We start from the raw sequence: 72089 nt of genomic DNA, 5'->3' as shown, positions 1-72089 counted from the left end.
AATTGTACATTTAAGTTGTAAAATAAATTGTAAATCATTTTGGGCTTGTAAATTTTGTACTATGTTTCTTTTATCTCAGCCTTTGGAAATATTGAAAAATTATTATGGTTTTGAGTTGAGAAACATATTGTGTTAATTAAATGTTGGAGTTTGAGATTGAGAAATATATTTGAAGTGCTTTTTACAGGTTTTTGAAGAACTGTTTTATTCAAAATATAGATGGAACTCCGCAAAAAATTTTACAGAAATTACTAATAATCCAAATGTGTTAGCTGTTTCACTTCAGCTCAAAAATGTTTTTAACACCTGTAAATAGTGCTCACCACTGTAAAAGAAGTAAGAAAAGTTTTAAAATCCCTTGTAGTGTATTTAATGGATTATCAGTAGACGAAGTTGGTAATTCATTAAGTATACTAAGGGATCATGTTATGCCTTACAGAGGGGTAGGGTGTGACAATATTGGCTAAGAACAAATGCTTAAACGCTGACTTAGTGGTCTAGGTCAGGTTCAGATATTTTGAGTTGTGTGAGATGTGAGAAACCTCATCGAGGACCTTATAGGTTTAGAACCTCTGAATATTACAGATGTGATCAAGAGGGACGTATGGTAAGGGAGTGTCCCCATTTGGAAAGGGTGGTCTCACAGCAGCAAGTAAGGTCAAGTAGTGTGGTTCAACCCACTACAAGGCATGTTCTTATAGTTCCTTCTCAAGGAAGAGGATAAGGGAGAGGAAGAAGGGCTTCTTCCTCCATGGTAGGCTCTCAAAGAAGGGGCTCCATGGCACTATCTCAAATCTTAATCATGAAGCTAACACCTTCAATACAGTGGTGTCAGGTAAACTTCATATAGGAAGCTTCAATGGCATGTTTTGATTGATCTAGGTGCTTCACACTCTTTTGTTACCCCTAATGCAATCCTAAGGTTAGGATTAATGGTTTCAAGTTTAAAATGTTTATTGATAGTTAGTGGACCCAAGAGTGACCCTTTAGTGATAGAGATTATTTGTTACTCCTGTCTAGTATTGGCTAAGAACAAATGCTTTAAAGCCAACCTAGTGGTTCTAGAGTTAATTGATTTTGATGTCATTTTAGGGATGGATTGTCTATTGGCTAATTATATTATCTTGGACTATAGAAATAAGGTAGTGAATTTTAAGTGATAAGATGGGTCAGAAGTAGTGTTTCAAGGAGATTAAGTACTAGCTATGAAGGGGATAATCTCTACTATGCAAGCCAAAAAGATGTTTAGAAGAGGATGTAGAGGATTTCTAGCTCATGTGAAGGAAGTTATTTTGAATAGAGATGGACCATAGTCAGTTTCAGTGGTGAGGGAGTTCTCAGATGTTTTGTCAGAGGAACTACTTAGGTTACCACATGAAAGGGAGACAGATTTTGAAATTTATCTAGTACTCGGTAATAGGCCTATATCTATTCTTCCTTAAGAATGGCCCTTGCTGAACTGAATGAGTTAAAGGAGCAGTTACAAGATCGAGTAAATAAGGGGTCCATCAGACCAAGTACTTCTAGGGTGTTTCGATATTATTTGTAAAGTAGAAGGATGGTTCCCTAATGTTGTGCATAAATTATAAACAGTTGAACAAAGTAACCATGAAGAGCAAGTACCCTTTGCCCCGTATTAATGCTTTGTTTGATCAATAAGTAGGAGTTAGTTATTTCTCTAAGACAAATTTAAGGTCTGGATATCACTAGTTGAGGATCAAAGATACAAACATTTTAACGACCACCATACGGGCTAAGTACGAGCATTATAAGTTTCTTGTGATGTCATTTGGGCTAACCAATGCCTTAATTGCATTCATGGATCTCATGAATAGGGTATTCAAACCTTTTCTAGATCACTTTGTGATCATCTTCATTGATGACATTGTAGTGTATTCCAGAAGTCCAAAAAAGCATGCACAATATTTAAGAGTGGTTTTCCATACTCTAAGAGAGCATCAGTTGTATGCCAAGTTTTCGAAGTGTGAGTTATGGTTGAAGAGTACATCTTTCTTGGGGCATGTAGTGTTAGAAAATGGTATTGAAGTGGACCTAAAAAAAGTTGATGCAGTGGCAAATTAGCCAAGGCCAACCACTATAACTGAGAACAATAGCTTCCCAGGCTTGGTTGGCTATTAAAGGAGATTTGTACCTAATTTCTCCAAGATAGTTGCTCCTATTACTAGGTTGACTAAAAAGAATAGAAAGTTTGAATGGACATATTAGTGTGAAGAATGTTTTCAAAAGATCAAGGAGTGTCTTATTATAGCACCAGTTCTGGCTTTGCTTTTAGACAACAAAGATTTTACAGTGTACTATGATGACTCCGGAGTGCGTTTGGGGTGTGTTCTCATGCAAAATAATAGTTTATGCTTCAAGACAATTGAAGAAGCATGAAGCTAACTATCCCACCCATGATTTAGAAATTAATTTTGTGAAATTAATTTAATTAATTTTGTCATATTATTTAATTATAAGGCCTAAAATAAGTGTTATTAATTGTTTTGGTGGTTATTAGATATTTATTAGAGAAGTTATCCAACTGGCAGAAGAAGTTACTCGGTTGTGATAGAGTTTACCTATTACAGGGGAGGTTACCAGCAGTTGGTAAAATCATGAATAGCAATTGCATAACTACTTGAATGGTGCTGGTTCTAGAACCCTCATAGGGTTGATCAAGTGCTGCTATAAATGTATTCTGCTATGCAACATTCAAGGCCCTGACCAATGAACCAATTAATAATAACATACTCCAATAGTCTATCTATCTTTAATTTTATCTATCCCTTAATTTTCCAAGCCTTGCATTTATTTTCTGAGTCTTGTACTTATATTTTTAGCAATCAATACAATTCATGTTACTTCAATTATTCAATTTAAAGGGAGATTTTGGCGAAGTTGCCCTCAGTCTAATCAAGTTCCCACAACTATTTAAGATAAGTCAAAAAAGCGCACAACCGATATGCTCATTATATGGCATGCTTGCATTTCCTAAGCTATTAGCCAGCCAAGTTGTTTCCAAGTAAATAGTTCTCAACTAAATTCTAATTTTTGATTAATAAGACTTATCATCAGAAACTCTTTTCTAACTATGTCAAGCTATCCTGGTTAGGAACTTTCTTTATCAAGAATAATTTAAATAGGATAGGACTTTATCCCCATTTACTCAGAGTAACGAATTCCATCTTTACTTAACACCTATTGTAACAACCCGATCCATCTCCAGTTAGTATTGTCTGCTTTGGCCCGTGGGCCTCATGGATTTGTCCCTTGGGAGGTTTCATTCCCAAAAGTGCGTTAACCAGGTGAGGAGGGCTCCCACATATATGGCACAAATCTTTTCTTCCCATTTCCAATGTGGGACACGAAGCTCACTCCAATGCGTAGCTAGTTGAACGAGCACGGCCCAAACCCATCCCTGGGTCGTGACAAGACAATTCTTGTATCATCCTCACTTTAGCTAATCCATACGTTCTATGGTTCCGGTGACCAATGTCAGTCCGGGCAGCTAGAATATTTGGAATCATAATTAGACTAGAGTGAGGAGTTATAAACAAACCAAATAATGATAAAAAAAAAACTAAGGAAAATTTTTAGAAATGAAATGCACTAAGGTTAAATGAGTCGTAGTCCCAGCGATAAGTGACCCAAAAGGGAAGTGACAGTGAAGGCCGTTAGCAACCCTAGACCCAGGGAAAACTCCATGAAATAATTTTTGGGATTTCAGGGAAGGATTATTGGGGTTTCAATGATAATAAAATGCTAAGAAAATACAAGAAAAATTTAATCAATCGGTACACACAATTTTAGCCTGTTATGCCAAACGGAGGGCATTTTGGTCATTTCGTCTTCAGAGATGATTTTTGACCAACTTTTCCAATTAAGTACATAAATTATATGACACAAAATATGAATTAATATTGATGAAAAATTAATTTGAAGTAAGTAGAAAGGAAAGAAAAATGAAAAATGAATAAAATGCCTAATTATGACATCATAATGATGTCATTTAAAACCCTCCTACCAATTACCATTTAGCAAGTCTTCTTAAAACAAATAAAAGAAATAAGAATTAAGAAAAAAAAATTCAGAATTGTCTTTCTTCTTCAGCTGGCCGAACCAGCTCCATAGTGTTCCACCATTGCCATCTTAATAAAGCTTCAATTCCCACCTTAAATCACCATAAAACCGTACCTTGTCTTTACTAAATTTGATGTTTATACCTTTTGTAAACTTAAGGCAGCAAAAAGGAAAGAAAACAAAGAGGTTTTGCAAGTGTGAGAAACTCTTCAACTAAGGTCAGAGCCCAATTTATTCTCATTCTTACTCAATTCATGTTTAAGGACATGATATAAGTTGAAACTGTAAGTTTAATGCATAAATTGAACTTTGAGAACTTGGAGACTTGAGCAAAATTAGGGTTTTCTCATGTAATGGTATTTGAACATTGTAATGGTCAATTATTGACCATTTGGCTATATTTGATGAGGAATTAAAGTCATTTATGACAATGGAATTGAGGTTAGGCATGCTGCCCTAGGTGGCCTATAGGGCTAGGTGTGAGTCCAGCAAGTTGGGATAGCTGTAACTTGAAAGGTGTAGGTTTAATTGGTACAAGGCCAATTGGAAATGAAACTAAACCCATAGTGGCACAACTTTGGTGAAGAAACCCTACCCAGCAAACCAACCCAAGTTGACTTAAAAACTACCCTAATCCGGGTGACCAACATGCTGTCCCTGGAAAATGACCAAATGAATAGTGTTTGTTCAAATGGTCATCACTCAGTGTAGAAAAGTCCAATTGACCTGAAATTTATATCAATGAAAAGCTTAGACAATTTAGAAAAACTTTCATGAAGAACAGCAAACCAAATTGTGACCATAACCCATCTAAATTGCTAACCAAAGCCAAGGTATCAAAACTGCTAGAACCATTTCTGCCCAGAAATTCTAGGTAGATGCCAATCTGGTCAATCCTAAAGAAATTAGCATAACTGGAGCTAGAAAACTCAAAATGAAGTGATTCAAAAAGGTAATTAAAGAAGACTTGGCAAAATTCTCATTGTAGAATTGCCTAATAGAACAGTGAACTCTAGCACCCAAAACTAAAAATTTTGGTTTATTTCCTATTAGTTTTAAGTATTGATTGGCAAACAATGCCACTTTTGTGAACCAAAATGTGGTTAATTCATCTGGTTAGAATTAATGTAACTATCATGTATGAGAAAGTCAATATTTTGACTCGAATAGTAAAATGAATAATAACCTTTCATGTTAAACACAAATATTCAATTAAGAGCTTTGTAATATGCCCTAGTAGACCTAGTAAGATTGGTTTGGATAGGTTGGCATGCTAATAGGGTTCTGATAGCAGTACTGCATATGGCATCATGCCATTCTGTGATTTATGGCTTATGTGGCCATTTCGTGATTTTCTGGCTTTTAGCCATTGTGACACTATTGTGATACTTGGCCTCGTGCCTAATATTTATTAAAGCTTATTAGTTGTTCTGTTGCACACCGAGAGACACAATGTGACCGATGGTGTAACGGTCTAAGGTACTTGGTACCCAGTGCCAGTTTACCCATTTATCTAGTCCAGTCAACTAGTATAGGTTACTTGGGCAATCAAAATAAATCTTACCAAATTTTAATTAAATAATTAACATAAAAAGTATCAGATTACTGCAAATAATTGCTAGAAACTTGATCTGCATAAAATGTCTGCATACACTTTGCATGTTTATTTCCTTTTCGTTATTTTTGTTTTATTATTGGCACCACTAAGCAATATTGCTTAGCTCGTTGCTTTTGCCACGCTTAGGTACAGGAGTTACGGAGTGTGAGCCTAGTAGACCCTAGACTGAGTGAGAATCAGATATGCTAGTGTACTGTGTCACCTCTTATTTGCAGTGTATTTTGGTAGGACACTAGGATTCTATTTTGTATTTTTGTAAATTATAATTTTTATTTAGATCTTCATGTCATCATGTAACTTATAAACACTTGTATTATTTTGTACTGTAAATTAATGAAATTAAGTATTATCTTCATAAATTTGAGTTCGAATTGAATTATATATGATATGAATTGAATGAATGAAAATTATTGAGAAATTGTTGAGATGATATTGATTATTTGGAGTTGAGAATGACTAGAAAAATATTTGGAAGTGTTTTCCACAGGTTTCAAAGAACTGTTTTCTCCATTTTTAGTCGGCATTCTGCCAGATTTTCTGAAAAATCTTTAGAACCTCAAATAAATTGAAGATTTCAACAAATGATGCAACTGATATCAATTTTCTAAGTTTCATTTAGTGATCCATAAATAAATAAGTTTTGAAATAATAAATATCAATGAGTTAAGATCTGGTGTTCCAGCACACTACGTGGCATATCTTGCTCAGTTACACTGTAGAAGGGTAAAGGGTGTCACATTTCGTGGTATTAGAGCATCGGTTTAGGCATTTCTGGGCCTAGATAGAGTGCATACCATTGCATTGTATTTGTAAGTGTTGAGGTGACACTGATGCATATCTGTTTGTTTTCTTATTTTGATTAGGATATGGATCCTGCTTCTCAAATAGCAGTTGATGAAGAGGTGGAGAGTCATGCTCCACCAAGGGCTGAATCAAGAGGCAAGGGAGAACCTGCTCCACCGGCAGCTGAGGCATATGCCCAACTTCATTTTGTGTTATTCTAGCAAATGACTGAATTTTGCCCATAAATGATGGGGACAATTCCACCACCATAACTATAGCCACAACCTCCGCCACCACCACCGAAGTCCCATATGGAAAAACTACAAAAACATGGGGCTGTAGATTTCTTTGGGAAGAAGGAGAACGACCCCATGACATGTGAAAATTTGCTTGATAGAACTGGAAGAGTGTTAAAACAGCTTCAATGCACCCCAGAGCAGAACCTGGAGGGTATTGTGTCCCTACTTCAAGATGATGCATACCAGTGGTGAGACACAGTATCCAATGAGGTGCAGCCAGATCAGATCACCTGGGATTTCCTCCTCACTGAGTTCAGGAAGAAGTATGTCAGTAAAGTGTACCTAGAAGAGAGAAGAAGGGAATTTATCAATTTGAGATAGAGGCAGCTATTAGTGGTAGAATATGAGCATGAATTTGTCAGACTGAGCCAGTATAGGACGGAGATAGTCCCTACAGAGGCTGAGAGGTGCAAAAGGTTTAAGGAAGGGCTAAATGACAATATTAAGGTCATGATAATAGCATTGGAGATTACGAATTTCGCCAAATTAGTTGATGCTGCATTGAAAGTAGAAAGAGTCAGAATAAATGAGCAAAACAGAAGGGAAATACAGCAGAAGAGGGGTTCAGGTCAGTCCAGCTCATTCTCTGCTCCTAGTAAAAATTTAAGGGTCCTCCTACTCAAAGTTTAGGTCAAACACAAGGTCAGGGTCAGTGGCAGGGGCCCAGACCATAGTTCACACCTAGGAGAGGCCAGTCCACCCCATATGTGGGCAGCTCTCCAGGGACGTTGTTCAGGGGACTAGCCCTAGCATCTTCTGTGTCCATACTGCCAAAAGTGGCATAAGGGGGAGTGTTGGCAAGTGAAAGGTGCTTGCTTACGATGCGGGTCTACAGAACATCAGATTAGAAACTGTCCGAAGAGGACTGCTACAGCTGCCCCAACACAAGTAGATAGGCCTGCCCCTGCACCTCAAAGGGGTAGAAAGTCTAGTAAATCTGAGGCAGCTGCTCCATCACAGAGGCCTGCATCTGAGTCAGCTGAGAGGCTAGAGGCCAGAGTACCTGCCAGAGCTTATGCCATGAGAGCCCAGGTGGAGTAAGATGCCCCAAATATCATCAAGGGTACGTTTTTCCTCTACACTTTGCCTGTTCGTGCATTGGTGGATCCAGGATCTACCCATTCATATATCTGCATCAAGCTACCCGTAGATAGGGGAGTCTCAGTAGAGGAGAGTGGCTAAAACATTCTGGTCACTAATCCATTAGGTCACAGTGTGGTAGTGAACAAGGTGTATAAAGATTGCCTGTTGAGGATTCAGGGGTATGAATTCTTGGCACACCTAATTGAATTGCCCTTCCACGAGTTTGACGTGATTTTTGGAATGGATTGGTTATCACGTCATCAGGCAATAGTTGATTGTAAACTAAAGAGGATTTCTCTAAAAACTCCTAAGGGTAGTGAGATTACAATTATGGGGGAACAGATAGATTTCTTGTCCAATGTCATCTCAACTACAGTTGCAAGAAAATTGATGAAAAAGGGCTGTGAAGCGTACCTAGCACACATGGTTGATATTGAGCAGGCTAAGCCAAACCTATGTGATATACCCATAGTAAAAGACTTCCCAGATGTGTTTACTGAAGAATTGCCTAGTTTACCACCAGAAAGGGAAGTCGAATTTGTTATTGAGGTAATGCCGAGTACAACACCAATTTTTATTGCTCCTTATAGGATGGCACCCATTGAATTGAAGGAGCTGAAAATCCAGTTGCAAGAGTTACTGGATAAGGGGTTCATATGCCCCAATGTGTCACCATGGGGAGCTCTGGTGCTATTGATAAAGAAGAAGGATGGGACCTTAAGATTGTGCATTGATTACCGATAGTTGAACAAAGTAACTGTGAAGAATAAATATCTGTTGCCCAGAATTGACGATCTGTTTGATTAGTTGAAGGGAGTCGGTGTATTTTCAAAAATTGATCTCACATCAGGGCATCATCAGCTGAGGGTAAAGGATGCAGATGTGTCTAAAATTGTTTTCAGGACCCAGTATGGGCACTATGAATTTTTAATAATGCCGTTTGGATTAACAAATGCACCAGCAGCATTCATGGACCTTATGAACCGTATCTTCCATCCATATCTAGATCGGTTTGTGGTGGTCTTCATTGATGACATCCTAGTGTATTCCAAGATCAAGGAAGAACGCGATGAACATTTGAGGATTGTTCTGTAAACCCTATGAGAAAAGAAGCTGTATGCTAAGCTATCCAAGTGTGACTTCTAGATGGGTGAAATCTCCTTCCTTGGATACATAGTATAAGCTGAGGGGATTAGAGTGGATCCCAAGAAGATAGAAGCAGTGATGGAATGGAAGCCTCCTAGAAATACAATTGAGGTCAAAAGTTTCTTGGGGCTAGCTGGGTATTACAGAAGATTTGTGAAGGGGTTCTCTCTCATAGCTGCTCCAATGACCAAGTTGTCACACAAGAATGTGAAATTTGGCTGGAATGAAAAGTGTCCAGCCAGTTTTGAGAGGCTAAAGGCTATGTTAATAGAAGCACCAGTGTTAACACAGCCAGTATCGGGAAAGGACTTTGTGGTCTACAGTGATGCCTCACATAATGGGTTAGGGTGTGTATTGATGCAAGAGGGGAAAGTGGTCACCTATCCTTTCAGGCAGTTAAGGCCACATGAACAGAACTACCCTACTCATAATCTGGAGTTAGCAGCAATTATCTTCGCACTAAAGATATGGAGGCATTATTTGTATGGTGAAAAGTGCTACATATATACAGACAACAAAAGTCTAAAATACTTGCTAACCCAGAAGGAGCTCAACCTTAGACAGAGGCGATGGATTGAGTTCCTAAAGGACTATGATTGTGTGATAGACTACCATCCTGGAAAGGCAAATATAGTTGCTAATGCCTTGAGCAAGATTTCCATCACAGCTTTAAGATCACTAAATGCCCATCTGTCTTTAGCTCAAGATGGAGCTATTTTGGCCGAGTTACAAGTGAGGCCAAACCTGCTATAGTAGATACAAGATGGGCAGAAGGCAGATGAAAAAATAATAGCTATTATGGGAAAAATCTTAAAGGGGAAGGAAACTGATTATGAGATGAAAGCAGATGGGTGTCTGTACTGTAAAGAAAGAGTAGGTGTACCAGATGATGGGGAATTGAAAACTAGTATTTTGAAAGAAGCACATACCAGTGTTTATGCTATGCACCTGGGAAGCACAAAAATATATAATGATCTGAAGCCTCATTATTGGTGGCCTAGTATGAAGAAGGATATAACTGACTATGTTACTAAGTGCTTGACATGTCAGCAAGTTAAAGCAGAACATCAAGTTCCATCAGGATTGCTACAGCCTATAAGCATACCTGAATGGAAATGGGATCGAGTCACTATGGGTTTTGTCAGTGGTCTACCTTTCACCCAAAAGAAGCATGATGCAGTGTGGGTAATAGTGGATAGATTAATGAAGTCAACACATTTTCTGCCAATTAGGACTGACTAATCACTGGAGAAGCTAGCAGAGTTATATATCAGTGAGATAGTTAGACTGCATGAAATCCCACTTTCCATCATATCTGATCGAGACCCAAGGTTTACATCAAGATTTTGGAAGAAGTTGCAAGAACCTTAGGCACACAACTCCACTTTAACACAACTTTTTATCCTCAGATGGATGGATAGTCGGAATGAGTAATTCAGGTAAACCTAAAAACTAATTGAATTCTTACCAATAATAAATTGAAATGATAGTAATAACATGAATTATGTGATAGGTCCTTGAGGATATGTTGAGGAGTTGTGTCATTGAGTTTGAGGGGAGTTGGGATAGATACCTCCCACTAGCAGAATTCGCATATAACAATAGCTACCAATCTAGCATTCAAATGGCCCCATATGAAGCATTGTAGGGAGGAAGTGTAGAACCCCAGTGTGTTGGACTGAATTGGGCGAAGATAAGCTAGTAGGACCAGACCTGGTGAAATAGACTGAGGAAAAAGTAAAGTTAATCAAAGCTAATTTGAAAGTTGCCTCTGATAGACATAAATCTTATGCTGACTTGAAGAGAAAAGAGATAGAGTATGCAATTGGTGACAAAGTGTTTCTCAAAGTCTCACCATGGAAGAAGGTACTGAGGTTTGGAAGAAAGGGTAAGTTAAGCCCTAGGTTCATTGGCCCATATGAAATCATTAAACGTGTGGGATCAGTGGCCTATCGGCTAGGTTTACCACTAAAACTGGATAAGATCCACAATGTATTTCATGTGTTTATGCTAACAAGATACCGTTCAGACCCTTCACATGTCATCTCCATGGAAGATATTGTAATCCAATAGGACTTGACATATGTAGAAGAACCCATACGGATCCTGGCTCGAGAAGTGAAGGAACTGAGAAATAAATAAATTCCACTGGTGAAAGTACTTTGGAGGCACCATAATACCGAGGAGGCAACTTAGGAAAGTGAAGAGACAATGAGGCAACAATTCCCTCAACTGTTTGCATCAGCTAAATTTCGAGGATGAAATTTTTATTAGAGGGGAAGAGCTGTAACATCCTCACTTTAGCTAATCCATACGTTCTACGGTTTTGGTGACCAATGTCCATCCGGGTAGCTTAAATATTTGGAATCATAATTAGACTAGAGTGAGGAGTTATAAATAAACCAAATAATGATAAGAAAAATTAAGGAAAATTTTTAGAAATGAAATGCACTAAGGTTAAATGAGTAGTAGTCCTAGCGATGAGTGACCCTAAAGGGAAGTGACAGTGAAGCCCATTAGCAACCCTAGACCCGGGGAAAACTCTATGAAATAATTTTTGGGATTTCAGGGAAGGATTATTGGGGTTTCAATGATAATAAAATGCTAAGAAAACACAAGAAAAATTTAATCAATCGGTACACACAATTTTAGCTCGTTAAGCCAAACTAAGGGCATTTTGGTCATTTCATCTTCGGAGATGATTATTGACCAACTTGTCCAATTAAGTACATAAATTATATGACATAAAATATGAATTAATATTGATGAAAAATTAATTTGAAGTGAGTAGGAATGAAAGAAAAAAGAAAAATGAATAAAATGCCTAATTATGACATCATAATGATGTCATTTAAAACCCTCTCACCAATCACCATTTAGCAAGTCTTCTTAAAACAAATAAAAGAGATAAGAATTAAGAAAAAAAATTCATAATTGTCTTTCTTCTTCAGCTGGCCGAACCAGCTCCATGGTGTTCCACCGTTGCCATCTCAACAAAGCTTCAATTCCCACCTTAAATCACCATAAAACCCTACCTTGTCTTCACTAAATTTGATCTTTATACCTTTTGTAAACTTAAGGCAGCAAAAAGGAAAAGGAAACAAAGAGGTTTTGCAAGTGTGAGAAACTCTTCAACTAAGGTTAGTGCCTAATTTATTCTCTCTCTCACTCAATTCATGTTTAAGGATATGATATAAGTTGAAATTGTAAGTTTAATGCATAAATTGAACTTTGAGAAGTTGGAGACTTGAGAAAAATTAGGATTTACTCATGTAATGGTATATGAACATTGAAATGGTCAATTAGTGACCATTTGGCTATATTTGATGAGGAATTGAAGTGATTTATGACAATGGAATTGAGGTTAGGTATGCTACCCTAGGTGACCTGCAGGGCTGGGTATGAGTCCAGCAAGTTAGGGCAGCTGTAACTTGAAAGGTGTACATTCAATTGATGCAAGACCAATTGTAAATGAAACTAGACCCATAATGGCACAATTTTGGTGAAGAAACCCTGCCTAGTAAACCAACCCAAGTTGACCTAAAAAGTACCCTAATCCTGGTGACCAACACGCTATCCCTGGAAAATGAACAAATGAACAGTGTTTGTTTAAATGGTCATCACTCAGTGTAGAAAAGTCCAATTGACTTGAAATTTGTATCAATGAAAATCTTAGACAATTTAGAACAACTTTCATGGAGAACACCAAACCAAATTGTGACCATAACCCATCCGAATTGCTAACCAAAGCCAGGTTATCAAAACTGCCAGAACCATTTCTGCCCATAAATTCTAGGTAGATGCCAATCCTACCAATCCTAAAGAAATTAGCATAACTTAAGCTAGAAAACTCCAAATGGAGTGATTCAAAAAGGTAATTAAAGAAGACACATAAAGGAACAACTTTAATTCAGAACACTTGGCAAAATTCTCATTGTAGGATTAACTAATAGAGTAGTGAACTCTAGCACCCAAAACTGAAAATTTTGGTTTATTTCCTATTGGTTTTAAGTATTGATTGGCAACCAATGCCAATACTTTTGTGAACCAAAAGGTGGTTAATTCATGTGGTTAGAACTAATGTAACTATTATGTATGAGAAAGTCAATATTTTGACTCAAATAGTAAAATGAATAGTAACCTTACATGTTAAACACAAATATTCAATTAAGAGCTTTGTAATATGCCCTAGTAGACCTAATAAGATTGGTTTGGATAGGTTGGCATGCTAATAGCTTCTGATAGCAATACTGCATATGGCATCATGCCATTCTGTGATTTATGGCTTATGTGGCCATTTCGTGATTTTATGGCTTTTAGCCATTGTGACACTATTGTGATTTTTGGCCTCATGCCTAATATTTATTACAGCTTATTAGCTATTCTGTTACACACCAGAAGACACAATGTGACTGATGGTGTGACGGCTCGAGGTACTTGGTACCTAGTGTCAGTTTACCCGTTTATCCAGTCCAGTCGACTAGTATAGGTTACTTGGCAATCAAAATAAATCTTACCAAATTTTAATTAAATAATTAACATAAAAAGTATCAGATTATTGCAAATAATTGCTAGAAACTCGGTCTGCATAAAATGTCAGCATACAGTTTGCATGTTTATTTGCTTTTAGTTATTTTTGTTTTATTATTGGCACCACTAAGTAGTGTTGCTTAGCTCGTTGCTTTTGCCATGCGTAGGTACAGGAGATACTAAGCGTGAGCCCAATAGACCCTAGACTGGGTGAGAGTCAGATCTGTCAGTGTACTATTTCACCTCTCATCTGCAATGTATTTTGGTAGGACACTAGGATTCTCTTTTGTCTTTTTGTGAATTATATTTTGTATTTAGATCTACATGTCATCATGTAAATTATAAACACTTGTATTATTTTGTACTGTAAATTAATGAAATTAAGTATTATCTTCATAAATTTGAGTTCGAATTGAATTATATATGATATGAATTGAATGAATGAAAATTGCTAAGATGATATTTATTATTTGGAATTGAGAATGATTGGAAAAATATTTGGAAGTATTTTCCACAGGTTTCAAAAACTGCTTTCTTCATTTTTAGCAGGCATTCTGCTAGATTTTCTGAAAAATCTTCGAAACGTCAAATAAATTTAAGATTTCAATAAATGATGTAACTGATATCAATTTTCTATGTTTCATTTAGTGACCCATAAATAAATATGTTTTGAAATAATAAATATCAATGAGTGAAGATCTGGTGTTCCAGCACACTGCGTGGCATATCTTGCTCGGCTACACTGTAGACGGGTAAGGGGTTTCACAATTCCTCTAGTGATTGGAGCCCGATGTTACACCTCTCTCCATATGCAACTAGTTGGAGACAACATATGCCCTTATACTCATACCTGGTTTAAGCATGTAAGAGATATCAAGCTCAAACCACCAATATATGAGACAACCTTGTCATCTAAGGTCAATAGACCATAAGAATTAGTATGATCTACAGAATAATATGTTGACAAGAGTAAACTCTATGTATATGTCATCTATGTGTCACTGGTTCAACCTGTTTATCTTATAAGAAACCACTGTATTTACTCGACATCTTAATGTCAGATGGTATGAGACTTGCCATTCCACTTTTATTAGTATCTCATGCTGATTTGTGAAAACAAATAGAGGTGATAGTCTAACCAGATAGATCATGTCTAACAAAAATATCCTCAACTATGAACAATATTTATAATACTTGTACCGAATAATTCTGCCAATCATATTCTCAACTCTTTGAGAATGGGACTTCCAACAAGATACTAAAGGATTCTTCAATTAACCATAAACATTTTAAGCTAATAGAAACATTTGTTGAGAATTAAGTTTGTAATACACAACATTAAGGTATTGATATAGGGCATACCATTAACATTTCTCACACATGACTACCAAGGCTTTCCTAACTTGTGTTACTTTGGCTAGCCCATCTGTGTCACACCCTACTCCTCGTAAGGCATAACATGTTCTCATAGTACACCTAATGAATTACCGTACTTCACCTACTGATAGCCTATTAAATATACTATAAGGGATTTTAAAACAATTTGCGATCATTTTTATAGTGGTGGAAACATTGAATATTTATTAAAAAGCCTTTATTTGAAATTTTGATGATGGATCAAATCCTTAATTAAAATCTGGAGTTACAAATTTTTTTCAAAATTTCGACAGAGTGCCAGCTGCATTTTGAGAAAATAGCTTTTCAAAACCTGAAAAGAAACACACTCCCAATACTTTTACTCGACCACAACTCCAATAAAATTTATTTTTTCATACAATTCAACCCCAACAATGAATAAATCATTTGCAGCAATCAACTCAGCACATTTTTAAACCAACACTGAAACATCTCACTTCAGTCTCACAATGTTAAATGTAAAAGAAATAATTGATCATTCATAAAATACAAAAAATTATATAATCACATTCATTGGGTATTAAAATTGGTATAACAAAACTTTGTAGGGGAAATAAAATCTCAAATTAATATTACAATAATTTTCATTCCATTACATACTAAAATAATATTACAAGAATTTTTGTACAATTGCTCGAACAAATTACATACATATAATTACATGCATACATTAAAATCTATGTACGAGGGTATACCTATGATATACCCGGAGCTAATCCGAATGTATCTTCAAGGCGCAACTACAAGGAATCTTACTCGGCTGCTCTATCTTTACTTTCACCTGCGACAGCATATAAAGCTATCACTGAGTGGTGAACTCAGTGGTGCACAACTATAATTTAAAATCTAATACACAATACCTTGAAAAAATTTTAGTAAAGAATTTAGAAATCTTGAAATTCATCAAAATTCCAAAAATCAAAATATTTGTTGCCAATAATATAAATCATTTGTTAAAATGACTTTGCTCAAGAATTTCAATTTATCAGATCATAACTGAACATTTAAAGTAATTCCAACAATTAATGGAAATAGATCTTAATTTGAATAAAATCAATTATGCTTATATCCCATTTGAAATCAGAATTCTTACTATTCAAAACCCATTCTTTATCTCACTAGCTATGAAAGATTAATCTGTAAGGGTTATCTTCGGGGCGATTTTAACTCGCTATGGTCGGAGAGGTCGAATCGGGATTCTAACTCCCTATGGTTGGGGAGGTCGAATCATCATGCACAGTACACAAAACAATAATGAAACTTCTGAAAGGGCCAATGAAAAACTTAGATCTAACCTCTGATAAGAGGAAAATCTAAGTCTGTGCATGTACCATGGTAATCAAAACAAAGCTAACTCCATTGTCTCCTCAATAAATGAGAGAGACAGGTAACAACCTAGTCAAGCATCTATAGTGAGATATAAAACAATATCATGAATCTTTTTGTCCTTTTTTCTGTGAGCATAAATCACAACACAATTCAATTCAATGTCAATTCCAATATCTAATAATTTTTATGCTCATCACAATTCAAAACATCAATTTGTATTTTTTTTTTTCCATGCAAATCCCATTTCAATCACAAATTCTTGAAACTGGATTCATTCAATTCATATCAAAAATAAAATCATAACTTAATCATTTTCCCACAACTAAACTCATTTATACCATAACACATTTCAATAATCATTGAAATAAATTCAATAATTGGTAAACATAATACATAAAGAAACTAAAATCCTTTAATCAAATAAAATATGCAAAATTTTAACAATATAAAACTAGTTGTGCACAAACCTCTTTGTTGACTAATTTACTCCACCTTTTATTTCTCCTTCGAAGATCCCTTTTTAACTGAAACACATCAATTTAAAGTGCTTCAGTATCCATTTCTAATACTTAAATTCCAACAATTTCTTTGCAAACTTATCATACCTATTATGATTTATAATTTTGGGTCTTTTACATTTTTTTATGTATAGTGGCACTATTCAAGTCAAAATATTGAATTTTTCCTACTAAATAGGTTTATTAATTCTAATTACACCCATATATCACATTTTGGGTGTCAATTTTGTTGGCATTTATTGCCAATTCAATTTCTAATTTCCCTTGGTACAAATTCAAAATTTCAGTTTTGGTCCACTATTTTCTACTGTTCCATTGGTCTGGTTACTGTAGGAATTTGGCTAAGTGTCCTTCATCAAAGTTGTTCCTTATTGTCTTAGATTTAATTATCTTTTTGAATCACTTCATGTAGAGTTTTGTAGCTCAAGTTATGTCTATTTTTCTAAGCCTGGCCAAATTGGTTCAAACCAAGAAATTTTGGGCAATTTTTGGTTCTGGCAGTTTTGGTGACCCAACTTTGGGTGACAATTCAACTTGCTTATGGGTAGAATTTGTCAAACCTTACCCCTGTGTAAGGCATATCATAGTCCTATAGTATACCTAATGAATTACCGTTTTCTTACTTTTAAATATACTACTACAAGGGATTTTAAAACCATTTTCTTACTTTTTGGAAGTGGTGAGCATTTTTTGTAGGAATTTAAAGTATTTAATTAAGGTTTAAAAGTCATGTAAAATTTTTGTCCATTTTTATTTTTTCGTAAATTTTAGAAAATTTCGGCAGAGTGCCGGCAGTATTTGTAAAAATCGAAAATTTTCAACAATGGAAAACACTTCGAAATATATACTTCATCAAATCACAACCACCACTATAACTCAAATCATCACAATTTCTTCCAAACTCCATAATTTCAAGAAATTCTCAATTTAAATATTTTTACAATATACAGTCATTGAAGAAAAACTAATTTACATACATCAGTCAATTTTTACAACAAAAAATCCAAAATAATATTATTAAAAATTTTATACAAACTACTCAAGACCATTTTACTTATGTACATACAGTTAGATATATCAAAATAAATATATACAATCAGGGTATAAAATTTATACCTAACAAAATATCCAAAAGTAACACAGCAGTCCTTAGTAGCTCACTCAGCTGCTCTACCAGTCTCTTTACCTGCGACAGCAATAAAAAGTTATTGCTGAGTACTATGACTCAGTAGTGCACAACATACTAAAATAATATTTTTTGCACAAGTCAAATCACATTTATTCAAATATGGCATTGAACATGAAAAACAGATACAAAACATAATTTATAAATTTTTAGTCCAAACAATCTCATTTAGGAAGTCTCAAAACAAATTTTATAAAAACACACAGTTATATCATGCCATCAGAACAATGTTCATCTCAATAGCCAGAGGCTTATGAGAAATCTCAAGGCTAGCTAGCTCAATCTATGGGTACCCATTCTGTGACACCCCTTACCCGTGTACAGTATACCCGAGTAAGTAATGCCACCTGGTGTACCGGCACACTCTAATATTCCTCAATTAATTTAGACAATGCTTTTGCATATAATTTATGAAATACAATTTATTTAAACCATTTATCAAAAGTATCACTCATTTAAGGTTCCGAAAGTTTTAAAGAAAATCCAGCGGAGTACCGGCTAAAAATGGAGAAAACCGTTCTTCGGAACCTGTTAAAAACACTTCCAATATACAATTTCATTCATTCTCATATACAAGCAATAAATACATGCTCAAATCTTGCATTCATAGTCATAACTTTCATTATTTACATAAACATCAAAATATATTACATGAGTTCAAATACATATGAGAAAATACAAATCTGCTACAAAATATCAAAATGACAAAATGACACCTAGTGCCCTACCGATGCACTGCAGGTAGTGAGGTGACACGGACACTGAGCAGAACTATCAGATAGACTCACCCAGTCTGTGGTCTACTGGGCTCATGATCGGGATCTCCAGTACCTACGCGTGGCAAAAGCAACGCGCTAAGCAATAATGCTTAGTGATGCAATAATATAATAGAAGAAAATAGCAAGAAAATAAATGTGTATACAATGTGTATGCTTTCATTATTTGATCTTGGTATATTCATTAATTCGTTAACTTTGTTCACTTTTATTCATTCGGTTGCCCCAAGTAACCTACACTAGACGACTGGACTGGATAACGGGTAAACTGGCACTGGGTACCTAGTACCTCGGGCCGTCACACCATCGGTCACATATGCATCTCCCGGTGTGCAACAGAACAGCTAACAAGCTGTAAATAATGTCAGGCACAAGGCCAAGTCTCAATGCAAAGTCAGAATGGCTAAAAGCCATGAAATCACAGAATGGCATTTTTGCCATAAGCAGTACTGCTAACTGAACCCTATTGGCATGCCAAACTATCCAAACCAATCTTGTTAGGTATACTAGGGCATTTGAAACTCTTAAATTTGTCAATTTGTGAATTTCAATTTTTTTGGTGTCACTATTCATCATTGGTCAACAAAAATGTTGACTTTTAGAATAAAAAGGTGTACATTGACTTTGGCACTCCCAACATACCACATTTGGTGTTTAAAACTTGTTGGCATTAAGTGTTTTTACCATTTCTAAGCATTAAACCAAAGGAGCAGATTTTTCAGATTTTATACCATAACTTCACTGTTCTATTGGACACTGTTACCGTTGGAATTTGAAGAAATGTAAAACATAAAAGTTGTTCCTTATTTTGTCTAGATGAATTTCCTTTTTTGAATCACTCCATTTGGAGTTTTGTAGCTCCAGATATGGTCCAAAAACCCAAGCTGTCCGGATATGCATTCTGCAGAATTTTACCATATCTACAGTGCATGAACAGTGACTTGAGTCACTTGGTTGAATGGGTTCTGGCCATAATTTGGGGTAGGTTCCTTCATGAAAGTTGTTTTTCTATGTCTTAACTTGTTGCTTTAAAAATTTCAGACCAATTGACCAAATCTACAGTGACTTATGGCCAAATGAACAGTTGGTCAAATTCTGCAGAGGCAGTTTCAGGGTTCCGGATTGTGGCTGAGTTTTGACCCTTTTGCTTTGGTCTTTTGGGCATGGTTTCTTCAGCAAAAATGTGCCATTATAAGCCTAGTTTCATGTCCAATTGGCCAAACATCAATTGGACAAGCACAGCCCAAGTTATGGCAGTGCAAAGGGACTGAAATTTCAGTCCCTATCTTTGTATCCATAGGGCGCTTTATACTTTCACTTTACCATCCCATTTTTCAGTTCTAATTAGGGTCAACCTACCTAAAATGGTCACTAATTGACCATTAAAAAGTCCTCTAACCATTTCCAAAGCTAAGTCACCATTTCACCTTCCCAAACCCTAATGTTCAACTAAATTTACTCATAAACCATGTCTAACATACTTAGTTCAATCTTCATGCATTTTAATACCTTAACCATGATTTCCAACCACTCTAAGTTTGTTAAACAATCAAATTCAATCTCCCATAGGGCTGCTGAAATTTGAAGGTGCACTTAACACATGCAATTTACTTTAATTTCCTTAAAGTTTCTTAGCTTAAATAATGTTCTAACTAAAATTAAAAGAAGAAGAATGAAATTTGTAGCACTAACCTCACTTAGGAGTTTTTCAAAAGCTCAATTTCTTCACCTTCTTCTCTTCTTCTTACTATTAATCTTCTTCTCAAGGTGAAACAATTAATTTTTGCACTTAGAGGGTAGGGAAATATGATGGAAATGATGGGAGTTTAAAGCTTGGAAAAGCTTTCATGGAGGTGGCTTAGGAGATAGGGTTTCGGCTGCATGAGGGAAGGGTGGCTGCTGCAAAAATTTCTTTTAATTTGGTCTCCTTTTATGTCTTTTATTAGTTTGGTCAAATGGGAGCTTAATGGTGATTGGTCAAAATTTTTAAATGATGTCATTATTGCCTTATTTTGGATTTTCTTTTCTTTTCTTTCACTACTCATTTCAAATTTCATTTCTAGTAATGTTTCTTCATATTTTATGTTATATTAATCATTTACTCAACTGGGCAAGTCGGCCAAAAATCACCTCGGAAGGCGAAATGACCAAAATGCCCTCCGTTTGGCTTAACGGGTCAAAATTGTCTGTACCGATTGAAAAATTTTTCTAGGTATTTTCTTGGCATTCTAATGCCATGGGAACCTCAATTACCCTTCTCTGGAGTCCCAAAAATTATTTTATAATTTTCCCTGTCTAGGGCTCCTCGTTGCGAACCGCAACTTCCCTCGATTACCCATCGCTAGGGCACCTACTCGTTTAACTTGATTGTATTTTATTTCTAAAATTTTTACTAAATTTTTCTTGTTAATATTTGAGTTAATTATGGTTCCTGACTTTAGTTTGAATATTTTTCCGGACATTCTAGCTGTCCGGACCGACACCGGTCACCGGAACAGTAGGATGTACGGAGTGGTTACCGGGAGGGTGTTACACATTCAATTTCTTCCTCTACTGGCACACACCTCAATACTTCAGCCAGAGAGGGAATCAAAATTCAAAACTAATTCCTGCCACTAGTCATGCTAGTGAGGCATTCAAATATATGGTCATAGCACTGTGGTTTCAAAACTATCTTAGCAATATACTAAACATTTATTGCCAAATCAAACACATACAATTAAACTTTACAACAATTTAGATCAACACAAATTGTTCATTTCAATCACAAGTTGCAATAATAAAAAATAAATCACAATTCATTTTATACAATTACAAAAGAAATTTAAAGACAAATTTTATGTTGTGCACAAACCTCGTGCGAGTCGCCTCTAGGCCTTGACTCGATGTCTCGGGTTCTTTTTCGGTATTCTTGTCAACTGAAACACACAATTTTACAGTGTTTCAGTATCATAACTTGTAATAAATTCAATAATAATTTCACATCTATTTATTTCTAACTCTAATGTACTTAATTTAACGTTCTTTGAATTTTATATTTCGGGGTTACTATTCAAGATACTATTCTAATCAATTTATTGACTTTCTTATACTTAATAGTTATGGGAATTTCAATTTTACCCACTTACCACATTTTGGTTACTAAATTTGTTGGTTTTGGTTGTCCTTAAATTTTTAGGTCTCCTAAGCACAATTTTAATTTTCCAGATTTGGTGTCCTGTATTGCACTGTTCCATTGGTCAAGTTGCTGTTGGAATTTGGCTAAGTTTTCTTCATTGAAGTTGTTCCTTATTGTCTTAACTTTAATTCCCTTTTTGAATCACTCCATTTGGAGTTTTGTAGCCCAAGATATGACTATTTAAATGGGGCTGGCCAGATTTGGTGTTACTCAGAATTCTGGGCATTTTCTGGATACTAGCAGTTTTGGTGTGTTGACTGCAAGTGACATTTTGGATAGGCTATGGTCAAAATTTGGGTTTATTTTCTTCTTGAAAATTGTAGGGCTATATCTCAGCCTTCCATCGGTATACAATTCAGGTCATTTGGACCTTCATAGACCAAGTTAAGGTCATTTAAGTGACTACTATTCATTTGGTCATTTTTGTACAGGGTAGTGTGCCCTAATCCAGATTTGGCCTAATTATTCACTATCCTAATGTCATTTTCTGGGCATGGTTCCTAAATGAAAAATGTGCCATTTTGTGTCTATTTTCATTTCCAATTGACCTCACACCAATTGGGTTGGTAAATTTTCAGTTTTACTCCCTGAAAGGGACCTAGGTCAAGCTATCAGCATACTAACCCTAACAATCCGAATTGAAACTTGGTTCTAGCAAGTCACACACACCACAAATGGTCACAATTGACCATTTCTCAACTTAAGTAAGGTCAATGGCATCAATTGACCAATTTCTAATTTTTTTCTCCCAAATTTTCACATGCTCAAGAACCCTAACTCCAAGATCTTGAAATTTAATGCAATTAAACTTTATATTCATTGTCCACACCTCTAATTCACCTAGGTTAACCATTCAAATACATTAAAATCATTCAAGCTAAACCCTACATAAGGCTGGCTAAAATTCCTATTTGGTCCCCCAAGGATAGTTTTTGTTTGGATTTAAATTTAAATCTAAGTTAACTTAACTAAGAATATAGAAATTTAACAAAAGAATTCAAAGTTACATACTAACCTTGGTTTGATTTTCAATCACTAAGTTTCTTCTCTTTTTCTTCTTTTTTACTTCTTCAATCTCCTCTTCTAGTTGTCAAAACAAGTTTTAAGAAATAAAATTGGGGAAATTTATGGTTACTTTGAATGTTTGAAAGCTTGAATTTAAGCTTTCATGGAGGACTTAGAGAGAGGATTAGGAGAGGAGAGAGGGATGGCCTAGATGTGGAAGAAGAAAATATGAATTTTCTTTTTTTTTCATTTTTGTTTTTATAGGTAATTATCCTAATTTTTACTTAGTCAAAATTTTTAATAATTTAAAAATTACTTTATGATGTCATGGTGGGGTCACTTGATGATGTTATTAATCTCTTTTAATTTCTTTTCTTTTTCCTTTATTTTTTCTTGTTTCTTTAATTTAATTCTCAATTCCAAAATTGTCGTTTCTTCGATTTTATTAGACAGTTAGGTCAGGAGTCAGCTCTAGGGGTGAATTGTCCAAATTGCCCCTCGCTGATTCAATTCGGTTTGCAAATTATTTGATATTTCTTTCAGATCCCTAACCTAATTATTTGACATGCTTAACAACTCTTTTTCACGATTTTCACTTTTCTACTGTGTTCGCAATAGTCCTAAGGACCACGGCGTCACATTTTTCAGTTCGAAATTCGAGTTACGACGGCCTTCGCAGTCACTTCCCGAGAAGGTCACCCATCGCTGTGACTCCCGGCTCATTTAACTTTTTATCCTTTGTTTTTCTTCTTTATACTTAACTATTTGGCAATTACTAATTACTTGTATTCAGGGCTTATCTAGGTGTCTTAGATGTGATTCTAATTCTTCTAATTGTCCGGACCGATACCAGTCACCAGAATAGTGAAAAATACTAGGCTATGCATATAGGAGTGTTACAGAATTTGGGTTGGTGTTCTGCATAAAAGTTATAGTGATATGTCATATCTTTCCAATGCCACAAAAATCACGTCATTTGGACCTTCCTAGATCAAGTTATGGCCAAATGAACAGACACTGTTCGTTTGGTCATTTTTGTACAGTAGTAGTGTACATTACCCAAATTTGACCAAATTGTTCACTAACTTAGAGTCACTTTCTGGGCATGATTTCTACATGAAAAATTTGTCATTATGTGTCTATTTTCATCCTCAATTGGCCTCACACCAATTAGGGTGGCAAAATTACATTTTTGGTCCCCTAAGTGGACCAAGGTCAAGCTGTCCAGTAGTGACCCCTCACCCATCCGAATTTGACTTAACTTCTCACCATTTAAACACATCCTAATTAGTCCCAATTGACCATTTTGAGTCTCAATTAGGTTAATTTGGTTTAATTTCAAAAATTGCAAAATTTTCTCCAATTCCATAAACCCTAATTCATCCATCTTATAATTTTTCATGCAATCAAAGTGTAATAATCTCTTTAACCAACTCATTTAAACTTATCCACACTTTTAATTCAAACAAAATCCACCAAATTCAAGTTCCCCCTAGGTTGGTTGAAATTTACACCTCCCATACATCCATGCTTTTTTTTCAATTTTTCTAAGTTAATTCTACTCATTTAACTTGATTTCCACAAGTATAATTCAATTTAAATGGAAAGAGTGACTTACCTCACTTGAGCTTTCCAATCTTCTTAATTCTCTAATTTTTCTCTAATTTCTTTCTTCTACACTTCTTTTTAATACTCAAAATCAAGGTTTAACTTGAGAAACTAGGAAATTTATAGTGAAATTTATGGTTTTGAAAGCTTAAAATTAAGCTTTCATGGAGGAACTTAGGGAGAGAAATGGGAGAGGTGAGTGCCATGGCAAAACATGGAGAAGATGATAGAAAATTGGCTTTTTAATTTTTTTTTATGTATAATTATCCTTTTTTTGACTTAGTCAAAATTTCAAGTAATTGGAATTTAATTATGAGGTCATGTGTGATGTCACACACATGATGTCATAAGGCAATTTTGTTTTCTTTTTTCTTTTTCCTTTATTTTTTCATCCTTCTTTAATTTAATTCTATATTCCGAAATTTTCATTTCTTAGATTTTATTGGATAGTTAGGTTATGAGTCACCTCTAGGGGTGAATTAACCAATTTGCCCCTCATTGGTCTGATTCAGTTTACCAATAATATTGTATTTCTTCTAGAATCCTGACCTAATTATTTGATCTGGTTCTCAACCTTTTTCTGTGATTTTCACATTTCCCCTAGCTTTGCAAATTTTCTTAGGACTACGGTGTCATAATGTCCCGTATGAATTTAGGGTTTTGACTCATCTCGCAATCACTTTTCGGTGCGGTCACCCATCACTGTGACCCCTGGCTCATTTAACCTTTTATGTTTTATTTTTCTGATATGTATTTAACCTTCTGATAATCACTACTAATTTTTGTTTAGGGCTTTTCTAGGTGACTAATATGATTGTAATCCTCTTAATTGTCCAGACCGACACCGGTCCCCGGAACAGTGATTTGCACAGGACCATGCATGTAGGGGTGTTACATTCCCCCCCCCCCCCCCCTCCCCCTCTTAAAAGAAATTTCGACCTCAAAAATTTTGCCCACTGTTAGTCCTTAATCATCCCTATAGGTTGTTTTATCACGTCTTTCTCACATTTCCATGTGCCTTCATAGTCTGAATGATGGTTCATAACACTTTACTCAATGGTATTTGTTTATTTCTTACCGGTCTCGTCCCGTGTGCTAACATCCTTATGAGTTCTCCATACTACTTACTTTAACTTGAATTAGGGACAACAAAGGTTTATCCTTATCCCACAATATTAAGCTCCATGGTTGGGCTCTTAACACTGTCATAAGTTAACTTGCTCTGAAAGTTGCTCTTCTATGTTATTTCCTTAATATCATTCCCTTTTCCATCCACATGAAGGAGTGGAAGCATTAAAAACTAAGTTTATATCATTGAAATCAAAAACTTTTCATCTAGGGTCATATGCATCATGCAAGATTTATTTTTATCTATTTAATTTCAATAATAAACAGCATATTAAAACCCTTTTAATATGATTTTGGATCTACATTTTCCATATAAGATTTTAGAATTAATAGATTAATTCATTAGAACCCTAGATTAGATCAAGAACAAGTGCACTAACCTGTTTGATGCACTACAGTATGTTTAGCACCTTTGGGATGTACCTAGGACACCAAATGTTGCCCCTCTAACTTGTCCACACCAAGATCACCAATGGCAGCCCTTGAACAGCTTCTAAAGCTTTTCCAATTAATTAGAAAATCAAGTTTTACCTTTTGAGAGATTACAGATGTAAACAGGACACTAGAAACGATTTCTAGTAATTTTAATTCAAGAGATTGTTTGCTAATCTCTTGGAATAGATGAGAGATGAAGAAGAAGAGAAGGGAGAGGAGCCTCTTAGGTGGTGGTACAAAGAGGAGCAGCAGCTTGTGTGTTTTTTTTTTTTTCATAACAACACTTATATAGCTAGGTCACCACTTAAACCCTTGCCACATGTCACCCTTTGATTGGTTCTAGGTTTAATTGACCCAATCACATTGTGCCAAGTGTCAAACCTATATTTAATCTTGATTTTAATCATCTTACATGATTAAAGGACATTTGGCAAGCTTATGTGTAGTGCCATGTGTCACCATCTCATGGTGCCACATGTCACCCTGTGAAATGACCAAAATGCCCATGTGTCTTAATTTTGAATTCTCAACCCAAAATAATTATTTCTCTTCTTCCAATCAATTTATATCAAATATAAATTAATTAATTAATCTCTATTAATTAATTTCTCATTAATTAAATTCATATTTAAAAACTTTAAATATAAATTGAACTTATACTATACATCCAATAACCTAGATTTGGTTTCAAGTCATGCTAGGGATTTCGCAATCTAATTACAAACCAAACCTATTTAATTAATCAATTAAACTCTTTAATTAATTAATTAAATCATATTTTATTTGGTGATTACTTTTGTATGTGTGTGACTTATTAGGCTCGTCACTAATTGGAAATGAGACATGATATCAACTCTTAATATCATCTGAACTCCTTCTTACCATAAATGATTTCTCTAAATCATTTTATGCAGCTCATAGACTATGGTTAACACCTCGCATAGCATGCCATAGCCACCCAATCAGTAATAAGATTTACCTTAAATGAACCTATAATTATATGTTACCATGCACTAGAATCTCTCTGTTATAAAATCTCAATTCAAGCAGGAGTCATGGTTTATGTCAAACCCCATTTGCTATGAATATTATGTTCTCTTTTAATTCCAGTTCTTTATTAAAACGATTTTCTCATCAGAAACTCTTTTCTGATTAAATCTATCTGTCTTGGCCAAGAACTTGAAACATCAAGAATAATTAAATGAACATAGGATTTTATCCCTATTTACTTAGAGGAACAGATTCCATCTTGATCAACACCTACCTCTATATATTACTAGTAGGAGCCAACACATGCCCATAAACCCATGCACAGTACAAGTATGAAAGCAGTATCAAACTCAAACCACCTATATACAAGATAACTGTGCTATCTCAGGTCTAAAGATTATATGCACTGATATGATTTATTACAATTCATTAACAAGAGTAAACCCCATGTGCTTGTCATAAGTGTCACTGGTTTGACCTATTTATCATGTATAAGTGCCTATCATGTTTGTTATATGGCATGAGACTCACCATTCCATCTTATTTATATCTCATATAAAGAACTTGGGAACAAACATGATTACAATCTTTCTGGATAAGTCATGTCCTTATTGTGAAGTATCCTCGATTGTGAACCAATTTATGATGCTTTGTGCTAGAAATACTGTCGCTCATATTCTTAACAACTTAAGAATAATATTTCTAACAAAATATCAATGGACCTTTTCTATTACACATAAATATATTATGTAAATGAAAAAGTGAAAATGCCTTTTATTAATAAAAGATGTACAAGATACATACTAAATGATATGCTCTAAGGCATACTACTAACAATCTCCCACTAGCACTAGAGCCATTCATTACAATATCTTAGACCCATCTTTTCAAGATGTCAGCTTAGTGAATCGATCAGCTGGATTTTCAGCTGATGCTATTTTCTGCATAGCTACATCGCCTCACCCAACTATTTCTCTGATAATGTGGTAGCGCCTTTCTATGTGTTTAGATTTCTGGTGAGTTCGAGGTTCCTTAGCCTGTATGACTGCTCCATTATTGTCACAGTGAAGTGGAACTGCAGACTCAATAGAAGGAACTACTACAAGTTCTATCACAAACTTCTTTATTCAAACAGCTTCCTTTGCAGCATCTAATGCAGCAATATACTCAACCTCGGTAGTGGAATCTACAGTCGTACTCTGTTTGGAACTCTTCCAACTGACTGCACCTCCATTACAAATGAACACATATCCAGAGGTAGACTTTCTATCATCGATATCTGATTGAAAATCAGAATCAGTATAACCATACAATTGTAAGTCTCCAACTCCATATATGAAGAATAAATCCTTAGTTCTTTTCAAGTACTTAAGGATATTCTTGACAGTTATCCAGTGTTCCAAACCTGGATTGGATTAAAACCTGCTAGTCATACTAATAGCATATGTGATATCCGGCCTAGTACACAACATTGCATTAATCAAACTTCCAATAGCCGAAGCATATGGAATCCTGACCATTTTATCTCTTTCTTCAAGTGTCTTTGGAGACATCTCTTTAGAAATGTGGATACCATGTCTCACTGGTAACAATCCTCTCTTAAAATCAAGCATGTTAAATCTTTTTAACACCTTTTCCAAGTATAGACTTTGGGATAAACCAATTATTCTTTTCGCTTTATCTCTATAGATACGAATCCCAAGAATATTGGTTGCCTCCCCTAAGTCTTTCATGGAGAATGTATTTGACAACCAAACTTTTATAGTTGTCAACATACCTGTGTAATTACCTATCAATAGAATATTATCCACATATAAGATAAGGAAAGTGATAGCACTATCACTAACCTTCTTATATACATAAACGGATGTTCCAACTACTCGAAGTTTGTTTCAACCCATAAATGGATCACTTTAGCTTGCGCACTTTGGAACCATCTTGGGATTCAAAACCCCTAGGTTGTTCCATGAAAATGTTTTCTTCAATGTATCCATTGAGAAAAGCTATTTTGGCATCCATCTGCTAAATCTCATAATCATAGTATGCAGCTATTACTAATAGAATCCTAATTGATTTAAGCAAGGCCACAAGCGAGAAAGCCTCCTCATAGTCGATTCCTTGCCTTTGGCGAAACCCTTTCGCTACTAGCCTTGCTTTATAGGTCTCTACCTTTCCATCAGAACCAATTTTCTTCTTGAAAACCCATTTATTCCCTATAGGTACAATACCTTCAGGTGGGTCAACAAGATCCCAAACTTGATTCTTATACATGGAATCAATCGCGGATTTCATAACATTAATCCATTTTGAAGAGTCTATATCTGATATAGCTTCCTCATAGGTAAGTGAATCATCTCTATGATCTACTTCTTCATGAGTAGACAACTCTTGTTCTTCTTCATGAAGGAAATCATATCTCACTAGTGGGTAAGATACCCTGGTTGTTCTACGAGGATCAGCTGTAGATGTTTCATCAATAGGTGTAGGTTGACTAGATGGATCCATATCCATTTGATCTGTTGGTTAGTCAGAATTCTCCAATTCTAACTCTATTTGCCTTCCTTTGCCTCCTTCTTGAGCAAACTATTGTTCAAGAAATGTGGCATCTCTACTTACCACAACCTTTTGTGATGTAGGCAAATAAAAATAATATCCAAAATTATCTTTTGGATATCCAACAAATCGACCCTTTTCTGATCTGGTTTCCAATTTATTAGTGTTCAACTTTTTGATATAAGCTGGACAACCCCAAATCTTAACATGCTTAAGACTTGGTTTTCTTCCACGCCATATCTCATAAGGTGTGGAAGATACTGATTTTGTTGGAATCCTATTCAGAATATACAAAGTTGATTCTAATGCAAATCCCCAAAAGGAGATTGGCATATTAGTATAGCTCATCATACTACGTACCATATCCAATAGGGTATGATTTCTCCTTTCAGATACACCATTTAGCTGTGGTGTTCCTGGAGGAGTCAGCAGGGAAACAATGCCAATGCTCTCTCAAATATTCATCAAATTCAGTACTCAAGTATTCACCTCCACAAACTGATCAAAGAGCTTTAATACCTTTTCCTGTTTGATTTTCTACTTCAAATTTAAATTCTTTGAACTTTTCAAAGGATTCATGTTTGTATTTCATTAAATACAAATATCCAAACCTTGATTTATCATCAGTAAAGGTAATAAAATAATGAAAACCGTCTCTAGCCATTTCTTTAAATGGACCACATACATCACTATGTATTAGCTCCAAAATATTTTCAGCTCTTAGTCCTTGTCCAACAAAGGGTGATCTAGTCATTTTTTCCTGAAGGCAAGATTCACAATTTGGAGTAGGCTCAAAGCCCAATGAGGATAAAATCTTCATTTTCTCCAATTTTGTAATCCTATCTTCTGCAACATGACCTAACCTTAAGTGCCAAATATATTTTGAACTTGAGTTGATTTTCATTATGGCATTGCATTCTTTTAGATTGCTTGCATTAGATTTGTATTTAACATTATTATCTAGATAATAAAGTCCATCATGCATATAACCCGAACTAACATATTTATTTCCAAAATAAATATTGCAAACATCATTTATGAACTGAAATTCATAACCATCTCTAGTCAAACTAGATATAGAAATGATGTTTTTAAAAAGCATCAGGTACATGTAAAACCTTATTTAAATACAAAATATGTCCACACATATATAAAGATTTAGATCCTATGGCTAAGGCTTCAATAGTTGAGCCATTGCCAACCCGGAGTCCAATATCTCGTTACTGCAAGGTGCTACTACTTGCTATACTCTGGGCAGTTCCTATTCCTATGCCCATCCTTTTGGCAGTGGAAACACTTTCCTTTGCCTTCATCAGCTTTGGTCTTCCCTTTCTATTCAGCTATTTTCTTGGAAGGACCAGGAATCTGAGGTTTCTTTTTCTTATTGCCCTTCTTCTTGTTGGACTTTCCAGCAGAAGAAGATGTAATCAAAGCTACCTCTTTTCCTTTATTGCCCGACATATTCTTTTGGGCAATAGCCAGCATGTTGAGTAAACCAATTAAGGTGCATTCCTACTTAGTCATATGGAAATTTCTCACAAAATTCCCAAATGACTCAGGAAGGGACTAAAGGATCAAATTCTTCTATAATTGGAAATCCATGTTAAAGTCAAGATGTTCCAATTGCTCAATCAGCTGAATCATCTTGTGGACATGATCCCCAACATTCTGTCCCTCTGACATCCTCATGCGGAACAGCTATCTAGATAACTCATACCTAGCATTCCTGCTGTGCTCACCATGCAACTCTTGTAGGTGAAGGAGGATCTCACTCGCACTCTGCACGTTCTCACGCTGCTTCTATAACTCATTACTCATAGAAGCAAGCATGTAACACTTGGCTCTCATATCATACTCCTTCCACTTGTCCAAAGTTTCATGTTCCTCTTGAGTGGCCTCTAGAGGTACGAGATAAGGGACATTTGAGTCTAGAACATATCCTATATGTTTAACGTTCAGGACAAGTTTCAAATTTCTTAGCCAATCAGAGAGATTAGATCCAATCAACCTATTGCGATCAAGTATGCTTGCAAGGATATTGGATGATGATGGTTGTGGTGTGCTCATTTTTATCAGAAAATTAACTGTAGAAAATAACTAGATTAATTAGTAAATGTATCATGTAATTAACCAAAATGATTATGGTCTTTTAATCAAATTAGTCCTCCCACTAACTTATCGAATCCTACACGTTCAAAGTAGAAAACGGAAATCCTAGTTGGATGGATTTCTAGTGGGTGATTGAATTTTTATAATTCTATTGATCATCCTCAGGTACATCCATTATTGGAATTACAATAAACTATAAGTAAGTAACTCCTTGCCCATCACATCTCATGTTAGGTTCAATCCTTTACCTAGCCCCTATTGCTCAAAATCTCAGGTACATCCATTATTGACTTATCTTGCATTAGTTAAGTTGATCCCATTGAGCCAGTAATTATGCAAATAATTTTAATGTCCTCAGGTACATCCAATATTGGCCACCAAACCATTTACATATTTACAGCATCTCATGCTCAACAATTATTCTTAAGAAAATCTCTTAAATTATTGCATCTTATGCAAGTATTTAAAATTTCTTAAAATAATTGCCTCAATAGAGGGCTCATGTTATAATTACTTTAATTATAGCATTTCCAACTTAATTATTTGTTTGGAAGATTTTATGGTCATCCTAATTGCTATTAAGGTCTCACTTTGCACATTATCCAATTAGCATGCATATATCATGTACTTGCATACATTCCCACACATCTCATGCATTCATGGATAATAAATAAATATGGTATGTGAAGGAGCAGAAGCATGAAAAACACAAGTTTATATCATTGAATTCAAAATTTTTAACCTAGGGTCACATGCATCATGCAAGATTTATTTTTATCTATTTGATTTCAATGATAAACAATATATTAAAACTCTTTTAATATGTTTTTAGATTTGTATTTACCATTTAAAATTTTAGAATTAATTAGATTAATTTTAAAACCTTAGATTAGATCAAGAACAAATACACTAACCTCTTGATACACTGCAACGTAATTGTACCTTTGGAATGCGTCTTTAGGACACCAAATATTGTCCCTCTAGCTTGTCCACACCAAGTTCACCTATGGCAGCCCTTGAACAGCTTCTAAAGCTTTTTCTATGAATTAGAAAATCAAGTTTTGCCTTTTAAGAGATTAAAGATATAAACAGAACACTAGAAACAATTTCTATTATTTTTAATTCAAGAGATTGTTTGCCAATCTCTTAGAATAGATGAGAGATGAAGAAGAAGAGAAGGGAGAGGAGCCTCTTGGGTGGTAGCATAAAGAGGACCAGTAGCTTGTGTGTTTTATTTTTTTCATAACAACCCTTATATAGCTAAGTAACCACTTAAACCATTGCCACATGTCACCCTTTGATTGGTTCTAGGTTTAATTGACCCAATCAAAATGTGCCAAGTGTCAAACCTATATTTAATGTTGATTTTAATCATCTTACATGATTAAAAGACATTTGGCAAGCTTATGTGTAGTGTCATGTGTCACCATCTCATGATGCCACATATCACCCTGTGAAATGACCAAAATGCCTTTGTGTCTTAATTTTGAGTTCTCAATCCAAAATAATTATTTCTCTTCTTCTAATCAATTTACATCAAATATAAATTAATTAATTAATCTCTATTAATTAATTTTTCATTAATTAAATTCATATTTAAACACTTTAAATATAAATTTAACTTATACTATACATCCAATAATCTAGATTTGGTTTCAAGTCATGCTAAGGACTTTGCAATCTAATTGCAAACCAAACCTATTTAATTAATTAATTAAACTCTTTAATTAATTAATTAAATCATATTTAATTTGGTGATTACTTGTGTATGTGTGTGACTTACTAGGCTCATCACTAATTAGCAATGAGACATGATATCAACTCTTAATATCATCAGAACTCTTTCTTATCATAAATGATTTCTCTAAATCATTTTATGCACCTCATAGACCTTGGTTAACACCTAGTATAGCATGCCATGGCCACCCAATCAGTAATAAGGTTTGCCTTAAATGAACTTATAATCATATGTTATCATGCATTAGAATCTCTCTGTTACAAAATCCCAATTCGAGCTGGAGTCATGGTTTATGTCAAACCCCATTTGCTATGAATATTATATTCTCTTTTAATTCTAGTTCTTGATTAAAAGATTTTTCTCATCAGAAACTCTTTTCTAAATAAATCCATCTGTCCTGACCAGGAACCTGAAATATCAAGAACAATTAAATTAACATAGGATTTTATCCCTATTTACTTAGAGCAACAGATTCCATCTTGATCAACACCTACCTCCATATATAACTAGTAGGAGCCAACACATGCCCATATACTCATACACAGTACAATTATGAAAGTAGTATCAAACTTAAACCACCTATATACAAGATAACTGTGTTATCTCAGGTCTAAAGATTATATGCACTTATATGATTCATGACAACGCATTAACAAGAGTAAACTTCATGTGCTTGTCATAAATATCATTGGTTCAGCCTACTTATCATGTATAAATGCCTATCATGTTTGTTATATGGCATGAGACTCACCATTCCATCTTCTTCATATCTCATATAAATAACTTGGGAATAAACATGAATGCAATCTTTCTGGATAATTCATGTCCTTATTATGAAGTATCCACGATTGTGAACCTATTTATGATACTTTGCACTAGAAATACTGTCACTCATATTCTTAACAACTTAAGAATAAATTTCTAACAAAATATCAATGGACCTTTTCTATTACATATAAAGATATTATGTAAACAGAAAAGTGGAAATGCCTTTTATTAATAAAAGATGTACAAGATATATACTAAATGATATGCTCTAGGGCATACTACTAACAATCTCCCACTAGTACTAGAGCCATTCATTACAATATCTTAGACCCATCTTCTCAAGATGTCGGTCTAGCTGAGTCTGTGACATAGGCTTAGTGAATGGATCAACTAGATTTCAGCTGATGCTATTTTCTGCATGGCTACATCGCCTCGCCCAACTATTTCTCTGATAATGTGGTAACACCTTTCTATGTGATTGGATTTCTAGTGAGATCGGGGTTTCTTATATCGAAATGGCTTCTTTTGCGGCATTTTATACAGCAATATACTCGGCCTTTGTAGTGGAATCTGCAGTCATACTTTGTTTGGAACTCTTCCAACTGACTGCGCCTCCATTATAAATGAACACATACCCAGAGGTAGACTTTCTATCATCGATCTTTGATTGGAAATCAGAATCAGTGTAACCATTCAATTGCAAGTCTCCACCTCCATATATCAAGAATAAATCCTTAGTTCTTCTCAAGTACTTAAGGATATTCTTGACAGCTATCCAGTATTCTAAACCTGGATTGGATTGATACCTGCTAGTCAAACTAACATCATATGCGATATCTGGCCTAGTGCACAACATTGCATACATCAAACTTCCAATAGCCGAAGCATATGGAATCCTGGCCATTTTATCTCTTTCTTCGGGTGTCTTTGGAGACATCTCTTTAGAAAGGTGGATACCATGTCTCACTGGTAACAATCCTCTCTTGGAACCAAGCATGCTAAACCTCTTTAACACCTTTTCCAAGTATAGACTTTGGGATAAACCAATTATTATTTTCACTCTATCTCTATAAATGTGAATCCCAAGAATATAGGTTGACTCCCCTAATTCTTTCATGGAGAATGTATTTGACAACCATACCTTTATAGTTGTCAACATACCTGTATCATTACCCATCAACAGTATGTCATCCACATATAAGACTAGGAAAGTGATAGCACTGTCACTAACCTTCTTAAATACACATGGCTCATCCTCATTTTTGATAAAACCAAATGACTTAATGGCTTCATCAAAATGGATATTCTAACTCCTCAAAGCTTGTTTCAACCCACAAATGGATCGCTTTAGCTTGTGCACTTGGGAACCATCTTGGGATTCAAAACCCCTAGGTTGTTCCATGAAAATGTTTTCTTCAATGTATCCATTAAGAAAAGATGTTTTGATATCCATTTTCCAAATCTCATAATCATAGTATGCAGCTATTGCTAATAGAATCCTAATTGATTTAAGCATGGCAATAGGCGAGAAGTCTCCTCATAGTCGATTCCTTGCCTTTGGTGAAACCTTTTCGCTACTAGCCTTGCCTTATAGATCTCTACCTTTCCATCAGAACCAATTTTATTCTTGAAAACCCATTTGTTACCTATATGTACAATACCTTCAAGTGGGTTAACAATATCCCAAACTTGATTCTTATACATGGAATCAATTTTGGATTTCATAGCATCAATCCATTTTGAAGAGTCTATATCTGATATAGCTTCTTCATAAGTAAGTGGATAATCTCCATGATCTACTTCTTCATGAGTAGATAACTCTTATTCTTCTTCATGAAGGAAATCATATCTCATTGGTGGGTGAGATACCATGGTTGTTCTATGAGGAACAGCTATAGATGTTTCATCAATGGGTGTAGGTTGACTAGATGGATCTATATCCATCTGATCTGTTGGTTGATCAGAATTCTCCAATTCTAACTCTATTTGCCTTCCTTTGCCTCCTTCTTGAACAAACTGTTGTTTAAGAAATGTGGCATCCCTACTTATCACAACCTTTTGTGATGTAGGCAAATAAAAATAATATCCAAAACTATCTTTTGGATATCCAACAAATCGACCCTTTTCTAATCTGGTTTCCAATTTATCATTTTTCAGTTTTTTTTTTCTTTTTTTTTTTTTTTGATATGAGCCGGACAACCCCAAATCTTAATATGCTTAAGACTTGATTTTCTTCCATGCCATATCTCATAAGGTGTGGAAGATACTGATTTTGATGGAATCCTGTTTAGAATATGCAAAGCTGATTCTAATGCAAATCTCTAAAAGGAGATTGGCAAATCAGTATAGCTCATCATACTACGTACCATATCCAATAGGGTACGATTTCTCATTTCAGATAGACCATTCAGCTATGGTGTTCCTAGAGGAGTCAGCTGGGAAAACAATGCCATGCTCTCTTAAGTATTCATCAAATTCAGTACTCAAGTATTCACCTCCACGATCTGATCGAAAAGCTTTAATACTTTTTCTTATTTGATTTTCTACTTCAGATTTAAATTCTTTGAACTTTTCAAAGGATTCATGTTTGTATTTCATCAAATACAAATACCCAAACCTTGATTTATCATCAGTAAAGGTAATAAAATAATGAAAACCGCCTCTAGCTATTTTCTTAAATGGACCACATACATCACTATATATTAGCTCTAAAATATTTTCAGCTCTTAGCCCTTGTCCAACAAAGGGTGATCTAGTCATTTTGCCCTGAAGGCAAGATTCACATGTTGGAGTAGGCTCAGAGCCCAATGAGGATAGAATCCCCATTTTCTCCAGTTTTGTAATCCTATCTTTTGCAACATGACTTAACCTTAAGTGCCAAATATATTTTGAACTTGAGTTCATTTTCACCATGGCATTGCATTCATTTAGATCACTTGCATTCATTTTGTGTTTGTCATTATTATCCAAATAATAAAGACCATCATTCATATAACCCGAACCAACATATTTATTTCCAAAATAAATATTGCAAACATCATCTGTGAACTAAAATTCATAACCATTTCTAGTCAAACTAGATATAGAAATAATGTTCTTAAAAGCATCAAGTACATATAAAATATTATCCAAACACAAAACATGTCCAGACATGAAAAAAGAATTAGATCCTATGGCTAAAGCTTCAATAGTTGAGCCATTGCCAATCAGGAGTCTAACATCTTGAGAATGTAAGCTGCTACTATTTGCTAGTTCCTGCATATCATAACAAATGTGAGAACTGGCACCAGTATCTAAAACCCAAGTTGTAGATGAACTATGAGTATCATCAGAATCTAAATAACAAGATATAGACATACCTTCCAAAGGTGTATCCTTCTTGTCCTTTAGAGAAGCAAGATACTCTAGGCAGTTCCTTTTCCAGTGCCCATCCTTCTGGCAGTGGAAACACTTTCCTTTGCCTCCATCAGCTTTAGCCTTCCTTTTCTGTTTAGCTATTTTCTTGGAAGGACCAGGAATCTGAGGTTTCTTTTTCTTATTGCCCTTCTTCTTGTTAGACTTTTCAGCAGAAGAAGATGCAATCAAAGCTACCTCTTTTCCTTTATTTCCCAGCATATTCTTTTGGGCAATAACCAACATGTTGAGTAAACCAGCTAAGGTGCATTCCTATTTAGTCATATGAAAATTAATCACGAAATTCTCAAAAGACTCAGGAAGGGACTGAAGGATCAAATCCGCCTGTAGTTGGAAATCTATGTTAAAGATAAGATGTTCCAGCTGCTCAATCAGTCGAATCATCTTGTGGACATGATCCCCAACATTCTGTCCCTCAAACATCCTCATGCGGAATAGCTGTCTAGATATCTCATACCTAGCATTCCTGCTATGCTCACCATATAACTCTTGTTGGTGAAGGAGGATCTCACTCGCACTCTGCATGTTCTCATGTTGCTTCTGTAACTCATTACTCATGGAAGCAAGCATGTAATACTTAGCTCTCATATCATGCTCCTTCCACTTGTCCAAAGTTCATGTTCCTCTTGAGTGGCCTCTGGAGGTAAGGGAGCAGGAACATTTGAGTCTAGAACATATCCTATATGTTCGAGGTTTAGGACAAGTTTCAAATTTCTTAGCCAATCTGATAGATTAGGTCCTGTCAACCTATTGCGATCAAGTATGCTTGCAAGGATATTGGATGGTAGTGGTTGTTCTGTGCTCATTATTATTATCAGAAAATTAACTGCAGAAAATAACCAGGTTAATTAGTAAATGTATCATGTAATTAACCAAAATGATTATGGTCTTTTAATCAAATTGATCCTCCCACTAACTTAGCGAATCCTACACTTCCAAAGTAGAAAACAGAAATCCTAGTTGGATGGATTTCTAGTGGGTGATTGAATTCTTATAATTCTATTGATCATCCTCAGGTACATCCATTATTGGAATTACAATAAACTATAAGTGAGCAACTCCTTGCCCATCACATCTCATGTGAGGTTCAATTCTTTACCTAGCCCCTAATGCTCAAAATCTCAGGTACATCCATTATTGACTTATCTTGCATTAGTTAAGTTGATCCCATTGAGCCAGTAATTATGCAAACAATTTAATTATCCTCAGGTACATCCAATATTGGACACCAAACCATTTACATATTTACAACATTTCATGCTTAACAATTATTCTTAAGAAAATCTCTTAAATTAATTGCATCTTATGCAACTATTTAAAATTTCTTAAAATAATTACCCCAATGGAGGGCCCATGTTATAATTACTTTAATTATAGCATATCCAACTTAATCATTTGTTTGAAAGATTTTATGGTCATCCTAATTACTATTAAGGTCTCACTTTGCACATTATCCATTTAGCATACATTTATCATATAATTGCATACATTCTCATACATCTCATGCATTTATGGATAAGCAGTAAATATGGTATGATCATGGACTTTCTAAGGGATTCAATTCTGAGCCATCAAGAATTGAATCAGGGCATTCCTAAGTGCATTTCATTCATTCATATTACAAGAGTTGCTGAAGGAGTACATAATCAACACTTGACATTGAATTCCTCCCACTGGTCCCACCAATGCTCTTGACCTCCTTGATCTTCTTGCAATCCAATATTACATAGTAATCATTGGCATACCAAGGCGAATTTACAAGAACTAAATAAATGAAATTACAACCCAAAATTATTACAACCTTAATAATACATGCCCAAAAATAAATTAAAATAAATTAATTTAAATTACAATCCCAAAGAAACATAAAAGAAATAAATCCAATTACATTGGTCTTTTATAGTCCATGATCATCCATCATGTATCACTATTTAACAATTAAATAAAACATACATACTTAAATTAAATTGAATATCTCATATTCAACTTAAAAATCTAGACTTGAATATGATTCAAACAAATTTAAAAATTCAGATTTGAATCACATTCAAACAACCTTAAAAATTCAGATTTGAATCACATTCAAAACATTTTTAAAAAATTAGATTTGAATCACATTCAAATAATTTCTTAAAATTCAGATTTGAATATTATTCAAACAACTTTAAAAATTTAGATTTGAATATGATTCAAACAACTCTAAGAATTCAGATTTTAATCACATTCAAACAACTTTTAAATTCAGATTTGAATCACATTCAAACAATTTTTAAAATTCTGATTTGAATTAAAATTTAATTGTGTGATTAAAACTCTAATTAAACAATTTAATTAGAAAAAGGATGAGCTTTTAGATCATACAACAATTGCAAAATAAAAGCCAAACAATGCACTACCTTAGAGGAGCATTGTTGCCAGCACCTATGGTGGCTTCACCATGTGTGCCGCCACACAACCCTTGCAACCAGCAATGGATCAATCATCTCATGATCAAATCACACAATTAAATCATATAATCAACAATCTAAATGGCAAATATAGTGGCTCTGATACCAATTGAAGGAGCAGAAGCATGAAAAACACAAGTTTATATCATTGAATTCAAAAATTTTCACCTAGGGTCACATGCATCATGCAAGATTTATTTTTATCTATTTGATTTCAATGATAAAAAATATATTAAAACTCTTTTAATATGTTTTTGGATCTGTATTTGTCATTTAAGATTTTAGAATTAATCAGATTAATTTTAAAACCCTATATTATATCAAGAACAAATACACTAACCTCTTGATGCACTGCAGCGTTGTCCCTTTAGCTTGTCCACACCAAGTTTACCTATGGCAGCCCTTGAACAGCTTTTAAAGCTTTTTCTATGAATTAGAAAATAAAGTTTTACCTTTTAAGAGATTAAAGATGTAAACAGAATACTAGAAACGATTTCTAGTATTTTTAATTTAAGAGATTGTTTGCTAATCTCTTGGAATAAATGAGAGATGAAGAAGAAGAGAAGGGAGAGGAGCCTCTTAGGTGGCGGTACAAAGAGGAGCAGCAGCTTGTCTATTTTACTTTTTTTATAACAACACTTATATAGCTAGGTCACCACTTAAACCCTTGTCACATGACACCCTTTGATTGGTTCTAGGTTTAATTGACCCAATCACATTATGCCAAGTGTTAAACCTGTATTTAATCTTGATTTTATTTATCTTACATGATTAAAAGACATTTGGCAAGCTTATGTGTAGTGCCATGTGTCACCATCTCATGGTGCCACATGTCACCCTGTGAAATGACCAAAATGCCCATGTGTCTTAATTTTGAGTTCTCAATCCAAAATAATTATTTCTCTTCTTCCAATCAATTTATATCAAATATAAATTAATTAATTAATCTCTATTAATTAATTTCTCATTAATTAAATTCATATTTAACTTATACTATACATCCAATAATCCAGATTTGGTTTCAAGTCAAGCTAGGGACTTTGCAATCTAATTGCAAACCAAACCTATTTAATTAATTAATAAAACTCTTTAATTAATTAATTAAATTATATTTAATTTGGTGATTACTTATGTATGTGTGTGACTTACTAGGCTCATCACTAATTGGCAATGAGACATGATATCAACTCTTAATATCATTAGAACTCTTTCTTACCATAAATGATTTCTCTAAATCATTTTATGCACCTCATAGACCATGGTTAACACCTAGCATAGCATGCCATGGCCACCCAATCAGTGATAAGGTTTACCTTAAATGAACCTATAATGATATGTTACTATGCACTAGAATCTCTCTGTTACAAAATCCCAATTCGTGCTGGAGTCATGGTTTATGTCAAACCCCATTTGCTATGAATATTATGTTCTCTTTTAATTCTAGTTCTTAATTAAAATATTTTGCTCATCAGAAACTCTTCTCTGAATAAATCCATCTGTCCTGGTCAGGAATTTGAAACATCAAGAATAATTAAATGAACATAGGATTTTATCCCTATTTACTTAGGGGAACAGATTCCATCTTGATCAACACCTACCTCCATATATAACTAGTAGGAGCAGCCACATGCCCATATACTCATACACAGTACAAGTATGAAAGCAGTATCAAACTCAAACCACTTATATACAAGATAACTATGCTATCTCAGGTCTAAAGATTACATGCACTGATATGATTTATGACAACGCATTAACAAGAGTAAACTTCATGTGCTTGTCACAAATGTCACTGGTTCGGCCTACTTATCATATATAAGTGCCTATCATGTTTGTTATATGGCATGAGACTCACCATTCCATCTTATTCATATCTCATATAAATAACTTGGGAACAAACATGAATACAATCTTTCTCTATAAGTTATGTCCTTATTATGAAGTATCCACGATTGTGAACCTATTTATGATACTTTGTGCTAGAAATACTGTCACTCATATTCTTAACAACTTAAGAATAGAATTTCTAACAAAATATTAATGAACCTTTTCTATTACACATAAATATATTATGTAAATGGAAAAGTGGAAATGCCTTTTATTAATAAAAGATGTACAAGATATATACTAAATGATATGCTCTAGGGCATACCACTAACAGTATGATCATAGACTTTCTAAGGGATTCAATTCTGAGCCACCAAGAATTGAATCAGGGCATTCCTAGGTGCATTTCATTCACTTATTTTACAAGAGTTGCTGAAGGAGTACATAATCAACACTTGATCTCAAGTTCCTCCCACTAGTCCCACTAATGCTCTTGACCTCCTTGATCTTTTTGCAATCCAATTACATAGTAATCCTTGGCATACCAAGGCGAATTAACAAGAATTAAATTAATGAAATTACAACCCAAAATTATTACAGCCTTAAGAATATATGCCCAAAATAAATTAAAATTAATTAATTAATTTACAACCCAAAGAAACATAAAAGAAATAAATCCAATCGCATTGGTCTTTATAGTCCATGATCATCCATCATGCATATCACTATTTAACAATTAAATAAAACATACATACTTAAATTGAATTGAATATCTCATATTCAACTTAAAAATCTAGATTTGAATATGATTCAAACAAATTTAAAATTTCATATTTGAATCTCATTCAAACAAATTTAAAAAATTCAGATTTGAATCACATTCAAACAAATTTAAAAATTCAGATTTGAATCACATTCAAACAAATTTAAAATTTCATATTTGAATTAAATTTTAATTTTGTGATTAAAACTCTAATTAAACAATTTAATTAGACATAAAATGGGCATATCATACAACACTTGCACACACAATACCCATCACTTACCATTCGCACCATGGTGGTGCACAAACCATGCGGACCATGGTGCATCCAAGCATGCCGCCACTTTTATTCATCGCAACCAGCAATGATTTAATCATCTCAAGATTAAATCACATAATTAAATCATATAATCAACAATCTAAATGGCAAATATAGTGGCTCTGATACCAATTACAGGAGTGGAAGCATGAAAACTAAGTTTATAACATTGAAATAAAAAACTTTTTATCTAGGGTCACATCATCATGCAAGATTTATTTTTATCTATTTAATTTCAATAATAAACAACATATTAAAACCCTTTTAATATGATTTTGGATCTATATTTGCCATTTAAGATTTTAGAATTAACAGATTAATTCATTAGAACCCTAGATTAGATCATGAACAAGTGCACTAACCTGTTTAATGCACTGCAGTGTGTTTGGCACGTTTGGGTTGTACCTAGGACACCAGATATTGTCCCTCTAGCTTGTCCACACCAAGACCACAAATGGCAACCCTTGAACAGCTTCTAAAACTTTTCCAATCAATTAGAAAATCAAGTTTTGCCTTTTGAGATATTACAGATGAAAACAGGACACTAGAAACGATTTCTAGTATTTTTAATTCAAGAGATTGTTTGCTAATCTCTTGGATTAATGAGAGATGAAGAAGAAGAGAAGGGAGACGCAGCCAAGGGTGGCAGCACCAAGAGAATACAACCGCTTGTTAATTTTTTTTTTCTTTTTATAACAACACTTATATAGCTAGGTCACCACTTAAAACCCTTGCCACATGTCACCCTTTGATTGGCTCTAGGTTTAATTGACCCAATCACATTGTGCCAAGTATCAAACCTATATTTAATCTTGACTTTGATCATCTTACATGATTAAAAGACATTTGGCAAGCTTATGTGTAGCGCCATGTGTCACCATCTCATGGTGCCACATGTCACCTTGTGAAATGACTAAAATGCCCCTGTGTCTTAATTTTGAGTTCTCAATCCAAAATAATTATTTCTCTTCTTCTAATCAATTTATATCAAATATAAATTAATTAATTAATCTCCATTAATTAATTTCTCATTAATTAAATTCATATTTAAACACTTTAAATATATATTTAACTTATATTATACATCCAATAACCTAGATTTGGTTTCAAGTCATGGTAGGGACTTTGCAATCTAATTGCAAACTAAACCTATTTAATTAATCAATTAAACTCTTTAAATAATTAATTAAATCATATTTAATTTGGTAATTACTTGTGTATGTGTGTGAGTTACTAGGCTCATCACTAATTGGCAATGAGACATGATATCAACTCTTAATATCATCAGAACTCTTTCTTACCATAAATGATTTCTCTAAATCATTTTATGCAGCTCATAGACTATGGTTAACACCTAGCATACCATGCCATAGCCACCCAATCAGTAATAAGGTTTACCTTAAATGAGCCTATAATTATATGTTACCATGCACTAGAATCTCTCTATTACAAAATTCCAATTCGAGCTGGAGCCATGGTTTATGTCAAACCCCATTTGTTGTGAATATTATATTCTCTTTCAATTCCAGTTTTTGATGAAAAATATTTTCTCATCAGAAACTCTTTTCTAATTAAATCTATCTGTCCTGGCCAGGAACTTGAAACATTAAGAACAATTAAATGAACATAGTATTTTATCCCTATTTAATTAGAGGCACAGATTCCATCTTAATCAACACCTACCTCCATATATAACTAGTCGGAGCCAACACATGCCCACATACCCATACATAGTATAAGTGTGAAAGCAGTATCAAACTCAAACAACCTATATACAAGATAAATGTGCTATCTTAGGTCTAAAGATTATATGCACTGATATGGTTTATGATAATTCATTGACAAGAGTAAACTCCATGTGCTTGTCATAAGTGTCACTGGTTCGACCTGCTTATCATGTATAAGTGCCTATCATGTTTGTTATATGGCATGAGACTCACCATTCCATCTTATTTACATCTCATATAAATAACTTGGGAACAAACATGATTACAATCTTTCTGGATAAATCATGTCCTTATTATGAAGTATCCTCGATTGTGAACCAATTTATGATACTTTGTGCTAGAAATACTGTCACTTATATTCTTAACAACTTAAGAATAATATTTCCAACAAAATATCAATGGACCTTTTCTATTACACATAACTATATTATGTAAACGAAAAAGTAAAAATGCCTTTTATTAATAAAAGATGTACAAGATACATACTAAATGATATGTTGTAACACCCCTATTTGCATAGCATGGTATATTTTACTGTTCCGGTGACCAGTGTTGATCCGAATAATTAAGAGGATTAGAACCATGTCTAAGACACCTAGTTAACCCTGAATGCAAATAATTAGCAATTGCCAAATAGTTAAGTGTAAATAAGAAAATCAGAACATAAAAAGTCAAATGAGCCGGGAGTCACAGCGATGGGTGACCTTCTTAGGAGTGACTACGGGGTCAGCCTAAACTCAAATTTCAAACCTTAAAATGTGATGCCGCGATCCTTAGGACTATTGCGAACACAGTGGAAAAGAGAAAATCATGAAAAGAATTTTTAAGCATATCAAATAATTAGGTCAGGGATCCGAAAGAAATAACTTGCAAACCAGATTGAACCAGCGAGGGGCAATTTGGTCAATTCACCCCTAGAGCTGACACCTGACCTAACTATCCAATAAAATTGGAGAAAAGAAAATTTTGAAATTAAGAATTAAATTAAAGAAGTAAATGGAAAAGAAATGAAAAAGAAATGAAAAATCCAAAAATCAAAAGTTATGACATCATGCATGACATAAGCATGATGCAATAAATCAAATATTTAAAAATTGAAATTTTGGGGATAAATCCTAATAATTAAAAGACAAAAATAAAAATAAAAAAATTCACTTCTTCTTCTCCAAAAAAATGTCACCTCTCTCTCTCTCACTTCTCTCACCATAAACCACTATGGAAGCTTGAGATCAAGCTTCCATAACTTGATTTTAACCTCCCAAAGTGAACCCTAAACCCTAAAAAAACTTGTTATCTCAACTAGACAAGAGGGCCGAAGAAGAAAAAGGGAGGAGAAAAGGAAATAATTGAGGAAGTGGAGCTCCAAAGTTGAGGTAAGAATTTAAATTGGAATTTTTAGTTTAAAACACATGTTTTGAGTTAATTTAACTTAGATTTCAACTTAAAAATCAAAACAAAACAATTGTTGAGGAACCAAACAGAAATTCATCCAGATAGGGTTAGGGTTTGAAACAAAGGAGTTTGAAGTGTTTGAATCATTATTTGAGGTGAATTAGGTGTGTAGATCATGAATGTACACTTTGAATTGCATTAGATTGATTGTGTGTAGCTAGGGTTTTGAGCATTTGAAAAATTAAAGAAAATTTTGAGAATTGGGCAAATGATATTATTGACCTTATTTGAGTTGAGAAATGGTCAACAGTGACCATTTGTGGTGTGTATGAATTGTTGGAAACAAGTTTAAATTCGAATTGGAGAGGGTCAATCTACAGGCAGCATGACCTAGGTCCCTTTCAAGGACCAAAACTAAAAATTTAGCAACCCAATTGGTGTGAGGCTAATTAGGAATGAAACTAAACACAAAATGGCACATTTTTCATCTAGGAATCATGCCCAGAAAGTGACCATAACTTAGTAAACAATTAGGTTAAATCCAGATTGGGCACACTGACCTGTACAAAAATGACTAAATGAACAGTAGTTACGTAAATGACCATAACTTAGTCTAGGGAGGTTCAAATGACCTGAATTTTTACCAGTTGAAAGCTAAGACATAGCCCTACAACTTTCATGATGAAAACAAACCCAAATTTTGACCATAATGTATTTGAAAATCCAGCTATAGTCAACCACAAAAGTTGCCAAAATCTAAAATTTGCCCAGAATTCTAGGTAACCCCAAATCTAGCCAGCCATGTTCAAATGGCTATAACTTAGGGTACAAAACTCCAAATGGAGTGATTCAAAAAGATAAATAAAGTTAAGACAATAAGGAACAACTTCTATGGAGAAAACTTAGCCAAATTATCACAGTAACATGACCAATGGAACAGTGCAAAACTGAACACCAAAACTAAAAATTTAAAATTTATGCCTAAGGGACTTGAAGTTTGAGAAAACAACCAAAACCAACAAATTAGGTAACCAAAATGTGATATGTGGGTGAAATTAGAATTCCCATACCTATTAAGCATTAAAAAGTCAACAAATTGACTTGAATAGTGCCATGAATAGTAAACCCAATATACAAATTTCAAAGAACGTCAAATTAAGCATATTAAAGTTAGATTTGAAATTATTTTTGGACTTATGAAAATTTATGGTACTGAAACACTATGAAATTGTGTGTTTCAATGGAAAAGAATACCGGAAAAGAACCTGAAACATCGAGTCAGGGCCAAGAGATGACTCGTATAAGGTATGTGCACAACATAGAATTTCTGTAAATTTTCTTTTGCAAATTGTTTTGAATGAATTGAGATTTTAAATTGTGACTCAATTGTATTGAAATGTCTATTATGCTTTTGACTTAAATTGTTGAAAGTTTACTTGTATGTGTTTGAAATAGCAATAAATATTTAGTAAATTGCTAAAACAGTTTTGAAACCACAGTGTCATGGCCATATATTTGAGAAATGATATTGAAGTTTGTTGTGGTAGTTGTTGAGTTGATGAAATAAATTATTAGAAGTGTTTTTACAGGTTTTCCCCAAATATAAACGGCACTCTGCCGAAATTTTTTCAAAAATTGCGAAAAAATAAAAATGGACAAAAATTTTAACTAGCTTTTAAACTCCTATTAAATATAAGAAAATGCTCACCACTTCCAAAAAGTAAGAAAATGGTTTTAAAATCCCTTGTAGGGTACTTAATGAGTTATCGATAGTTGAAGTTCAGTAGTTCATTAGGTATTCTATGGTATCATGTTATGCCTTACAGAGGGGTAAGGTGTGACATGTTTTAGTGGTATCAGAGCGAAATTTTTGAAGTATGTTTAGCTTGTGAATTTGTGTCTTTTCTAGGTTTAGCTGGATACTATCACCGACTTATAAAGGGATTCTCCATGTTGGCATCTCCCTTAACAAAATTACTTCGAAAAGATGTGAAATTTAGTGGATGGATAAATGCCAACAGAGTTTTGATGAGTTGAAGAATGTTTGACTGAGGCTCCAGTCCTGACTTTACCTACACTGGGTAAAGAATATATAGTTTATAGTGATGCTTCTCACAATGGGTTAGGCTGTGTACTGATGCAAGATCGACATGTCATTGCATATGTATCACGCCAGCTGAAACCGCATGAGAGGAACTATCCGACACATGACTTGGAGCTTACAGCTATTGTGTTCGCTTTTAAGATCTGGAGACACTATTTGTATGGGGAGAAGTGCTACATCTATACAGATCATAAGAGTTTGAAGTATCTAAGCACTCAGAAGGAGTTGAATTTGAGACAGAGGAGATGGTTAGAGTTGCTAAAAGACTATGATTGTCTGATAGACTATCAGCCAGGGAAACCTAATATGGTGGCTGACGCCTTAAGTCACAAGACTATGGCAAGTCTCAGAGTTTCTCCTTTGTCTATGGTACATGAGTTGAGATCATTACATGCCAACTTAGACATTAATGATGAGGGGTAGACAACAGTTGCATGGCATATATAGATAGTGTTGATTGATCAGATCAGAATGGCTGCTCAAAATGATCAAAAGTATCAGAAGTTGTTAGAAGAAGACAGACAGGGCAAGAAACTAGAATTTTCAGTGAGAGATGACGGCCTACTGCTTCACCAGGGCAGAATGTGCGTTCTTAATAATGTTAACTTAAGACATATCATTTTAAAGGAAGCACATGAGTCTCCTTTTGCTATGTACCCTGGTGGCATAAAAATGTATAAAGGGCTAAAGGAGCATTACTGGTGGATGGGTATGAAAAGAGATGTGGCAGAATTTGTTTTCAAATGCCTAACTTGCCAGTAAGTGAAGGCAGGGCATCAAGTACTAGCTAGTTTGTTACATCCATTACCAGTACTGGAATGGAAATGGGAGAGAATAACGATAGATTTTATTATGGGACTTCCGAGGACACAGAAGAGCCATGATGCAGTATGGGTCATTATTGACAGACTGACCAAGTCTGCTCATTTTCTGCCTGTCCAGATGAACTACAGTTTAGAAAGATTGGCCAAGTTGTACATTGATGAGATAGTAAGACTACATGGAGTGCCAGTATCCATCGTATCAAACAAAGATCCTAGGTTCACTTCTAGATTCTGGGGTAGTCTTCAAAGAGCCCTAAGAACTAGATTGAACTTCAGCACAGCATTCCACCCACAGACAGATGGCCAGTCTGAGAGGGTAATTCAAATCTTGGAGGACATGCTACGGGCTTATGTGATTGAGTTTGAGGGTAGTTGGGACACTCACTTACCTTTGATTGAGTTTGCTTATAACAACAGCTACCAATCAAGCATCGGGATGCCTCCATATGAAGCTTTGTATGGCAGAAAATGTAGAACCCCATTATGTTGGGATGAGGTAGGCGAAAGAAAGATGATTGGGCCAGAAATTGTTTAGCAAACTAAAGAGAAAGTCAGATTGATTAGAAATCGACTTAAGACTACATCAGACCGTCAAAAGTCCTATATTGATCTTAAAAGAAGGGATATTGAATATGCAGTGGGTGAGAAAGTATTCCTTAAGGTTTCCCCTTTGAAGAGAATTATGAGATTCGAGAGAAAGGGGAAACTAACTCCTCGTTTCATTAGGCCATATGAGGTTATGGAAAGAATGGGTCCTTTGGCATACCATTTGGCACTACCTCCAGAGTTGGAGAAGATACATAATGTTTTCCATGTGTCCATGTTGAGGAGATATCAATCAGACCCATCTCATGTACTACTAATAGAAGAAATTAAGGTGAATCCAGACCTCACGAATGAAGAAGAACCCATAGAGATTCTGGCTTATGAGGTGAAGCAGCTACGGAACAAGCAGATACCGTTAGTGAAAGTGTTGTCGAACCATCATTCGGGCATGGAGGCTACTTGGGAATGAGAGGAGGACATGAGGAGACAACACCCACAGCTGTTCAGAGACTGATTACCATGTAAAATTTCTAGACGAAATTTATTTTAAGGGGGGGGAGAATTGTAACACTTCTATTTGCATAGCCTGGTATATTTTACTATTCCGATGACTAGTGTCGGTCCAGACAATTAAGAGGATTAGAATCACGTCTAAGACACCTAGTTAAACCCTGAACGCAAATAATTAGTAATTGCCAAATAGTTAAGTATAAATAAGAAAATTAGAACATAAAAAGTTAAATGAGCCAGGAGTCACAGAGATGGGTGACCTTCTCGGGAATGACTACGAGGTTAGTCTAAACTCAAATTTGGAATCGTAAAATGTGATGCCGCGGTCCTTAGGACTATTGCGAACACAGTGGAAAAGAGAAAATCATGAAAAAGAATTGTTAAGCATATCAAATAATTAGGTCAGGGATCCGAAAGAAATAACTTGCAAACCGGATTGAACCAGCGAGGGGTAATTTGGTCAATTCACCCCTAAAGCTGACACCTGACCTAACTATCCAATAAAATTGGAGAAAAGAAAATTTTAGAATCAATAATTAAATTAAAGAAATAAATGGAAAAGAAATGAAAAATCCAAAAATCAAAAATTTATGACATCATGCATGACATAAGCATGATGCAATAAATCAAATATTTAAAAATTTAAATTTTTGGGATAAATCCTAATAATTAAAAGACAAAAATAAAGAGAAATAATTCACTTCTTCTTCTCAAAAAAAAACATCACCTCTCTCTCTCCCACTTCTCACACCATAAACCACCATGGAAGCTTGAGATCAAGCTTCCATAACTTGATTTTAACCTCCCAAAGTGAACCCTAAACCCTAAAAAAACTTGTTATCTCAACTAGACAAGAGGATCAAGAAGAAAAAGGGAGGAGAAAAGGAAAGAATTGAGGAAGTGGAACTCCAAAGTTGTGGTAAGAATTTAAATTGGAATTTTTAGTTTAAAACACATGTTTTGAGTTAATTCAACTTAGATTTCAACTTAAAAATCAAAACAAAACAATTATTGAGGAACCAAATAGAAATTCGTCCAACTAGGGTTAGGGTTTGAAATGAAGGAGTTTGAAGTCTTTGAATGGTTATTTGAGGTGAATTAGGTGTGTAGATCATGAATGTACACTTTGAATTGCATTAGATTGAGCTTCGTATGTAGCTAGGGTTTTGATCATTTGAAAAATTAAAAGAAAATTTTGAGAATTGGGAAAATGATGTTATTTACCTTATTCGAGTTGAGAAATGGTCAATTGAAACTATTTGTGGTGTGTATGAATTGTTGGAAACAAGTTTAAATTCAGATTGGAGAGGATCAATCTGCAGGTAGCATGACCTAGGTCCTTTTCAGGGACCAAAACTGAATATTTACCAATCCAATTGGTGTGAGGCTAATTGGGAATGAAACTAAACAAAAATGACACATTTTTCATTTAAGAATCATGCCCAGAAAGTGACCATAACTTAGTGAACAATTAGGTTAAATCCGGATTGGGCACACTGATGTGTATAAAAATGACCAAATGAACAATAGTTACATAAATGACCATAACTTGGTCTAGAGAGGTCCAAATGACCTGAATTATTACCAGTTGAAAGCTAAGACATAGCCCCACAACTTTCATGAAGAAAACAAACCCAAATTTTGATCATAACCTGTTTGAAAATCCACCTATAGTCAACCACAAAAGTTGCCAAAATCCAGAATTTGCCCAGAATTCTGGGTAACCCTAAATCCGGCCAGCCATATTCAAATGGCTATAATTTAGGCTACAAAACTCTAAATAGAGTGATTCAAAAAGGGAAATAAATTTAAGACAATAAGGAATAACTTCTATGAAGAAAACTTAGTCAAATTATCACAGCAACATGACTAATGAAACAGTGCAAAACTGAACACCAAAACTAAAAATTTAAAATTTGTGCCTAAGGGACTTAAAGTTTGAGAAAATAACCAAAACCAATAAATTGGGTAACCAAAATGTGATATGTGGGTGAAATTAGAATTCCCATACCTATTAAGCATTAAAAAGTCAACAAATTGACTTGAATGGTGTCGTAAATAGTAACCCCGAAATAGAAATTTCAAAGAATGTCAAATTAAGCATATTAAAATTAGATTTGAAATTATTTTTGGACTTATGATAATTTATGGTACTGAAACACTGTGAAATTATGTGTTTCAGTGGAAAAGAATACCGAGAAAGAGCCTGAAACATCGAGTCAGGGCCAAGAGGTGACTCGTATAAGGTTTGTGCACAACATAGAATTTCTGTAAATTTTCTTCTGCAAATTATTTTTAATGAATTGAGATTTTAAATTATGACTCAATTCTATTGAAATGTTTATTATGCTTTTGACTTAAATTGTTGAAAGTTTACTTGTATGTATTTGAAATGGCAATAAATGTTTAGTAAATTGCTAAGACAGTTTTGAAACCATAGATGTTACCATATATTTGAATGTCTCACTAGCATGACTAGTGAAAGAAATTAGTTTTGAATTTTGATTCCTTCTCTGGCTGAAGTGTTGAGGTGTGTACCAATAGAAGAAGAAATTGAATGGGTACCCATATATTTGAGCTAGCTAGCCTTGTGATTTCTCATAAGCCTCCAACTATTGAGATAAATATGTTTCAAATGGCATGATATAACTGTTTGTTTTTATGAAATTGTTTTGAGATTTCCTAAATGAAATTGTTTGGATTAAAAGTTTATAAATCATGTTTTGTATCTGTTTCTCATATTCAGTTCAGTTTTTGAATAAATGTGATTTGAATTATGCATAAACTGTTATTTTAGTATGTTGTGCACCACTAAGTCATAGTACTCAGCGATGGTTGTTATTGCTGTCGCAGATATAGAGACTAGAGGAGTAGCAGAGTGAACTGCTGAGGACCTTGGAGCCACAATCCTGAAGTTCTGTCGGATATATTTTATACCCTGATTGTAATATTTATTTTGATGTATATAAATATATGAACATGTATAAATTGGTCATGAGCAGTTGTATAAAGTTTATAATAATATCATTTTGGATTTGCTAATGTAAAGTGGTTAATAAATATAATTTGTTTTTACTTTAATGAAAAATGAAAGGAAATATTGAGTTGTGAATTATTGATTTGAATTTTGGAGTTTGAGAAATGATGATTTGAATTTTGGAGTTTGAGAAATCATATCAGTGCATATAATCTTTCGACCTGAGATAGCACAGTTATCTTGTATATAGGTAGTTTGAGTTTGATACTGCTTTCATACTTGTACTGTGTATGGGTATATGGGCATGTGTTGGCTCCTACTAGTTATATATGGAGGTAGGTGTTGATCAAGATGGAATCTGTTCCTCTAAGTAAATAGAGATAAAATCCTATGTTCATTTAATTGTTCTTGATGTTTCAAGTTCCTGGCCAGGACAAATAGATTTATTCAGAAAAGAGTTTCTGATGAGAAAATTTTTTTCATCAAGAACTGGAATTAAAAGAGAACATAATATTCATAGCAAATGGAGTTTGACATAAACCATGACTCCAGCTTGAGTTGGGATTTTGTAACAGAGAGATTCTAGTGCATGGTAACATATGATTATAGGTTCATTTAAGGTAAACCTTATTACTAATTGGATGGCCATTGCATGTTATGCTAGGTGTTAACCATGGTCTATGAGGTTCATAAAATGATTTAGAGAAATCATTTATGGTAAGAAAGAGTTCTGATGATATTAAGAGTTGATATCATGTCTCATTGCCAATTAGTGATGAGCCTAGTAAGTCACACATATACACAAGTTATCACCTATTTAAATATGATTTAATTAATTAATTAAAGAGTTTAATTGATTAATTAAATAGGTTTGGTTTGCAATTAAATTGCAAAGTCCCTAGCATGACTTGAAACCAAATCTTGATTATTGGATGTATAGTATAAGTTAACTTTATATTTAAAGTGTTTAAATATGAATTTAATTAATGAGAAATTAATTTATAGAGATTAATTAATTAATTTATGTTTGATATAAATTAGAAGAAGAAAAATAATTATTTTGGGTTAAGAACTCAAAATTAAGATATAGGGGCATTTTGGTCATTTCACAATGTGACACGTGGCACCATGAGACGGTGACACATGGGATTACACATAAGCTTGCCAAATGCTTTTTAATCATGTAAGATGATTAAAATCAAGATTAAATATAGGTTTGACACTTGGCACAATGTGATTGGGTCACTTAAACCTAGAGCTAATCAAAGGGTGACATGTGGCAAGGGTTTAATGTGTTAACCTAGCTATATACGTGTTGTTATGAAAAAAGAAAAACAACCAGCAGCCACTTCTCTCCTTTGTCATGCCATTTTGAGGCTCTCCATCTATTCTTCTTCATCTCTCATCAATTCAAAGAGATTAGCCATCAATCTCTTGGATTAAGAATACTAGAAATTGTTTCTAGTGTCCTGTTTACATCTCTAATATCTTAAAAGGCAGAACTTGAATTTCTAATTAATAGAAAAAGCTTTAGAAGCTGTTCAAGGGTTGCCATAGGTGTTCTTGGTGTAGACAAGCTAGAGGGACAACATTTGGTGTCCTGAAGATAAATATCAAAAGCGCAGACACGCTGCAGTGCATCAAGAGGTTAGTGTAATCGTTCTTGATTTAATCTAGAGTTCTAAAATTAATCTGATTAATTTTAAAATCTTAAATGGCAAATACAGATCCAAAAACATATTAAAAGAGTTTTAATATGTTGTTTATCATTGAAATCAAATAGATAAAAATAAATCTTGTATGATGCATGTGACCCTAGGTGAAATTTTTTGAATTCAATGGTATAAACTTGTGTTTTTCACGCTTTCGTTCCTTCAATTGGTATCAAAGCCACTATATTTGCCATTTAGATTGATGTTTATATGATTTAATTGTGTTTTTGATCATGAGATCAAAAGTTCATTGCTGGTTGCAAAGCCAAGGTGGCGGCACAAATGATGAACACCATGATGCGCATGGTTGATGCACCACAATAGTGTGCAAAGGTAAATGGATGGTGAATATGCAATTGTTGTATGATCTAAGATCCATTTTATGTCTAATTAAATTGTTTAATTAGAATTTTTATCACACAATTAAATTATGATTCAAATCAGAATTTTAAAAATTGTTTGAATGTGATTCAAATCTGAATTTTAAAAGTTGTTTGAATGTGATTCAAATCTGAATTTTTAAAGTTGTTTGAATCATATTTAAATCTAATTTTTTAAAATTGATTGAATAAAATTCAGATCTGATTTTTTAAAAAATGTTTGAATGTGATTCAAATCTGATTTTTTAAAAAATGTTTGGATGTGATTCAAATCTGAATTTTTAAATTTGTTTGAATGAGATTCAAATCTGAATTTTTAAATTTATTTGAATCATATTCAAATCTGGATTTTTAAGTTGAATATGAGATATTCAATTTAATTTAAGTATGTATGTCTTATTTAATTGTTAAATAGTGATATGCATGATGGATGATCATGGACTATAAAAGACCAATGTGATTGGATTTATTTCTTTTATGTTTCTTTAGGATTGTAAATTAATTAATTTATTTTAATTTATTTTGGGCATGTATTATTAAGTTTGTAATAATTTTTGGGTTGTAATTTCATTTATTTAAGTTCTTGTAAATTCGCCTTGGTATGCCAAGGATTACTATATAATATTGGATTGCAAGAAGTTCAAGGAGGTCAAAAGCATTGGTGGGACCAATGGGAGGAATTCAAGATCAAGTGTTGATTATGTACTCCTTTAGCAACTCTTGTAAAATGAATGAATGAAATGCACCTAGGAATGCCCTGATTCAATTCTTGGTGGCTCAGAATTGAATCCCTTAGAAAGTCCATGATCATACCATATTTATTGCTTATCTATGAATGCATGAGATGTATGGGAATGTATGCTATTATATGATATATACATGCTAATTGGATAATGTGCAAAGTGAGACCTTAATAGTAATTAGAATGACCATAAAATCTTCCAAACAAATGATTAAGTTGGAAATGCTATAATTAAAGTAATTATAACATAGGCCCTCCATTGGGGCAATTATTTTAAGAAATTTTAAATAGTTGCATAAGATGCAATTAATTTAAGAGATTTTCTTAAGAATAATTGTTAAGCATGAGATGTTGTAAATATGTAAATAGTTTAGTGGCCAATATTGGATGTACATGAGGACATTAAAATTATTTGCATAATTACTGGCTCAATGGGATCAACTTAACTGATGCAAGATAAGTCAATAATGGATGTATCTGAGATTTTGAGCATTAGGGGCTAGGTAAAGGATTGAACCTCACATGAGATGTGATGGGCAAGGAGTTGCTTACTTATAAGAATTGTAATTCCAATAATGGATGTACCTCAGGATGATCAATAGAATTATAATAATTCAATCACCCACTAGAAATCCATCCAACTAAGATTTCCGTTTTCTACTTTGGAAGTGTAGGATTCGCTAAGTTAGTGGGAGGACCAATTTGATTAAAAAACCATAATTATTTTGGTTAATTACATGATACAGTTACTAATTAATCTGGTTATTTTTTGCAGTTAATTTTCTGATAAAAATGAGCACAGAACAACCACCACCATCTAATATCCTTGCAAGCATATTTGATCGCAATAGGTTGACAGGACCTAATCTGTCTGATTGGCTAAGAAATTTGAAACTTGTCCTGAACCTTGAACATATAGGATATGTTCTTGGTCCCTTACCTCCAGAGGCCACACAAGAGGAACATGAAACTTTGGATAAGTGGAAGGAGCATGATATGAGAGCTAAGTGTTACATGCTTGCTTCCATGAGTAATGAGTTACAAAAGCAGCATGAGAACATGTTGAGTGCGAGTGAGATCCTCCTTCACCTACAAGAGTTGTATGGTGAGCACAACAGGAATGCTAGGTATGAGATATCTAGACAGCTATTCCGTATGAGGATGTCTGAGGGACAGAATGTTGGGGATCATGTCCACAAGATGATTCGGCTAATTGAGTAGTTTGAACATCTTAACTTCAACATGGATTTCCAACTACAGATGGATTTGATCCTTCAGTCCCTTCCTGAGTCTTTTGCGAATTTTGTGACAAATTTCCATATGACTCAACAGGAATGCACCTTAGCTGGTTTACTCAACATGCTGGTTATTGCCCAAAAGAATATGCCAGCCAATAAAGGAAAAGAGGTAGCTTTGATTGCATCTTCTTATGCTGGAAAGTCCTGTTAGTAGTATGCCCTAGAGCATATCATTTAGTATGTATCTTGTACATAATTTTATTAATAAAAGGCATTTCCACTTTTCCGTTTACATAATATATTTATGTGTAATAGAAAAGGTCCATTGATATTTTGTTAGAAATATTATTCTTAAGTTGTTAAGAATATGAGTGACAATATTTCTAGCACAAAGTATCATAAATAGGTTCACAATCGAGGATACTTCATAATAAGGACATGACTTATCCAGAAAGATTGTATTCATGTTTGTTCCCAAGTTATTTATATGAGATATAAATAAGATGGAATGGTGAGTCTCATGCCATATAACAAACATGATAGGCACTTATACATGATAAGTAGGCCGAACCAGTGACACTTATGACAAGCACATGGAGTTTACTCTTGTCAATGTTTTGTCATAAATCATATCAGTGCATATAATCTTTAGACCTGAGATAGCACAGTTATCTTGTATATAGGTAGTTTGAGTTTGATACTGCTTTCATACTTGTACTATGTATGGGTATATGGGCATGTGTTGGCTCCTGCTAGTTATATATGGAGGTAGGTGTTGATCAAGATGGAATCTGTTCCTCTAAGTAAATAGAGATAAAATCCTATGTTCATTTAATTGTTCTTGATGTTTCAAGTTCTGGCCAGACAGAGATAGATTTATTCGTAAAAGAGTTTCGATGAAAAAATCTTTTAATCAAGAACTGGAATTAAAAGAGAACATAATATTCATAGCAAATGGAGTTTGACATAAACCATGACTCAAATTTGAGTTGGGATTTTGTAATGAGAGATTCTAGTGCCTGGTAACCTATGACTATAGGTTCATTTAAGGTAACCCTTATTACTAATTGGGTGGCCATGGCATGCTATGCTAGGTGTTAACCATGGTCTATGAGGTTCATAAAATGATTTAGAGAAATCATTTATGGTAAGAAAGAGTTCGATGATATTAAGAGTTGATATCATGTCTCATTGCCAATTAGTGATGAGCCTAGTAAGTCACACACATACACAAGTTATCACCTATTTAAATATGATTTAATTAATTAATTAAAGAGTTTAATTGATTAATTAAATAGATTTGGTTTGCAATTAAATTGCAAAGTCCCTAGCATGACTTGAAACCAAATCTAGATTATTGGATGTGTAGTATAAATTAAATTTATATTTAAAGTGTTTAAATATGAATTTAATTGATGAGAAATTAATTAATAGAGATTAATTAATTAATTTATATTTGATATAAATTAATTAGAAGAAGAAAATAATTATTTTGGGTTAAGAACTCAAAATTAAGACACGAGGGCATTTTGGTCATTTTGCAGTGTGACACGTGGCACCATGAGATGGTGACACATGGCATAACACATAAGCTTGCCAAATATTTTTAATCATGTAAGATGATTAAAATCAAGATTAAATATAGGTTTGACACTTGGCACAATGTGATTGGGTCACTTAAACCTAGAGCTAATCAAAAGGTGACATGTGGCTAGGGTTTAATGTGTTAACCTAGCTATTTAAGTGGGGTTATGAAAGAAAACACAACCAGCAGCCTCTCCTCTCATATGTCACGCCACTTTGAGCCTCTCCAGCTATTTCTCTTCATCTCTCATCAATTCAAAGAGATTAGCCATCAATCTCTTGAATTAAGAACACTAGAAATTGTTTCTAGTGTCCTGTTTGCATCTCTAATCTCTTAAAAGGCAGAACTTGAATTTCTAATTAATAGAAAAGGCTTTAGAAGCTGTTCAAGGGCTGCCATAGGTGTTCTTGGTGTGGACAAGCTAGAGGGACAACATCTGGTGTCCTGAAGACGAATCTCAAAGGCGCAGACACGCTGCAGCATATCAAGAGGTTAGTGTAATCGTTCTTGATTTAATCTAGGGTTCTAAAATTAATCTGATTAATTTTAAAATCTTAAATGGCAAATACAGATCCAAAAACATATTAAAAGAGTTTTAATATGTTGTTTATCATTGAAATCAAATAGATAAAAATAAATCTTGCATGGTGCATGTGACCCTAGGTGAAAATTTTTGAATTCAATGGTATAATATTGTGTTTTTCACGTTTCCGTTCTTTCAATTGGTATCAGAGCCACTATATTTGCCATTTAGATTGTTGATTATATGATTTAATTGTGTGATTTGATCATAAGATGATTGATTCATTGCTGGTTGGATTAAGAGGTGTGGCGTCACACATGGTGAAGCCACCAATGGTGGCGGCAACAATGGTTCCATGGGTGATTCAAGGTTTGGCTTTTAATTCTGCAATTGTTGTATGATCTAAGGCCTATTCTTTGACTAATTAAAGTGTTTAATTAGTTGTTTTAATCACACAATTAAATTATGATTCAAATCAGAATTTTAAAAAAAATGTTTGAATGTGATTCGAATCTGAATTTTAAAAGTTGTTTGAATGTGATTCAAATCTGAATTTTTAAAGTTGTTTGAATCATATTTAAATCTGATTTTTTAAAATTGATTCAATAAAATTCAGATCTGATTTTTTAAAAAATATTTGAATGTGATTCAAATCTGATTTTTTAAAAAATATTTGAATGTGATTCAAATCTGAATTTTAAAAGTTGTTTGAATGTGATTCAAATCTGAATTTTTAAAGTTGTTTGAATCATATTTAAATCTGATTTTTTAAAATTGATTCAAGAAAATTCAGATCTGATTTTTTAAAAAATATTTGAATGTGATTCAAATCTGATTTTTTAAAAAATATTTGAATGTGATTCAAATCTGAATTTTTGAAGTTGATTGAATGTGATTCAAATCTGAATTTTTAAATTTGTTTGAATGAGATTCAAATCTGAATTTTTAAATTTATTTGAATCATATTCAAATCTGGATTTTTAAGTTGAATATGAGATATTCAATTTAATATAAGTATGTATGTTTTATTTAATTGTTAAATAGTGATATGCATGATGGATGATCATGGACTATAAAAGACCAATGTGATTGGATTTATTTCTTTTATGTTTCTTTGGGATTGTAAATTAATTTATTTTAATTTATTTTGGGCATATATTATTAAGTTTGTAATATTTTTGGGTTGTAATTTCATTTATTTAAGTTCTTGTAAATTCGCCTTGGTATGCCAAGGATTACTATGTAATATTGGATTGCAAGAAGTTCAAGGAGGTCAAGAGCATTGGTGGGACCAGTGGGAGGAATTCAATATCAAGTGTTGATTATGTACTCCTTCAGCAACTCTTGTAAAATGAATGAATGAAATGCACCTAGGAATGCCCTGATTCAATTCTTGGTGGCTCAGAATTGAATCCTTAGAAAAGTCCATGATCATACCATATTTATCGCTTATCCATAAATGCATGAGATGTATGGGAATGTATGCAATTATATGATATATGCATGCTAAATGGATAATGTGCAAAGTGAGACCTTAATAGTAATTAGGATGGCTATAAAATCTTCCAAACAAATGATTAAGTTGGAAATGGTATAATTAAAGTAATTATAACATAAGCCCTCCATTGGGGCAATTATTTTAAGAAATTTTAAATAGTTGCATGAGATGCAATTAATTTAAGAGATTTTCTTAAGAATAATTGTTAAGCATGAGATGTTGTAAATATGTAAATGGTTTGGTGGCCAATATTGGATGTACCTGAGGACATTAAAATTATTTGCATAATTACTGGCTCAATGGGATCAACTTAACTAATGCAAGATAAGTCAATAATGGATGTACCTGAGATTTTGAGCATTAGGGGCTAGGTAAAGGATTGAACCTCACATGAGATGTGATGGGCAAGGAGTTGCTCACTTATAGTTTATTGTAATTCCAATAATGGATGTACCTGAGGATGATCAATAGAATTATAAGAATTCAATCACCCACTAGAAATCCATCCAACTAGGATTTCCGTTTTCTACTTTGGAAGTGTAGGATTCGCTAAGTTAGTGGGAGGACCAATTTGATTAAAAGACCATAATCATTTTGGTTAATTACATGATACATTTACTAATTAATCTGGTTATTTTCTGCAGTTAATTTTCTGATAAAAATAAGCACAAAACAACCACCACCATCCAATATCCTTGCAAGCATACTTGATCACAATAGGTTGACAGGACCTAATCTATCAGATTAGCTAAGAAATTTGAAACTTGTCCTGAACCTTGAACATATAGGATATGTTCTAGATTCAAATGTTCCTGGTCCCTTACCTCCAGAGGCCACACAAGAGGAACATGAAACTTTGGACAAGTGGAAGGAGCATGATATAAGAGCTAAGTGTTACATGCTTGCTTCTATGAGTAATGAGTTCTGAAGCAACATGAGAACATGCAGTGCAAGTGAGATCCTCCTTCACCTACAAGAGTTGTATGGTGAGCACAAAGAGAATGCTAGGTATGAGATATCTAGACACTATTCCGTATGAGGATGTCCGAGGGATGTAATGTTGGGGATCATGTCCACAAGATGATTCGGCTGATTGAGCAGTTGGAACATCTTGACTTCAACATGGATTTCCAACTACAAACGGATTTGATCCTTCAATCCCTTCCTGAGTCTTTTGGGAATTTTGTGATAAATTTCCATATGACTAAACAGGAATGCACCTTAGCTGAATTACTCAACATGCTGGTTATTGCCCAAAAGAATATGCCAGGCAATAAAGAAAAAGAGGTAGCTTTGGTTGCATCTTCTTCTGCTGGAAAGTCCAACAAGAAGAAAGGCAATAAGAAAAAGAAACCTCAGATTCCTGGTCCTTCCAAGAAAATAGCTAAACAGAAAAGGAAGACTAAAGCTGATGAAGGCAAAGGAAAGTGTTTCCACTGCCAACAGGAAAGTGTTTCCATTGCCAATAGGAAAGTGTTTCCATTGCCAGTAAGAAAGTGTTTCCACTGGCCAGAGTATAGCAATCTGAATGAATGCAATGCCATGGTGAAAACCAACTCAAGTTCAAAATATATTTGGCACTTAAGGTTATGTCATGTTGCAGAAGATAGGATTGCAAAATTGGAGAAAATGGGGATTCTATCCTCATTGGGCTCTAAGCCTACTCCAACTTGTGAATCTTGCCTTCAGAGCAAAATGACTAGATCATCCTTTATTGGACAGGGGCTAAGAGCTGAAAATATTTTAGAGCTAATACATAGTGATGTATGTGGTCCATTTAAAGAAATGGCTAGAGGGGGTTTTCATTATTTTATTACCTTTACTGATGATAAATCAAGGTTTGGGTATTTGTATTTGATGAAATACAAACATGAATCTTTTGAAAAGTTTAAGGAATTTAAATCTGAAGTAGAAAATCAAACAGGAAAAAGTATTAAAGCTCTTCGATCATATCGTGGAGGTGAGTACTGAATTTGATGAATACTTGAGAGAGCATGGCATTGTTTCTCAGCTGACTCCTCCAGGAACGCCACAGCTGAATGGTGTATCTGAAAGGAGAAATCGTACCCTATTGGATATGGTACGTAGTATGATGAGCTATACTGATATGCCAATCTCCTTTTGGGGATTTGCATTAGAATCAGCTTTATATATTCTGAATAGGATTTCATCAAAATCAGTTTCTTCCACACCTTATGAGATATGGCATGGAAGAAAACCAAGTCTTAAGCATGTTAAGATTTGGGGTTATCCAGCTTATATCAAAAAGCTGAACACTGATAAATTGGAGACCAGATCAGAAAAAGGTCGATTTGTTGGATATCCAAAAGATAGTTTTGGATATTATTTTTATTTGCCTACTTCACAAAAGGTTGTGATAAGTAGAGATGCCACATTTCTTGAACAACAGTTTGTTCAAGAAGGAGACAAAGGAAGTCAAATAGAGTTAGAATTGGAGAATTCTGACCAACCAATGCATCGATGGATATAGATCCATCTAGTCAACCTATACCCATTGATGAAACATCTACACTGCTCCTCGTAGAACAACTGTGGTATCTCACCCACCGGTGAGATATGATTTTCTTCATGAAGAAGAACAAGAGTTGTCTACTCATGAAGAAGTAGATCATGGAGATGATCCACTTACCTATGAAGAAGCTATATCAGATATAGACTCTTCAAAATGGATTGATGCTATGAAATCCGAGATTGATTCCATGTATAAGAATCAAGTTTGGGATCTTGTTGACCCACCTAAAGGTATTGTACCTATAGGGTACAAATGGGTTTTCAATAAGAAAATTGGTTACGATGGAAAGGTAGAGACCTATAAGGCAAGGCTAGTAGCGAAAGGGTTTCGCCAAAGGCAAGGAATAGACTATGAGGAGACTTTCTACTTTGTTGCCATGCTTAAATCAATTAGGATTTTATTAGCAATAGTGCATACTATGATTATGAGATTTGGCGGATGGATGTCAAACGACAATTTTTCTTAATGGATACATTGAAGAAAACATTTTCATGGAACAACCTAAGGGATTTGAATCCCAAGATGGTTCCAAGGTATGCAAGCTAAAGTGATCCATTTATGGGTTGAAACAAGCTTCGAGGAGTTGGAACATCCGTTTTGATGAAGCCATTAAATCTTTTGGTTTTATCAAAAATGAGGATGAGCCATGTGTATATAAGAAGGTTAGTGACAGTGCTATCACTTTCCTTGTCTTATATGTGGATGACATCTCGTTGATGGGTAATGATACGTATGTTGACGACTATAAAGGTATGGTTGTCAAATACATTCTCCATGAAAGACTTAGGGAGGCAACCTATATTCTTGGGATTCGCATCTATAGAGATAGAGCGAAAAGAATAATTGGTTTATCCCAAAGTCTATACTTGGAAAAGGTGTTAAAGAGGTTTAACATGCTTGATTCCAAGAGAGGATTGTTACCAGTGAGACATGGTATTCATCTTTTTAAAGAGATGTCTCCAAAGACACCTGAAGAAAGAGATAAGATGGCCAGGATTCCATATGCTTCGGCTATTGGAAGTTTAATGTATGCGATGTTGTGTACTAGGCCGGATATCGCATATGTTGTTAGTTTGACTAGCAGGTATCAATCCAATCCAGGTTTGGAACACTGGATAGCTGTCAAGAATATCCTTAAGTACTTGAGAAGAACTAAGGATTTATTCTTGATTTATGAAGGTGGAGACTTGCAATTGGATGGTTATACCGATTCGATTTCCAATCGGATATCGATGATAGAAAGTCTACCTCTGGATATGTGTTCATTTGTAATGGAGGTGCGATCGGTTGGAAGAGTTCCAAACAGAGCACGATGCAGATTCCACTCATCGAGGTCGAGTATATTCTTTGCATCGAATCCGCAAAGGAAGGTTTGGATAAAGAAGTTCGTGAGAACTTACGATAGTTCCTTCCATTGAGTCAGCGGTTCCACTACCTTTGTGACAACAATGGAGTAGTCATCTGAGCTAAGGAACTAAGGTCTCACCCAAAATCCAAACACATAGAAAGGCACTACCACATTATCGGAGAGATATAGTTGGGCAAGCGATATAGCCATGCAGAAAAATAACATCACCTGAAAAATTCAGTGATCCATTCACTAAGCCTTTGTCACAAGCTCGCTTAGTGACATCTTGAGAAGATGGGTCTAAGGTATTGTAATGAATGGCTCTAGTGCTAGTGGGAGATTGTTAGTAGTATGCCCTAGAGCATATCATTTAGTATGTATCTTGTACATAATTTTATTAATAAAAGGCATTTCCACTTTTCCGTTTACATAATATATTTATGTGTAATAGAAAAGGTCCATTGATATTTTGTTAGAAATATTATTCTTAAGTTGTTAAGAATATGAGTGACAATATTTCTAGCACAAAGTATCATAAATAGGTTCACAATCGAGGATACTTCATAATAAGGACATGACTTATCCGGAAAGATTGTATTCATGTTTGTTCCCAAGTTATTTATATGAGATATAAATAAGATGGAATGGTGAGTCTCATGCCATATAACAAACATGATAGGCACTTATACATGATAAGTAGGCCAACTAGTGACACTTATGACAAGCACATGGAGTTTACTCTTGTCAATGTTTTGTCATAAATCATATCAGTGCATATAATCTTTAGACTGAGATAGCACAGTTATCTTGTATATAGGTAGTTTGAGTTTGATAACGCTTTCATACTTGTACTATGTATGGGTATATGGGCATGTGTTGGCTCTCGCTAGTTATATATGAAGGTAGGTGTTGATCAAGATGGAATCTGCCTCTAAGTAAATAGAGATAAAATCCTATGTTCATTTAATTGTTCTTGATGTTTCAAGTTCCTGCCAGACAGATAGATTTATTCGAAAAGAGTTTCGATGAGAAAATCTTTTAATCAAGAACTGGAATTAAAAGAGAACATAATATTCATAGCAAATGGAGTTTGACATAAACCATGACTCAAATTGAGTTGGGATTTTGTAACAGAGAGATTCTAGTGCATGGTAACATATGATTATAGGTTCATTTAAGGTAAACCTTATTACTAATTGGGTGGCCATGGCATGCTATGCTAGGTGTTAACCATGGTCTATGAGGTTCATAAAATGATTTAGAGAAATCATTTATGGTAAGAAAGAGTTCGATGATATTAAGAGTTGATATCATGTCTCATTGCCAATTAGTGATGAGCCTAGTAAGTCACACACATACACAAGTTATCACCTATTTAAATATGATTTAATTAATTAATTAAAGAGTTTAATTGATTAATTAAATAGATTTAGTTTGCAATTAAATTGCAAAGTCCCTAGCATGACTTGAAACCAAATCTAGATTATTGATGTGTAGTATAAATTAAATTTATATTTAAAGTGTTTAAATATGAATTTAATTGATGAGAAATTAATTAATAGAGATTAATTAATTAATTTATATTTGATATAAATTAATTAGAAGAAGAAAATAATTATTTTGGGTTAAGAACTCAAAATTAAGACACAGGGGCATTTTGGTCATTTTGCAGTGTGACACGTGGCACCATGAGATGGTGACACATGGCATAACACATAAGCTTGCCAAATATTTTTAATCATGTAAGATGATTAAAATCAAGATTAAATATAGGTTTGACACTTGGCACAATGTGATTGGGTCACTTAAACCTAGAGCTAATCAAAAGGTGACATGTGGCTAGGGTTTAATGTGTTAACCTAGCTATTTAAGTGGGGTTATGAAAAGAAAACACAACCAGCAGCCTCTCCTCTCATATGTCACGCCACTTTTAGCATATCAAGCTATTTCTCTTCATCTCTCATCAATTCAAAGAGATTAGCCATCAATCTCTTGAATTAAGAACACTAGAAATTGTTACTAGTGTCCTGTTTGCATCTCTAATCTCTTAAAAGGCAGAACTTGAATTTCTAATTAATAGAAAAGGCTTTAGAAGCTGTTCAAGGGCTGCCATAGGTATTCTTGGTGTGGACAAGCTAGAGGGACAACATCTGGTGTCCTGAAGACGAATCTCAAAGGCGCAGACACGCTGCAGCACATCAAGAGGTTAGTGTAATCGTTCTTGATTTAATCTAGGGTTCTAAAATTAATCTGATTAATTTTAAAATCTTAAATGGCAAATACAGATCCAAAAACATATTAAAAGAGTTTTAATATGTTGTTTATCATTGAAATCAAATAGATAAAAATAAATCTTGCATGGTGCATGTGACCCTAGGTGAAAATTTTTGAATTCAATGGTATAATATTGTGTTTTTCACGCTTTCGTTCCTTCAAGTCCAAAAAGAAGAAGGGCAATAAGAAAAAGAAACCTCAAATTTCTGGTCCTTCCAAGAAAATAGCTAAACAGAAAAGGAAGACTAAAGCTGATGGAGGCAAAGGAAAGTGTTTCCACTGCCAAAAGGATGGGCACTGGAAAAGGAACTGCCCATATTATCTTACTTCTCTGAAGGACAAGAAGGATACACCTTCGGAAGGTATGTCCATATCTTGTTATTTAGATTCTGATGATACTCATAGTTCATCTACAGCTTGGGTTTTAGATACTGGTGCCAGTTCTCACATTTCTAATAATATGTAGGAACTAGCAAATAGTAGCAGCTTGCGTTCTCAAGATATTAGAGTCCGAATTGGCAATGGCTCAACTGTTGAAGCTTTAGCCATAGGATCTAAATCTTTTTACTTGTTTGGACATGTTTTGTGTTTGGATAATATTTTATATGTACCTGATGCTTTTAAGAACATCATTTCTATAGCTAGTTTGACTAGAAATGGCTATGAATTTCAGTTCACAGATGATGTTTGTAATATTTATTTTGGAAATAAATATGTTGGTTTGGGTTATATGAATGATGGTCTTTATTATTTGGATAATAATGACAAACACAAATTGAATGCAAGTGATCTAAAAGAATGCAATGCCATGGTGAAAACCAACTCAAGTTCAAAATATATTTGGCACTTAAGGTTATGTCATGTTACAGAAGATAGGATTGCAAAACTGGAGAAAATGGGGATTCTATCCTTATTGGGCTCTGAGCCTACTCCAACTTATGAATCTTGCCTTCAGGGCAAAATGACTAGATCACCCTTTGTTGGACAAGGGCTAAAAGCTAAAAATATTTTGGAACTAGTACATAGTGATGTATGTGGTCCATTTAAAGAAATGGCTAGAGGGGGCTTTCATTATTTTATTACCTTTACTGATGATAAATCAAGATTTGGGTATTTGTATTTGATGAAATACAAACATGAATCCTTTGAAAAGTTTAAAGAATTTAAATCTGAAGTAGAAAATCAAACAGGAAAGAGTATTAAAGCTCTTCGATCAGATTGTGGAGGTGAATATTTGAGTACTGAATTTGATGAATACTTGTGAGAGCATGGCATTGTTTCTCAGCTGACTCCTCCAGGAACGCCACAGCTGAATGGTGTATCTGAAAGGAGAAATCATACCCTATTGGATATGGTATGTAGTATGATGAGCTATACTGATATGCCAATCTTCTTTTGGGAATTTACATTAGAATCAGCTTTGCATATTCTGAATAGGATTCCATCAAAATCAGTTTCTTCCACAACTTATGAGATATGGCATGGAAGAAAACCAAGTCTTAAGCATGTAAAGATTTGGGGTTGTCCAAATTTATATCAAAAGTCAACACTGATAAATTGGAGACTAGATCAGAAAAAGGTCGATTTGTTGGATATCCAAAAGATAGTTTTGGATATTATTTTTATTTGCCTACTTCACAAAAGGTTTTGATAAGTAGAGATGCCACATTTCTTGAACAACAGTTTGTTCAAGAAGGAGGCAAAGGAAGGCAAATAGAGTTAGAATTGGAGAATTCGACCCATTAATGCATCGATGGATATAGATCCATCTAGTTAACCTATACCCGTTGATGAAACATCTACAGCTGTTCCTCGTAGAACAACCAGGGTATCTCACCCACCAGTGAGATATGGTTTTCTTTATGAAGAAGAACAAGAGTTGTCTATTCCTGAAGAAGTAGATCATGGAGAAGATCCACTTACCTATGAAGAAGCTATATCAGATATAGACTCTTTAAAATGGATTGATGCTATGAAATCTGAGATTGATTCCATGTATAAGAATCAAGTTTGGGATCTTGTTGACCCACCTGAAGGTATTGTACCTATAGGGAAAAAATGGGTTTTCAAGAAGAAAATTGGTTCTGATGGAAAGGTAGAGACCTATAAGGCAAGGCTAGTAGCGAAAGGGTTTCGCCAAAGGCAAGGAGTCGACTATGAGGAGACTTTCTCGCCTGTTGCCATGCTTAAATCAATTAGGATTTTATTAGCAATAGCTGCATACTATGATTATGAGATTTAGCAGATGGATGTCAAAACAGCTTTTCTCAATGGATACATTGAAGAAAACATTTTCATGGAACAACCTAGGGGTTTTGAATCCCAAGATGGTTCCAAGGTATGCAAGCTAAAGAGATCCATTTATGGGTTGAAACAAGCTTCAAGGAGTTAGAACATCCGTTTTGATGAAGCCATTAAATCCTTTGGTTTTATCAAAAATGAGGGTGAGCCATGTGTATATAAGAAGGTTAGTGACAGTGCTATCACTTTCCTTGTCTTATATGTGGATGACATACTGTTGATGGGTAATGACACAGGTATGATGACAACTATAAAGGTATGGTTGTCAAATACATTCTCTAGGAAAGACTTAGGGAGGCAACCTATATTCTTGGGATTCTCATATATAGAGATAGAGCGAAAAGAATAATTAGTTTATCCCAAAGTCTATACTTGGAAAAGGTGTTAAAGAGGTTTAACATGCTTGATTCCAAGAGAGGATTGTTACCAGTGAGACATGGTATCCACCTTTCTAAAGAGATGTCTCCAAAGACACCTGAAGAAAGAGATAAGATGGCCAGGATTCTATATGCTTTGGCTATTGAAAGTTTAATGTATGCAATGTTGTGTATTAGGCCGAATATCGCATATGCTGTTAGTTTGACTAGCAGGTATCAATCCAATCCAGGTTTGGAACACTGGATAGCAGTCAAGAATATCCTTAAGTACTTGAGAAGAACTAAGGATTTATTATTGATTTATGGAGGTGGAGACTTGCAATTGGATGGTTATACTGATTCTGATTTCCAATCAGATATCGATGATAGAAAGTCTACCTCTGGATATGTGTTCATTTGTAATGGAGGTGCAGTCAGTTGGAAGAGTTCCAAACAGAGCACGACTGCAGATTCCACTATAGAGGTCGAGTATATTCTTTGCATCGATGCAAAGGAAGTCGCTTGGATAAAGAAGTTCGTGATGTAACTTACAGTAGTTCCTTCCATTGAGTCAGCAGTTCCACTACACTGTGACAATAATGGAGCAGTCATACAGGCTAAGGAACCAAGGTCTCACCAGAAATCCAAACACATAGAAAGGCGCTACCACATTATCAAAGAAATAGTTGGGCGAGGCGATGTAGCCATGCAGAAAATAGCATCAGCTGAAAATCCAGCTGATCCATTCACTAAGCCTATGTCACAGACTCAGTTAGACCGATATATCGAGAAGATAGGTCTAAGATATTGTAATGAATGGCTCTAGTGCTAGTGGGAGATTGTTAGTAGTATGCCCTAGAGCATATCATTTAGTATGTATCTTGTACATATTTTTATTAATAAAAGGCATTTTCACTTTTCCGTTTACATAATATATTTATGTGTAATAGAAAAGGTCCATTGATATTTTGTTAGAAATATTATTCTTAAGTTGTTAAGAATATGAGTGACAATATTTCTAGTACAACGTATCATAAATAGGTTCACAATCGAGGATACTTCATAATAAGGACATTACTTATCTACAAAGATTGTATTCATATTTGTTTCCAAGTTATTTATATGAGATATAAATAAGATGGAATGGTGAGTCTCATGCTATATAATAAACATGATAGGCACTTATAAATGATAAGTAGGCCGAAGCAGTGACACTTATGACAAGCACATGGAGTTTACTCTCGTCAATGTTTTGTCATAAATCATATCAGTGCATATAATCTTTAGACGTGAGATAGCACAGTTATCTTGTATATAGGTAGTTTGAGTTTGATACTGCTTTCATACTTGTACTATATATGGGTATATGGGCATTTGTTGGCTCCTACTAGTTATATATGGAGGTAGGTGTTGATCAAGATGGAATCTGTTCCTCTAAGTAAATAGAGATAAAATCCTATGTTCATTTAATTGTTCTTGATGTTCCAAGTTCCTGGCCAGGACAAATAGATTTATTCAGAAAAGAGTTTCTGATGAGAAAATTTTTTTAATCAGGAACTGGAATTAAAAGAGAACATAATATTCATAGCAAATGGAGTTTGACATAAACCATGACTCCAGCTTGAGTTGGGATTTTGTAACAGAGAGATTCTAGTGCATGGTAACATATGATTATAGGTACATTTAAGGTAAACCTTATTACTAATTGGGTGGCCATGGCATGCTATGCTAGGTGTTAACCATGGTCTATGAGGTTCATAAAATGATTTAGAGAAATCATTTATGGTAAGAAAGAGTTCTGATGATATTAAGAGTTGATATCATGTCTCATTGCCAATTAGTGATGAGCCTAGTAAGTCACACACATACACAAGTTATCACCTATTTAAATATGATTTAATTAATTAATTAAAGAGTTTAATTGAATAATTAAATAGGTTTGGTTTGCAATTAAATTGCAAAGTCCCTAGCATGACTTGAAACTAAATCTAGATTATTGGATGTATAGTTTAAGTTAAATTTATATTTAAAGTGTTTAAATATGAATTTAATTAATGAGATATTAATTTACAGAGATTAATTAATTAATTTATATTTGATATAAATTAGAAAAAGAAAAATAATTATTTTGGGTTAAGAACTCAAAATTAAGACACAATGGCATTTTGGTCATTTCATAGTGTGACACGTGGCACCATGAGATGGTGACACATGGGATTACACATAAGCTTGCCAAATGTTTTTTTAATCATGTAAGATGATTAAAATCAAGATTAAATATAGGTTTGACACTTGGCACAATGTGATTGGGTCACTTAAACCTAGAGCTAATCAAAGGGTGACATGTGGCAAGGGTTTAATGTGTTAACCTAGCTATATAAGTGTTTTTATGAAAAAAGAAAAACAACCAGCAACCACTCCTCTCCTTTGTCACGCCATTTTAAGGCTCTCCATCTATTCTTCTTCATTTCTC

Source organism: Hevea brasiliensis, chromosome 1 (genome assembly GCF_030052815.1).
Source record: "Hevea brasiliensis isolate MT/VB/25A 57/8 chromosome 1, ASM3005281v1, whole genome shotgun sequence".
NCBI lineage: Eukaryota > Viridiplantae > Streptophyta > Magnoliopsida > Malpighiales > Euphorbiaceae > Hevea > Hevea brasiliensis.
Note: the sequence above shows the minus strand (reverse complement) of the source record.